Source organism: Ostrea edulis, chromosome 6, assembly GCF_947568905.1.
Source record: "Ostrea edulis chromosome 6, xbOstEdul1.1, whole genome shotgun sequence".
Classification (NCBI taxonomy): Eukaryota; Metazoa; Mollusca; class Bivalvia; order Ostreida; family Ostreidae; genus Ostrea; species Ostrea edulis.
In genome coordinates, this window is record NC_079169.1 from 18,168,132 (window position 1) to 18,240,220 (window position 72,089).

The 72,089-nt window shown below is 36.0% G+C and overlaps 5 protein-coding genes and 1 pseudogene across 10 annotated transcripts in view; 3 read left to right on the top strand and 3 right to left on the bottom strand.

The window, feature by feature from the left end:
• LOC125647028 (uncharacterized) overlaps positions 1–23 on the bottom strand; it is a 2,206-nt pseudogene extending 2,183 nt beyond the window's left edge.
• Positions 24–19,527: 19,504 nt separating this feature from the next.
• On the bottom strand, positions 19,528–29,428 carry LOC125645821 (uncharacterized). Of its 2 annotated transcripts, none has more exons than XM_048871674.2 (6): positions 29,346–29,428; positions 23,539–23,618; positions 21,366–21,387; positions 21,116–21,169; positions 20,496–20,603; positions 19,528–19,655 (listed from the first exon to the last, which is right to left on the bottom strand). In XM_048871674.2, exons 2-6 carry the CDS (start codon positions 23,602–23,604, stop codon positions 19,615–19,617), a joined length of 291 nt encoding a protein of 96 aa, XP_048727631.1. In that variant the 5' UTR covers positions 23,605–23,618; positions 29,346–29,428; the 3' UTR covers positions 19,528–19,614. The 2 variants fall into 2 exon arrangements, with proteins under 2 accessions (XP_048727631.1, XP_048727632.1); XM_048871675.2 differs by lacking the exon at positions 29,346–29,428 and adding an exon at positions 23,942–24,006.
• A 17,962-nt stretch (positions 29,429–47,390) lies between these two features.
• On the top strand, positions 47,391–49,703 carry LOC125647029 (uncharacterized). The gene is made up of 3 exons (XM_048873727.2): positions 47,391–47,599; positions 48,415–48,882; positions 48,967–49,703. The coding sequence occupies exons 1-3, from the start codon at positions 47,479–47,481 to the stop codon at positions 49,701–49,703; spliced, it is 1,326 nt and encodes a 441-aa protein (XP_048729684.2). The 5' UTR covers positions 47,391–47,478.
• A 6,799-nt stretch (positions 49,704–56,502) lies between these two features.
• The window catches only part of LOC125645809 (transmembrane protein 41B-like), a 17,703-nt gene continuing 2,116 nt past the window's right edge, over positions 56,503–72,089 (bottom strand). Inside the window, exons 1-7 of one of the 3 annotated variants that reach the window (XM_048871654.2) lie at positions 63,623–63,696; positions 62,842–62,989; positions 62,340–62,468; positions 61,937–62,030; positions 61,675–61,779; positions 61,104–61,242; positions 56,503–58,770 (exon numbers count right to left, since the gene is read on the bottom strand). In XM_048871654.2, the coding sequence (XP_048727611.1) occupies positions 58,601–58,770; positions 61,104–61,242; positions 61,675–61,779; positions 61,937–62,030; positions 62,340–62,468; positions 62,842–62,989; positions 63,623–63,677 (840 nt within the window). In that variant the 5' untranslated portion in view covers positions 63,678–63,696 and the 3' untranslated portion in view covers positions 56,503–58,600. Of the gene's footprint in view, positions 58,771–59,337; positions 61,243–61,674; positions 61,780–61,936; positions 62,031–62,339; positions 62,469–62,841; positions 62,990–63,622; positions 63,697–72,089 lie in introns of those variants that run through there. The other 2 variants (XM_048871653.2, XM_056141750.1) reach the window with 2 other exon arrangements.
• On the top strand, positions 65,310–68,528 carry LOC125645803 (S-adenosyl-L-methionine-dependent tRNA 4-demethylwyosine synthase TYW1-like). The gene has a single exon (XM_048871641.2). It carries the CDS (start codon positions 65,383–65,385, stop codon positions 67,381–67,383), a length of 2,001 nt encoding a protein of 666 aa, XP_048727598.1. The 5' UTR covers positions 65,310–65,382; the 3' UTR covers positions 67,384–68,528.
• LOC125645808 (polyglutamylase complex subunit TTLL1-like) overlaps positions 70,480–72,089 on the top strand; it is a 19,526-nt gene continuing 17,916 nt past the window's right edge. The window contains exon 1 of one of the 3 annotated variants that reach the window (XM_048871650.2): positions 70,480–70,572. The gene's annotated coding sequence lies outside the window, so the exon portion shown is untranslated. Of the gene's footprint in view, positions 70,573–70,626; positions 70,696–72,089 lie in introns of those variants that run through there. The other 2 variants (XM_056141749.1, XM_048871651.2) reach the window with 2 other exon arrangements.

A 72,089-nucleotide genomic window follows, 5' to 3' on the forward strand; every position in this document is an offset into this window, starting at 1 on the left:
ACCTTTGAGGTGTTCAGATCCATTACAGAATAGGACCCAAATTTTGCTGTGTGTCCTGGTGAGCAGCATCGAGAATCACCGCCTAATTTCACTGGTTGGTTCTGTCTCTTTATTTCATCAACCATTTCTTCTTGTCTCTGCTGCCAAACCTGTTGTTGATTATTTTCAAAATCAGCATTCAATGTTTTTGATAGAATATCTTATTATTGAAAACCCAACTTCACCATTTTTGCGAGTAAAAATACCTGCTGAATTGCTGGAACGAGGTATAACTGTTGGAGAGCATTGTAAGTTCTATAAGAAAAACATCTAATGCCTGTAAAATTAAGGAAGTTGATCGCTTTCACAGGACTTCCCCCACAGAATAACATTCCTGCAGCTACCATCACATTTCCCCAAGGCATCATACCAGAACAAGACTGACCTTCCCACTCCCAAGAGATGTTATTATTATTATTTACAGTATTTATATAGCGCATTATATAATAAAAAAAATTACTCTAAGCGCTTTACATTAAAACAACAATAAACTACAATTAAAAATTGAACATATCTAAAACAGTGTGAAAAAAATCGTGATTAAACTACAGAAAATACATACAAACAGGTTTCATAAAAAAAGAATATTAATACTGTCACTGGAAATGGCTTACATAAAATCGTGATTAGCAAGTCTGAAGAAGTAAGTTTTTAAATTTTTCTTGAAAGGTTCGAAAGAATTTTCGTTGCGGATGTAACTTGGAAGGTTATTCCAGAGTGTGGCGGTTGCTTTGTCAAATCTTCTTTCGCCATACATTTTGGTCTTAACTCTTGGTGTTTGAATAAGCATGGCGTTTTCGGATCGTAAAGACCTTGATGGATTGTATGGACTGACCAGTTCTTCAAGGTAGACAGGTGCAAGACCGTGGAGAGCTTTAAATGTACATTAACAGTTTGTACTGAACCCTGAAATGTACTGGAAGCCAATGGAGTTTCACTAAAACTGGTGTTTTGTGCTCATTTTTCTTAGTTCTGGTAATCAGCCGTGCTGCTGAATTCTGCACACGCTGTAACTTTGACACTATGTCAGAATTAACACCATAGACAAGGGCGTTTCCATAGTCTAAACGCGAAGTCACTAGCGAACTGACCAAAGTCTTGCAGGCGTCTTCAGTAATGAATGGTCTTATGCGTCCAATGTTTCGGATCTGAAAAAAAAAACATGCCTTTGATATAGCAGTTGCCTGTTTTTGCATGCTTAGTGTTCTGTCAAAAAATACACCTAGGTTTTTAACAAACGAAACATCATGCACAACGGATCCATATCAAACGAAGATGACAATCTTTTAGTTCGTTCACTCGATGTCGAGGCGCAAACACGATAAGTTCGGTTTTGTCCTGGTTTAATTTTAACATATCTGAGCTCATCCACACACTTGTATCGGACAAGCAAGCCTCAAGGCGTCTGGATATATTGTTCCAGTTATCGAGCGGTTTGATCACTAGATAAACTTGAGTGTCATCAGCGTACCTGTGGTAGCTAAAATTGTGGCGTCGACATATTTCACTAATTGGTTTCGCAAACATGCAATATAGTTTCAGACCTAATACGGATCCTTGCACTTTTCACAAGAGTACTGTACGTCTACCAGAGTGCCTAAAACACAATTCAATATACAAGCATTTCAAGGGGAAAACGATGCAGAATATGTGCTGGCGCAGTATGTACACATACTCAAAATGTGATATGGATATTGTAGTAACATGAATATACCCAGAACGTTCCAAATGTAATCAGCCATACGGATCAAGACACCACAGTTCTGGAAATGAGTGGGAAGGAGATGTTCAAGGCTGCTCTGGTAGACAATGAACTTGGTGTCCCCGTTCATGGTCTCAGGTACGAGTCCTCCGTCGTCAGTCTCCTGATCTGGAAGTATCCACTCGATATCTGATTCATCAAATTCAATGTCGGAATCGTAGGACATCTCTGCATCCTCAAATCCTGCTGTTGAGTGGTTATGGTTGAGCATGGTCATATCAACCTGGACACCAATTTCTCTGGTTTTGGGGGAAGCTTGAATCATGACATTTTGACGTTCCTGTATTTGAACATATATAGGTTATTCATATTATTTGGAAATAATTTGTTTTATTAAAATAGCTCATCTAGTTTATTAAATGTTATCTGTATTGACGCATACCGAAAAGAAGGGACACGAACCTAAAAATAAAATATGTGAAGGTACCACACACGTATTCATTTCCTAACGTAGTGTGAGGGAACTAAACACCCCCCCCCCCCCCCCCCCCCCCGTATCAAAACACCATAAACAAACTTACACATTGGTTTGGAGAAGTCTGAGTAAATGCATTAAATATGGTGATCGCTGCTTCAGTTATCTGCAAAAAATATCTATGCATATAATTCTTTACTTTTACTATCACTATTTAAATATTTTTCAAACAGTTATGATTGTAACATTTTTTATTTACTTCTATTAATGAAAATGCAATATAATATAGCGGGTTCTCAAAACATATTAGAAACATTTACACATAGGCTGTGACTGTAGAAAAATGCATCAAATGACTTCTACACCTACATAAATTTGAAGCGACAGCCATCTGGGATCCCGCGGTCAATTCCTTTGATGTTGTGTGGTGTAGGGATTTTCCTTACAATTCACAATCGTTGTGAATAAATAGATATTGATGTTTTGAATTGTAAGTATAATGAAAATTCCATTATTCTATAACGAATGACAATATAGCAGGTACATAGAATATAGAACACCCCCCTTCCACTTTTTGTTCCATTATAATTTACATAATTATGCAAATTGCTTTCATATATTTAGTGACCCCCATTTTTTTCTTTTACAGTATATGTATTTAAGAAATTGAAAGTTTCTTATTTTTATCTAATAATATACTTTTTGCTTGTAAAGAACTGTAGGCATTATTTCTGCGGCTGCGCCCCCCCCCCCCCCCCCCCCCCCCTTGTGTGTGTGTTGAAAAAAAATGATGCTATGTGTCTGAGAAAATTACATGTTCTCTAAAATAAGACCTCACAACAGTTATAAATAGGCTTTACCAAATCTGTGCTTGATTCTTGTTGAGTTGCACTAGTGTTGTTATCGGCTTCTATAGGTCATCACCTGCTTAATCATCAGCAGAAGTTTCTCCTAAATCATGCAACATATGAACTTTTTAAAAATTTATACCCTATCTTTTTCATGGTGTTTAATAAGGAAGGAAACTATATTTTTCGTTTATGATGTTTTACTGTTTGGTATTATTTTATCTGACTCAGCCGGATTTTTGCTGGGTTTTCTCTTTTCTTTCTCTTTTCTTCTTCTAATAGGGGTGGGGTGGGGTGGGGTGGGGTGGGGGGTTAATCAATCAACTTTCAACGTATCTATACATGTAATTAGGCCTATTTACTTAAATTAGGCCTATTTAAACATAAAGGTTCTGATAAATTAGAATAAGTAACTGAATGCATTTTATATGACTCACTTACACCAATCTACTGGTCTCTTTTGACGTCATCAAAGAAGGGAGATAAGTCATCATAATATTTTGATACTCTTATATCAAGACGACTTTGGCGATCTGTAGCGTCTGTTACCTTGCGATTTTCTGAATGACCTATCTACATATATCAAGTAATTAAAGAAGAACATATTTTCGTGCAAAACAATTTTTTTAAATCGTCTCCTATGACCTTTAAGGTCATCTCCGAGGACCCGTTACATTCACACCTGATGCCGAGCGCTTGGCGATGGAACTGTCACTACCTATTTTAACGACTTGGGTCTGTTCGCGGCCGGGATTTGAACCCCGGCCTTCCGCATGCGGGGCGAACGCTCTAACCTCTCAGCCACCGCGGCGGTCTGCGACGATAGAGAATCTCACCACTAAGGCTGCTGTTTTTACGGAGTTGGGAATTACAGGCTTGTCATCAATAACCGTCCCCATTTTTGCTATGCTCAATCGAAGTTCCTTTCGCAGGATTTCCGCGATTCTGAGCCCTTCACCAGTACGCTTTGTTTGATCTTTTGAACTAAGTTATGTTACATTGTTGACAAACTCTTACACAGTAGCACTTACAAAATGTATGGTGTGCTTTAAAACATTCAGCTACGACGCTGATCATCGGATGAAAGGTGAAGATATCGAACGGTGATCAGCATTTACTCTAACTGGAACAATCATTCTCAATAAAATTACTGGCTCTCTGCTTCGTGAATTGAATTTCTCTTTTATCATACGGAAAGATTATGGTAATTTTTATAAATTTGATATTTGCTATGTTGTATCTCGTGATTAATAACTAATTGTTATTGCATGTTACTACATCGATTTGTCTAGACCTGGAGAAAAACTCCCAAGTCTACCAAATCAACTTGATCGTCAAATCCACTGCAAATATCGGAAGGATTCTGTGACTAGCTATCAAATTAATATTCTTAATGTTTAGAATTGTCACGAAACTGCTGTAAAATGATGAAGTTTTCATTGATCTCGGGAATGCAATGACACTACAAACAAGATGACAATAAGTAATGAACAAGCCACCCGAACATACGCCATGGAATACAAGGAGACATGCTTTTTAAATATACTTTCAGATAATTTTAATTCCATTTTATTTTTGGACGAACAATCCTATCTGAACACTAAAGGTACAATGCAAATTTATTGAATGCAAGCTGCTTTAAATTGATGCTGACGTAGCATTTACTATCAGTTTTATTCCCCCGTATGGAAGATGTCCCGAAATATTCCTGTCCGAAACTGTAAAATAATTTTTGAATAACGACTGATGGTGCTCTCATATTTCGTATACATTTCTTGTAAAAAGGCCTGTTTTGTTCAAAAGGTTTGTGACCTTGGAGTTTGACCTACTCATACTATTTGACCTAGTTTATAGAACGGTTATCTGTGGTAGAGCTAGGTGACCTATTGCAATTGGTCCGCGTCCGTCATGGGTTAACAATTTAATATTTTAACTACTATTCCACTTCTTTTCAAATTTGGTACGAAAAATCTTTGGGACAAGGGGGAACATTGTAAATTTGAGGATCACTGCACCCCTGGGACATTTGGGACATCAAAAATGAATTGGGCAGGTACGATTTAGCGCGGACAACCGTGAAAACATTGAATTGAAATTCTAGCTTCAATGCACTTTGCAATTACATGTACATGTACCATAACCAATATAATGGGTATCAAGCAGAAACATGTGCTATCTTATGAAATGCATTGATGATCATTAAATACATGTAGTAAAATTTAAGATATATATTTGAATATCATAGCCCTTGTAAAAAATGATTTTAGGTTACTTCACGCAAATAAAAAAGTATCCAGTGTGAATCCGGGTTTTCAAAAAAAGTCCTCAGCATTTCTTGCTTGTCGTAAGAGGCGACGGTCAAAGCAGATGTGGTATGATAAAGTTCCCTCCCTGCTCAAGGCCGGAAGCGCCGAACATAGGTCTAATTTTGCAGCCTTTTACCGGCAATGGTGACGTCTCCATATTTAGTCTAGTCAATCTAGCTCAAAAATGAGCAAAACCTCAAACTAATTGCAACAGAAATGAAATTTTGATTATTCATGCAAGAAAATACATGCAAACAACATATTAAAAATCGGCTTTTGTATTTCCATGGGAAAATTGGAATTTTGGGGTAAAAGGATGTGTTTTTTCATGAAAATCGCTAAAAACTGGAAATTGAAGAAAATGTCCATTTTATGTAACATACAGTGAAAATAAGTTTCATATCTCAAATTTCAACCTGGAAATGTTCGATTAATTTTTTTTACAGCAGAATATATTCTTTCCTTGACTGTAATTTTTGGGTAAAATCTTGCTTTTTTGAATATAATTGTTAAAGATTGAAATTTTAAGAAAAAAACCCACATTTTGTCATACATTTGAGTCTAACAATAAAAAAATGAAGTTAGGATTTATTTTAAAAACTGCTCAACAAGTAAGATATATAGATTATTGGTAATATATATGAAAAATACCATTTTAGGTAGGAAAACCTACCTTTTTCTAAAACAAAAATAGTGAAAAACTGGAAATGATAGGAAATGACTGTTTTATAGAAGAGATGGCATTGATCTTATAAATTTAAGAATAAAACGTCCAAATGCACAACTTATCTTTTCTGCACCAAAATTTATTTTCCCTTGCCGAATTTTGGGCTGAAATCTTCATTTTCCAACAAAAATCGTTAAAAACTGGATTTTGGAAGAAAATACTTTTTCCTGTCCATTAGGCATATATGAGTTACCACATGAAGATTTATACATTAAAATAAACTGTTAACACAAAACAAGTGTGCCTTCAAATATGGTCTATAAAAGATGACCTACATTTTTGCAGATACCCCCCTTACATCGGAAGTTGGAGGCGCGCTTACCATTCCGGTCCTATGTTTCACATAAATACATGTAGTATTTTAAAACAAACAGTGTATAGTAAAGCTTACGTTACCAAATTCTTTATTAAGCTGAGTTTTAACAGTTTGTACTACATCTATGACGAAACAAGGTTCAGTTTCTTCGATTTTATAAAGAAATCTTTAATATGTGCACTTCGTCAAGTTCTAGAGTTTGGGAAAAGGGGGGGGGGGGGGTTATAGCCGTATTTGATGTTTAGTTCTATCCAAATTATTGTGCAATTAATACCGAGAATTTCAGGAGTAATCTGTTTTAAAAACAATGGACACATAGAATTAAAAGCAAATTGAATCAGGCACGCAGCATCGTAAAAAAAAAAAGGGGGGGGGTGTGAAGATAATTTCACAATATTGCCTGAAAATTGACAAGTAAATTTTAATCCAAAGTTATAAAAATACTTGATGGTGTGTGTGGTTTTGGTTTTGGTGTTGGTGGGGGGGGGGGGGGTCTAAGGTTGTTCTCTCAGTTCAATTTTACACTTCCACTGTGTACCGTTCACGACAATGCTATTTAAAAAAAAAAAAAAAAAAGAGGAGGGAGAGCAACCAATCTGTCTAAAAATCGACCTCTGTACGTAAAAATTTATCAACTTTGCATGTAATGATAAAAGGTGTAGAACCATTATTGCTACGTGCCTGATAATTATATAAGTGATCATTTGAGTAATTGCAGTACAGTTCAGTCCATGTTTTTACAAGTACAACGGCTAGTGTCACAATTTGCCTTACATTTACAGCGAAAAACGTTCAAAAGTTTATCTGGCGCGACTTGTAATTTAGTTTTAACGGATACAAGAATTGCTGAAAGCAGTGATAAGCCCCAATTAGAAGGATCCAAATTAATCATTTCTTTAGTCCACTCTATGACTTAAAAAATTCTTGCAGTGCTCCTTTTCTGCAGCTGTAGTTAGTAGTTAGTGGCAATGACTGAACTTATAAAAATGATATTGTTTTAGACAATTCTTCACATAGCAAATCTCCTATAAGTGTCTAAATGGTATTCCATCGTACAAAGTCGATATGACATCGACACCAGAATATATCTTTTTCTCTATGAAATCCTCATATAGGAAGGTGAAGATAACGAACAGTGATCCATCTCGTAACTCCTATAAGCAATACAAAATAGATAGGTGGGCAAACACGGACCCCTGGATATATCAGAAGTGGGATCAGATGCCTATGGGCTATAAGGAGTAAGCACCCCCTGTTTACCGGTTACACCCGCTGTGAGCTCTCTATATCTTAATAAGCCAAACGGAGTTACCCTTATTCAATATCATTGTGCCAAAAACGGCCTAACAATCTATATGAAACAAGTCAGGCAGATTTGACCCAATGATAGGTTGTATTGGCAAAGTAGATTGTTATAACGACCATATAATTCGCGAAATGCTGACTTTAAACGAAACAGTTGAAACCCCTTCACCATCAACTTGTTTGTCAGTAGCCTGCCTCCATTTAAAAACTAATCATATACAGAATTTTTTCGCGATTTCTCTACATTTTGACTATACAGGACCTGTTCCGATGCCGAACATTTTTGACGTTGTGTCGCATCCTGTGACTGCATGTAGAAAGGGAAAGGATTGACTAACTTCGTTTCCTAAAAAGACGTCTGGTTTTAACGATATTCTTCACTTATATTAGGGGCAAGATCAAAAATTCAATGTCTCACAAAAAACTAAGTTCACATAGTTTTCACCAAGAACCCCCCCCCCCCTTTAAAACTTAATATGACAAATGCTGAAACTAATCGAATAACAAGAAAAGAAACGTACGATTATAAATAACACTCTGTATACCTTTTCTACTGTTTATTCACAAATGAAAGTGTACATTAAATCTATTAAATGTTCATTAATATGTTTTAAATATTATGTGGTATTCAACAGTCGCTTGTCTTTTTCCTTTTTCCACTAAAGTGTAATCGATGTCGGATGACAGAAACTTGCGGGAGTTTTTATTCCCCTCCCCCTAACTAATTGAATTTAAATTTTCATCCGACATTGATTTCGTCCCTTAGGGCAGTTATGTTTATTTCAGAGTTCATTGCTATTTCTGTGCTTTATATATAGACATTTCAAACACAATGTGCATTTTGTATGATCCTCTAAAATTTACGATAAATAACTGTATCCCATTTCCATTCTCAATGATCGTGTGCCAGTGTGGCGAGAATTTCATCGTCATCGAAAACAAGTTTTGTCTTGAATAGATGGCCGGGCGGTCTAGCGTGCTGTTCGCATGCTGCTAGGAGATATGGTTCCGCAGGTCGTGAGCCCAAGACTAATTAGAAAGAGTAACTACTCGATTTTACATCAAATCATGATACTATGCGCAAGTGTTTACTTACATTGATTTTTATTATTTATATTATCAATGTTTTATTATCATTATTATTACCCATGAATGACTCCCCAAACCTGAATTTGAAAAAGAAAAGCAAAAATACTTTACTTACTTAGTTTTATAAAAGTTTTTAATACAAAACGCTTGCTCAAATGATGAAGATACAAAATAACTGAAACTTTTAACCCGAATGCCTTTCCATACTTTTTTTTTTTAACAACCGTAATTCCCCCTTGTAAATTGACACTAATTCTGTAAGATTTCATTTATAATTGATTATTCATAACTTTTAAAGTAAATATTGTGTTTTATAATTAAAATTAATTCAGTAGAGGGTCAAACAAAATATTTTGAAGCTTTATTCGCGAAAGTTCCCCGGTAATGGAAGTCGCCAAAGAATATGAGATGCTGAGCAATATTGTATGTATATAGAAGGTCTTAAAATCACCTTTTTAATACAACTGTTAAGCTGTTTAATCGCGTTTTTTATTACATGCACTTTAGATCGTCGTGTATAACTTTATTCTGATGACTGTCACAGTTAAGTTACTCCCCTTTACGTGTACGGCGTGCCGTAAACACCACAAAATATCGATGGTTTACTAAAACATTTAAGTCTAAATTTTAAATATTTCCCATTGTCCGATTTTGTCCGATTTTCTGTATGTTGTTAATCACGCTTTTGTTTATTAAATTCCGTCGAGTTTGTTTCTGTTGCAATTACTTTGAGGTGATTTGCTAGATTGACTAGACTAATTAGCGAAAGATTCTCAAGCGGGACGTTAAACAATATACAACCAACTAGAGGTTTTTGAAGCAGAGGTTTTTGAAGAACTTATTATTAAATAATGTGCGCTCAAATTTCGTAGATAATTAATTTGCAATGAAAAGGAAATTCATTTACCAATCAATTTCAGCATACAATATACATTTTGAAAGGAAATTGGACCGTTATCTATCTTCCTTCACTTGTTTATGCCTAGTAAGTATAGGACACCTCCATTTCTGACTTACTTCATTTAGAAATAAAATTAACCTCAACCTTTTAAACAATCATCTATCTCTATCGATATATACAGTCATTTACATCGTCACATTTTGAAATCTGGGTGGAAAGTTCGAATCTCTGTCCGTGTTTACTGTCTGAACTTAAACGCATTCTGTGGGCAACCATTGTAAATTTTGAAACCTTGCGTTTTCATTTGTATCAAAGATATCAGTAACGTAAATTATGGGTAACAACAGTATGATCTTTCAGAGTATTGATATCCATAACTGATATGATACATGCAAGGTGAAGATAACGAACAGTGATCAATCTCATAACTCCTATAAGCAATACAAATAGATAGTTGGGCAAACACGGATCCCTGGACACACCAGAGGTGGGATCAGGTGCCTAGGAGGAGTAAGCATCCCCTGTTGACCGGTCACACCCGCCGTGAGCCCTATTTCCTGATCACGTAAGCGGAGTTATCCGCAGTTAAAATCAGTGTGCCAAGAACGGCTTAACAATCGGTATGAAACACGTCAGACAGCATTTGACCCAATGATAGGTTGTATTGACGAACATGTAATTGATATCCATAACTGATATGATACATGTAATTGCAAAGTAGTGGATTGAGGATCGCTTCAAACATTACAATTTGCACGGTCGTTAGCGCTGAACCGTACCCGCCCTCTGCATTGTGACGTCAAATGCCTTGACAATCACGGACGCAGTATATTTCCCATCTAGCCTGTTATTAAAGAGGATCGCACCTGAGATTTGTAGTAATGTCATTTTTTTGGAAGTGTATTTTTGATTTCTACATTGAAAGAGAATTATTAAATTAAAAAAATAATAATGGGCATAATGTTTGTTATTGAGCTACAATGTTTACAACATGACCTTTTTGCACTTAAAATTTACTCAAGATTTATTTGTTTAAACTTAATTTATCTGTTGGTGTTATAAACAACGTAAACAACACAAATCAATCATTACATAAAGTTGATACATAATCATGTCTTCTAATTATACAAATATAAAAATGCTCAATATTAGTCATGGAAATAATGACCTTTTTGCACTTGAGATACGAAAAAAATCATGATATTGAATATAAGAGTTTTTGGGTTTTTTTTTAAAGGATATGTTAGAAATATTGTAGATTTCTAAATTTTACAAAATTTTCAGTCTTGTCTTAAGATTTAAATAGAACTAAAAAAAAGGGGGGGAGTTATAGACAGAAACTGGAATTATTGGCCAAAATATTGAATTTTTATACAAAATGAGTAAATTAATTTAGACTTATTTAAGATTCGGTGTTCTGTTTGGAAAAAATATATCAATGAATTACATCATCTGAACTATTTCATACTACTTGTATTATATATCATAAAAGTGAAATCCACGTATTGGGAAATAAAAATAGAAGACATATGGGATGATGCAGAAACTGTAAAACCATGCGGATATAGAACTTTTTACACGCATGTCTTTAGACGGAACGTACTGTATGTATTATGATACAGCGATGTCTGTACGTTCGTCCGTCCGTGCGGGGTTTTCTGATTCTAATTTCATTTCTCTGTCACATACCAAGCTGAAACGTGCTATTTAACATCTTTGTGGATCACTTTAGATCATGATGCAATTTTGATCCATTTCAACCTCTCTGGTAGGAGTTTTGACCCTTTATTTGAAAATTATTGTTATATGGTGGGTACATAATTTGCCGGCAAACTCCTCCCACAATTTCCAAGTGAACACCATCATGTTTTACAGATTGTTTGACGTATGAGTACTGAAGATGTGCATGTAAAAGGATTTTGATTTCCATCAATTTTTGCGAAAATAACAGGTTGTTGAACTTAGACCGTTTTAAGGAAATATTACAAAGAGAGTACATGATTTGTTCAGTAAAATCCTCTCACAGTTTTCAAGTGAGAACCCTATTTTACAGAGTGTTTATATAGGTAATGAAGGTGTGCGTGTGGCAAGGATTTTAATTTTCTTCAATTGTTTAGAAAATTACAGGTTTTTGACGTTAGTCAGTTTTGAGGAATTATTACATAATATAGAGTACATGATTTGTCTTTTATTTTTCCTTCCACAGTTTTGAAGTGAGGACCTTTTTATTTTACAGAATTTTTGTAATCGAGTATGGAAGATGTGTATGTGGCAAGAATTTTGATTTTCTTCAATTTTTGAGAAAATTACAGGTTGTTGAACTTAGTCCGTTTTGAGAAAATATTAGTTATAGGACGTGGTTTGTCCTTTTAACTCCTCTCACAGTTAGAAGCTAGGGTCTTTGTAAATATAACTTGAAAATGTGCATAGTGCAAGCATTTCGATTCTCAACATTTTTTTAATTTTCTTTGGTGTTTTAAATATTTACAGGTTGAACTTTGTCAAATTTCGGGAAATGTTTTACACACAGAATTCTTGGTTTGTCTATCTACCTCCTGTCACAGTTTTAAGCTAAGACCCATTATTCATACGATGCAAAGAAAGTTTGTCATAGCCTGATGATGGCTGATACTACCTGAAGCAAATTTCTACAAATTATGGCATAAGAAAAACATCCTATGTAGGCATTTTCACGGGCTTAGTATGTACCGTTTGCGATACTCTTGTTGAGTAATCAATCCTTCCGTCACAAAATATACTCCATGCCAAACCCTTTCATTTGAATCAACACAATTTTTTTTCAACTGAATAGGGTTCAGCAATGGATGTGTAATACATTTGCACCAATGGGATCAGTATTGAACCAGTAAATACTTAGTTATAACATCCTGCGCAGTTGTACTCAAAAGTTTCCTTAATGTTCCGCGGTCTTCATATTTTAAATATATTTTATATATGCCCAAACCTTACCTTCTTCTTTAAGACTTAGTTATGACACTTTACATAAGAAACTCCAAAATTAAGAAAGGTTTCTATTGTTGTTGTTTTTGTGATAGAAGAAAGGACAAGGTCACTTTTTAAATAAGTGGATAGATGTTATCTCAATATAATAAATATTGCCTGATTGTCAGTATTGAGATATTACATCACGTGTCTCCGTGGCTTAGGATGACCCTTAAGTTTTAGGTCACTGGTTCTTAGGTTAAGACGTTAGTTGTAGATGATGATTATATCTTAAATACAATCTAAGATTCAGAAATGAAATTCCATAGGTTAAGACGTTAATTGCAGATGATGATTATATTTTATATACAATCTAAGATTCAGAAATGATTCCATACGAAGGGTCTTTATAGCCAAAGGCTCGGCTTAATCGCGCACTTTTGAGATTTAAAGAAGTCAAGGTCGCGAACACCATAAAGATAACAAAGTGGGGGATATCTTTAATATTTAAATTAAACCAACACTCTGCACGAAGAGTCCTCTTTAACGCTTTCTCTATACATCTTATTGTCCAATAAGGCTAAAATAGACATTGCAACTCTCAGACGTCGCTATAAAGTTTAATCTTAATAATGATATGATTGAGTTACGGATTACTCTTCTTGTTGATTCGAGTTTACTATCCCTTGCTTGACTAAATGGGGCGAGGTCCCGTGTCACAGCAGATGTTGCACGATAAAGATCTTTACCTGTTCAAAGGCCATAAGCGCCGAGCATACATGTAGGCCTAAATTTTGCAGCCCTTCACCAGCAATGGTGACGTCTTCATATGATTGGAACATTCTCGAGCGTCCCGCTCAAATGTACACGCAATCAGGATTCTTTATTTTACCATCGTCTACTGCTACAAGAATTCTGTTTTTAAGGTCGCATCCTCCAAAACCCGTGATTCATGTTTCTAATGCTGAACCTTTGCTGAGTTATTACCTACATAAAGCTCTTCGGTTTGAAGTTGATCGAAGCACGATCGGGGCTCGAACCCTCGACATACCTGTCATAATGCTAGTAAAAGGAGAAAAATTACATATAGATGGGAAAAGTATATATGTTTACTCCTCTAGGCACCTGATCCCACCTTTGGTGTATCCAGGGGTCCGTGTTTGCCCAACTCTCTATTTTCAATTTTGTATTGCTTGTAGGAGTGATGAGATTGGTCACTGTTCGTTATCTTCACCTTTCATGTGTGTTTAATTTCTCGTTTGTTTATTTGTTTAAACCATTGCGTTTTGCAGTCCCAAAGGAAACGTTTCCATGAAAGTGAAATGCCATATGTTGAACGCGGCTACCCAAAACTTAACTCGGCGTATATATCAGTAGGTGTATGCTGATCGACAAAGGCAGTCTTTGAGCAATCATCATTAATGAATATCAAAAGTTGATATGAAAGGTGAAGATAACGGACATTGATTAGAGGACACATCACATGTTTTTAAACTTTTTAATTTTTTCAACAAAATTAATTCTTTTCATGCTTAAAACTACTTTACATGTGTTTTAAATGAAACAGTTTGCGTAGTTTTCGAGTTTGATAGCGATGAAATTCAAATCTTGCGATATGGATATTTTCTTCGATATTTTACGCGCCATTATCTGTGACGTCTTATGCGACCTCGAGCGAGATTTGAAAACAGTTGTTAGCCATTTCATAAACAGATTATATTTATTTGACAAACAAACATTTCAATTTTCGAAGGAAGCAAATTTCAACTGTGCCTCGTGCTTGCTATCATTAACTACGTAATATCGGACGAATACGGTCGCTCACCACAGTAGATGCGTGCAAGACCTTGGTATGTGCCCTCGTGACATCTCGGCTCGACTACACCAATGCTCTTTCCGGTATTAACACAAGCGACCTGGCAAAACTGCAGCGGATACAGAACATGGCAGCACGAATCATCACTCGTACCAAGAGAAGTGATCACACCCCAGTGCTGATTTCTCTACATTGGCTTCCTCTGCTCATCCAATACAAAATTCTCCCTACTCTTAAGGTGATTCATAAAATGGCACCAAAATACTTGGAAGAAGTGTTCACTGTTTACCAACCAAATCGTTCCCTAAGATCTGAAAATTCACTGACATTAGTTAAACCTAGATGTCGAACCTCCACATATGGAAACAGGCGCTTGGATGTGGCAGCAGCTACACTCTGGAACTCTCTGCCTGATAACCTCCGCCGTTCTCAGAATTTAAAAACTTTTAAAAAACATTTAAAACACATCATTTTAGACTTGCATATTATTAGTATTATATGTGGTTAAATCTTTATGGTCGGTTTTAACATGAATTTTTCAAGTGTATATTTATGCCCCCTTTGAAAAAGAGGGGGTATATTGTTTTGCAACTGTCGGTCGGTCGATCTGTAGACCATGTGTTGTCCACTCAATATCTTGAGAACCATTCACTTGATGATAATGATATTTCATCTGTGGGTTAGTTATGAGTAGAAGAGGACCCCTAGTGTTTTTCAGGTCCAAAGGTCAAGGGTCAATCTACTCTGGACATAGGAATATAATGTCCGCTCAATATCTTGAGACCCCTTTGCTTGAAAAACATAAAACATAGCACACTGGTACATCCTAAAGAGTAGATGACCCCTATTGATTTTGAGATCATATGGTCAAGGGTCAAACTGGGCATAGGACTATACTGACCATTCAATGTCTAGAGAACCCTTTGCTTGACAGACATCAAACTTGGTACACCAGTACATCTTCAGAAGAAAATTACCCCTATTGATTTTGAGGTCACATGGTCAAAGGTCAAGGGTGAAACTGAACATAGGAATATACTGTCTGTTCAATATATTGAGAACCCTTTGCTTGACAGACATCAAACTTGGTGCACTGGTACAACTTCAGGAGAAGATGACTCCTATTGATTTTGAGGTCACATGGTCAAAGGTCAAGAGTCAAACAGGACATATTAGAATATACTGTCCGCTCAATATCTTGAGAACCCTTTGCTTGACAGACATCAAACTTCATACACTGGTACATCTTCAGGAGAAGATGATCCCTATTCATTTTGAGGTCAAGGGTCAACCTGGACATTGGAATATACTGTCCGCTCAATATTTTGAAAACCCTTTGCTTGACAGACATCAAACTTAGTACAGTGGTGTATATTCAGGAGGAGATGACTCCTATTGATTTTGAGGTCACATGGTCAAAGGTCAAACTGAACATAGTAATATACTGTCCACTCAATAACTTGATAACCCTTTTGCTTGACAGACATCAAACTTAGTACACTGGTACATCTTCAGGAGAAGATGACCCATATTGATCTTGAGGTCAAAAGTCAGTTGTTGAACTGGACATAGTAATATGCTGTCTCCTATATTATAAGAATTATTTGCTTGATTGACACCAAATTTGGTACACTGGTACAGCATAAGGAGTAGATGACCCCTATTGATTTTTAGGTCACATGGTCAATTCACTCTTGACATAGGAAGATATTGTCTGCTCAATATTTTGAATTGATGATACTACTATCAATTAAATGATGTGTATGTATAACCCTTTTCAATTTTGCACCATGTTGGGCATATGTGTTTTACAAACATCTCTTTTTGTTTATTTATTTCAAATATTATCATATTTTAAATTTTAGTAATTTTACTCCACATTATTGATGGTTTGCTAGCATTGTTTGGATATTAGCTGTCTTAATGCTATTGTAATTTCCTTTTATTACTTTTGTAACATGCTGTATCACTTGTTAGGGCCCCGCATGAAATGCGGGAAACCCTATAGTAATCACATTGTCCGTCCGTCTGTCCGTCAACACTTTCTTTGTGACACGATAACTCAAACAGTTTTTATCGTAGAGTTTTCAAATTTTGTACAGAAATAATGTACAATAAGTGGAAGAAGCCTATAGATTTTGGGGTCATGTCACTTTGTCTGTCTGTCTGTACGGCATGATCTTTGTCATTATGAACACTTTCTTTGTGACACAATAACTCAAACAGTTTTCATTGCACAGTTTTCAAATTTTGTACAGAAATACTTTACACTAAGAGGAAGACACCTATAGATTTTGGGGTCATGTCACTTTGTCTGTATGTGTGTCATTATCTTTGTTATTATGAACACTTTCTTTGTGACACGATAACTCAAACAGTTTTCATTGTACAGTTTTCAAATTTTGTACAGAAATACTTTACAATAAGAGGAAGACACCTATAGATTTTGGGGTCATGTCACTTTGTCTGTCTGTCTGTATGTATGTCATCATCTTTGTTATTATGAACACTTTCTTTGTGACACGATAACTCAAACATATTTCACTGTACAGTTTTCAAATTTTGTACAGAAATATTTTACAATAAGAGGAAGATACCTATAGATTTTGAAGTCATGTCACTTTGTCTGTCTGTTTGAATGTCATCATCTTTCTTATTATGACCGTATTTATTTACCACTGTCTAAGGGAGATAATTCAATTTGAATTATGATATGCATTGTATTGATATATCGAAAATTTACAAGAAATAACTCTACAACATTGTGTATGTGTATATATTTGGGTTTTTTTTAATGTGATATAAAAAATGCTTGATGTTACATGTATATTGAATTAAAACACGTCATTCCCAGTCAACAACTTTCGATCGGGATCGGAAAGCGAAATGAAATTTCTTATTCATGTATCCGGTTGCAAAGTGAAACTGCTTCATGCTTCAAGTTGTTGAGTTATGTAGTAATTGCACGTTACACATTAGAGAACTGTTCCTTTTAATAAAGAAAGTCACAAAATAGATACAAAATGAGTGTACCTTATTCATTACTGTTACCGAGCTTTCGTCGGCGAAAATCTCGAAATGGCGTGTTTCACTGCGCTTGTTGACGGTAAGGTCCACATTTTCTACGTGAGTATTTTGATATTTGCTCATGAATTTTTTGCACATACATGGTATGTCTCGGCTAGGAATAATGGAAACTTTCTCACTTATGTTTGTAAAGACATATTAATCTCTATTTTTAAAAATGTAGAACACTTTTATCAAATGACAATGTGTTTGAAAACGCTTAGAGCCCCGATGTCAGAATTTCCTTTTCCAAGACATCAATATGTCAAATTCATAATCCTTTTCGAATAGGATATACCATATTTTGTACCAGTTATCCATTTTGAATCCTCTATTAGAATGGGATTTTGTTACACTTTGTTGTGTTTGAGTGTGTGTCAAACAGATGTAATTTAAATTGCATAAGTCTCTCATAAATATGCTTCATCATCATGATGCCTTTTTCACAAATTGGCATTCCAATGTATCTTTATATATTATTAATTCTAACATATATACCAGCTCCAAACATTGCTATATCAATTACAGATGTCACTTTCCTCTAATAACCCTCGGCGGGGCCCTTGCTGACCGTGTCAGTTTTCTAGTATTGTGTGTAGCGCTTTAGGGTGGTTATTTATAGCCTCATAAGGTGCTTTATAAATAAAGATTATTATTATATACTATAATGTGTGTTCATATGCCGGAGTGAAGCATTGCAGTTTCATACCCTCGTGTATTTTCAGTCGTCAATTCCCATTCATTAAAATAGACGTACTGATTTATCAAGATTCATACACGCATTGTTCACAGGTGCATTGCATTCATCAGAAAATCGTTATCATTGCAATTTGTAAAGTTAGCAAAGGCATAAAACATCGGAAATATACACGCAGCAATTATTTTGTATTTTCTTGGTCGGAATGATCATATTCGCACATATTGTGAACACAAGCTCCTTTATTTGGACTTACTACGTGTTTCCGTTCAATGAGCGTCACGTGATATTGTGTCGTCTGCGTGTTATCTGTGTCTTATACAGTGGGGTGTCTGAAGAAATCCCTACAGAGTGATGGGACCAATGTTTAGCATCGTGCATCATCACTATACGCGAGTGGCATGAATGCAAACAAGACAATTGTGATCAACATTGTACCAAAAGTGTTGTTACATTACATAGGAAGCAGCAATACTTAAATTAAGTTATTCATCGGTGAAAACAGATAATTTTGAACATCATTTATTTGTAGTACTTTAGAGGGCATACCTGCACACGCATGAACAATTCCTATTTTGGACCCTTATTTGGCGAGAATTCTCTCAGTATAATAAAGTTTAGAAGGAACATGTGCACTTGTCTGACCTTTCACCCCGAATACCTAATTAACGTCAAGGGATATCATGGTATAAATTCCGATCAAAATGTTATTTCCAATAACTATTCTTAATCATGGTATTTAGATTCCTTGCAAATAAACGTCACGCAGTTTCTAGATAAACATCTTTAATAGTGAAGGATATAAATGAATTGAATTTGCTTACAATCAAGACCGGTCGCTGCCAGGTTCGAACCCACAATATTCACATCACAGAAGGAGCGCTTTACCACTGAGCTACCGTGAATACCGCAGTTACGACTATCAGATTTTGTACTTCCGGATGTATATAACTTTGTAAGGCATGTGGATAGTGTGTACCTGGCATACACTATCGACACGCCTTATAACTTAGTGCAAGGAATAGTAAAGTCCAATATATCTACCTAAATATTTCTTTAAAGGTGTATGGCAACAACCATTTCACATACAATGTATGATTCTACGAAGTCCAGTATACTACATGTACTAGTAGTGCATGTATATCTATCTTCCATGAATAGTATCATAAAATCAGGCGGGGAAACTGTAAACCAAGCTGTACAACCGTTTGACAAAACCTCGATTACCTTCAATGAATAATTTGGGGTTTATAACCGTTCTACCTTGGTATGAAACATTATTCAAATATCCAAATAATTCAAACTTGTATCGTTTTATTTTCTACATTGAGTTTTACTGTACGGTTTAATACATTTACTATCATGTTTTGAAAATTCGTTGTCTTCATTTCCTGAACGATAGGCACCGATCAAGGACTCCAAGATCTGTAAAAGAAAATAAAAATGCAAAAGAAAATAAAAATGTAAAATAAAATATAAAATGATGAAAGTAAATAAGGCTATGACAGATATCCCTCTAGAAGTACTGATTTATTGCTGTTTCTGATAGATATCTCTTTACAAGTACTGATTTATTGTTTCTGATAGATACATGTATCTCTCTACAAGTACTGATTTATTGTTTCTGACAGATATCCCTCTACCAGTACTGATTTATTGTTTCTGACAGATATCCCTCTATAAGTACTGAATTATTGTTGTTTCTGACAGATATCTCTCTACAAGTACTGATTTATTGTTGTTTCCGACAGATATCTCTCTACAAGTACTGATTTATTGTTGTTTCTGACAGATATCTCTCTACAAGTACTGATTTATTGTTGTTTCTGACAGATATCCCTTTCGTGGCGTGGCCTTGGTTGACAATGGTATCCCGAGGGGTGAAAATTTTCAATGTTAGACCAATTCAACTTAATTGATAAATTATCATCCCTGCCAGCCCCTCAAAAATACGCCCTCCCCGACGTTTTTTTAATTTGCGAAACTTGCGATTCCCGGAAAATTTCATTGCCCTCGGGGAATTTGATTTTTCTTGGGTGAATAAATCTTCATATCTCCCTCACTATCATGCAATAAATATATATAATATTAATAAGTATCGTAATAATATGACTAAAGTATATAAATTAAGAGCGTAATAATGTAAAACTTATACGGTACCAATTTTGATGCACCAGATGCGCATTTCGACAAATAATAGATAAGGAACGAAACAAAAACAATCTAAGTAAAGATTATAATAGTTTAACATTAAGGAATGCGAACCTTGAAGTGTCAGAAAATAAATGAAATCTTCCATCAGCCTATCTCCAACTTGGTCCACATTTTCTATTTGTTTGTCGTCTGATGCTGGGAATATTTCCGGAGAACTTCCTGGAAATAAACAGTGAGAGATCAGTTGTCATTGTAGTTCCATTTCAACTGCATTTGATTAATCATGGATATATATTGATTACAATTCATTGTTGATGTATCAGACTTTTAGTTTAGTTACATGTAACAATATGAGAAGTTTCACAAACGTGTTGCTATTGAAATTGCATTGTATTCTGGACGTAAAATATTTATCTGTCATACGCACGACTGATTTCAGTTATCCCCATCACTTATTCTACATGAACGTTAGGCTACTTCAAAATATAATACTGCGGAATCAGAATTCGTGGTGGCTCAATTTTCGTGGAATTCGCGGGTACTCCTCACCTATGAATTTACATCCTCAACAAATAAAAACATTTCGGAGTTATCTTTGTTACACGTATATAAATCCACGAAATTACGTCCCCACGAACCCACAAAAATTCAGCAATCCACGAAAATTGGCCCCCACGAATTTAAATTATTCTACAGTATATTACGAGAAAATTAGAGACACATAAACTTACTGATTTTCCTTAGCAGTGGAGACAGGCTCTGTTTCGGAAAATTGTTTCTGAAACCTGAAAAAGTTGTTGCTGTTATTAATAGTAGTCAAAAGTAAAAAAAAAAGAAAAAAAAGTAAGTAAGTAATTTTTATTTAAAGTCGGAACTATATACAGGTAAACAATAAACATGAGCTAAGAGCTCTTTAACCTCTTAAAGTCAATGGCACTTTTCAGGGGTATATTGAATATTGTGTTTTGAATTCAAACTTACTGTTCATAGTCTTCGCCAGTTTCTAAGAACAGAAAAAAACCAGAATATTTAGTCTATTTGTATGGAATCCAATGAAATATCATAGGCTGATGTTAGACACACGAAACATAGACAATAAAATGAAATATCATAGGCTGATGTTAGACACACGAAACATATACAATAAAATGAAATATCATAGGCTGATGTTAGATACATGAAACATATACAATAAAATGAAATATCATAGGCTGATGTTAGATACATGAAACATATACAATAAAATGAAATATCATAGGCTGATGTTAGATACATGAAACATATACAATAAAATGAAATATCATAGGCTGATGTTAGATACATGAAACATATACAATAAAATGAAATATCATAGGCTGATGTTAGATACATGAAACATATACAATAAAATGAAATATCATAGGCTGATGTTAGATACACGAGACAGAAAATCAATATTTCCCCTAGATTTTAGTATTTTTATAAATGCAATACATTGACAGTACACATTTAAGGTGGTTGTTCAATATTACTAGTTTTAGATAAAACCACATCGTACTACAATTTATATGGTTATTTCAGATTTAGAGCTACGTGAAAAGTAATTAATCAAATGATATAATTAGCTTATTTTGATTAAAAGACGTGAAACTGGGGACTGGGCCATTGATTAAAGATTTCCTTTTTATTTGTCAAGGGAGTGACCTATTTCTGCATCACTCTCCCCTACTAACTAGATTTATGTTTTCTGAGTACTTGGGTTCTGCTCAGGGGGACACCTGATTTAATTGACGCGATCAGATTGACCCGGGTGACTTACGACAGCTTTCAGTTGTTGTTTTATGCCTGTGTTTTTCTATTATATAAATATTTCGGAGCAGATTTCCCTAAGAGAATGACACAAACTCTGTTACGTGGAGAATGTGTATTTCTGTCCAGTGTTTGCTGTGTGATAGATTACGTATACACTATTAATACCCGAAATAAACAGACTCGTGTAGCCTACATACTGATTACAAATGTAAGAAAATAGAGACTGAAACAATGCCTATGTGACCTTGACATGACCTATACTTGAGAATAAAGGTTCACTGCCTATGTGACCTTGACATGACCTATACTTGAGAATAAAGGTTCACTGCCTTTCCATTCACCAAATGTGAAGTATCTAACTTGGAAGAGGAAAACAAATTTTAAAGTACTGGACGGCATGACACACATGTAAAATGCGAGTGAAAGTCCAGGCACTAGAGAAAAAAAAGTACAGCTGGAATTCGTATGGCAAATCGAATTATTACATGTAGGGACAAGTATTGAAATTTGGGGATTTAGAAAACAATATCAAAATAAAATACATTACTTTATTATATACCCATCAATGTATCGTTCTTTGATACTGTGGATTTCACAGCGTGTGATCCGGTTTTCCGGATCACCACACTGTGGTTTTCTGATTCCGTATCAGTATCCTCTGAAACTGATGCCGTCACAATGACGTCACAATGCATCAACGCAACGTTATTTGTGGAAAATATTGACCGCGTCACAAAACAAAACTACGTACACAAAACATAATTTCATGGTAGATCTATGTCTGTTTTTGATAATTTTGATTACATTTATCATCTTATAAATGTGGATTTAAAAGGCAGAAGGGGGTATATAATAAATTTATCATTACTACAGTAACTTGATCCGAAGAGTTGGATCACGTCTCGTTGACAGGAGCGGATCATCAGATCACACGAGACGCGAAGCGTCGAGTTTGATCTGATGATCCGCGCCTGTCAACGAGACGTGATCCGACTCTCCGGATCAAGTTACTGTAGTAATGATAAATTTATTATATACCCCCTTCTGCCTTTTAAATCCACATTTATAAGATACTAAATGCAATCCAAATTATCAAAAACACAGACATACCATGAAATTATGTTTTGTGTACGCAGTTTCGTTTGTGACGCGGTCAACATTTTCCGCAACTAACGTTGCGTTGATGCATTGTGACGTCATTGTGACGGCATCAGTTTCAGAGGATACTGATACGGAATCAGAAAACCACAGTGTGGTGATCCGGAAAACCGGATCTCACGCTGTAAAATCCACAGTATCAACGAACGATACATTGATGGGTATATAATAATATATATATGTATTCTGAGGAAACATTACTTACATTTGGATTTCCTTCTGTCAAGAGGATGACCACCGCAAAAACAGCTAGGGAAAGCACGACTTTCATGTTGGGTTGATTTTCTATACAGGAGAAAAAATAATGAAATACAGTCTTGCGGATTAAAGAGGGATTAAAGGCACGTTCGCTATCATGTCCGCTGCCTTGGGTTTTCCGAATGGTTTATCATTTCGGCGCGAATAAACCCTTTGTCACAGATTTCCAAAGATGTCAATTTTAGATGAATATTTAAAGATCTGAAAATCGTGCAAGCCAATGTAGAATAATAAATCCTGAAGCCCTGTTATCATATTCCTCTTCGTCAGCTGATTACAAAGCTGTAACAATCTTGACGATTAGATTAATTTTATTGCACCCCCATCTTAATCAACTTTCAATTATATACATGGTAATTTTACTGCATTTTTATTTTCAACGGCATAGCCTCCAAACTGAACTGGCGGATAAAATCCCAAGCATGTGACGTCATGCACGCCGAGCTCCGGATAGTTAATTGTTTGTTTTCGTCCCGTGGGGGTTATTTATCGTATCAACCCCTGTAGCGACACGGGACCTCTGTTTTTAAGGTCATATCTGAAAGACCCGTGATTCCCGATGATGGATTTGGCGCAACCATGGCACGAGCGGAGCTTTACTTAGCTCAGGACCTCACGGTTACGAGGTGAACGGATAGCCTTTAATTTGAAACAAATCATTTCAGAGCAGGAATCTTAGAATTGATTGGAAAATACTCCGTGTGCATAAGTCGTTTTTGGACAAACGAGATTACGAACCTATGGAAAGCAATGTGCGCCCTGAAAAAAAAAGATGAAATTTACATATGCTGTGTAATGAAAGCAGCTAATACCCCCATCACACTAGGCCACGTTCGCACTATGACCATGTAAAATTGATGATCGTAGTGCGATCGGGTCGTGGAGCAACTTTGAACATGCTCAAAACAAACGTAGTGCGGTCGTGGTCAAATTTGATCGTAGTGGAGAAAACTACTGCACTGCGATTCCACTACGCTCTCTATACGACCATCCCGTTTTCACTACGTTCTCATTACGATCATCCCGTTTGCACTACGTTTTCTTCACGCTTCCGCTACGATCACTGGTAGTAACGATCCCAAGATGGCGGTAGGAAATTCCGGAAAGACCACGTTTACTTATTATATCTATTTGTATTGTTTATTTGCGAATGATACATGTATGTAGGCAAGAAATATCATACACTAGCAACAATTACGACCAGGTGTTATTTTATCTTTTATACGGCTCATATGAACAGAAAATTCGTCGTTGAAAAAACAGCGAGGATGATAGTAACAGAAATGAATGATGATAGTAACGTAAAACTTTCGTTACTATCATCCTCGCTGTTTTTTCAACGACGAATTTTCTGTTCATATGAGCCGTATAAAAGACAAAATAACACCTAATCGTAATTGTTGCTAGTGTATGATATTTCTTGCCTACATATCATTCGCAAATAAACAATGTTGATGAATATTCAGTATATGGCACTTAACGACCAAGCTGCTATATTGTTACTTAGGCGAAGGAGAAGGAGGAGAATCTTAAGGCAGCGTAGATCTTGTTGGGTACGACCTTGGCGGCATGCTTTTACAATGGAAATATTGGTACAAATGAATGACAAGAAGGTTCTGAGCTGTATTTATACTGAATCTGGATCTGATTCAGCTGCTGCAAAGCGTGGCGACAGCGGCGCGGAAACGTGGTAGAACTCAACCGTAGTAAGATCGTGGTAGAATCGTAGTAAGATTGTGGTACAATCGTGGCAGAAGCGTAGGAAACTCGTGTTACAGTCGTGGGAGTCGTGGTGAGAGCGTAGTTAGAACGTGATGGACGTAGTGGGAGCGTAGTAAGAACTTGATGAACGTATTGAGAACGTGGTGAAATTGTAACAAGGCCGTAGTTTAATCGTAGTGGAGTCGTGATTAGAGCGTAGTGAGGACGCCGTAACATCGTGAAGACAGACAAAATTATAAATTCATGCCGTTCGCACTACGATCTCACCACGATCTAAAAAAAAAATGATCGAACGTAGTGAGGTCGTGATGTAGTGTGACAGGGCCATTAGCAGTTTCTGGGTAGGGCAATCCATTTTAACGAGCAAAAATAAAAATCTTACGTAGCTTTTAATAGTGTACAGATTGATTGATTGATTATTGTTTAATGTCCCTCTCAATATAATATTTCACTCTTATGGAGACGTCACCATTGCCGGTGAAGTGCTGCAAAATTTAGGTCTATGCTTGGCGCTTATGGTCTTTGAGCAGGGAGGGATCTTTATCGTGCCACACCTGCTGTGACACGAGACCCCGGTTTTTGCTGTACAATAATTTTGGAGAGAGCTGAGGTCTTGATCCATGATGTTAGTTTAACTTTTTTGCAGAGTGTTATATTGCGAATAGTCGACAGAGGCTGACTGTGCGAAAGCGGAATTCTAAGACGTGTATAACCCAAACGCTGCTCACGCATATATTTAGAAATGACGTCATATGCTAGATCTCCTTCGTGTTGAAAATAAACGAATTAGGGCCCCTGGATGTGAAGTAATTTTATTTACACACAAAAAAAAAGGAAAAATATCCAGGCTTAGATCGAATCACGTTTGAATTTCAAAGTAGTCGCAACATCTATGCGCAAATTATGTTTCGAATCATGAAAAAAAAGTGAAGATAACGAAAGGTACTCATAAATCCCATAAAGTATACAAAATTTAGAGTTGGGTAAACATGGACCTCAAGACATACCAGAAGTGGGATCAAGTGCCTATTGGGAGTAGCCATCCCCTGTTGACCGGTCAGATTCGCTGTGATCCCTTTATATTGATAAGTTAAAATCAAAAACATTTGGGCTTACCAACAGGTATGAAACATCACTGAGCAGTGAGGGTTCTTTAGCGTGTCAATCATCCGTTTTTAAGGATGTCACCGAGGACCCGTGACTTTCACACCTGATGACGAGCGTTTGGCGATGGAACTGTCATGACTTAGGTCTGTCGCGGCTGGGATTCGAACCCCGACCTTCCGCATGAGGGGCGAACGCTCTAACCCCTCATCAGCCACCGTGGCGGTTAAATGAATGAAAATGACATTGTTAATAGATAAAACATCGTCAATATACTATATAAGCAGAATTTTAGCAAGGATTTAATTTTGGCATTATTAGCGAGGGAGATGAGGTCCCTAAAATTTAATATCGCTAACAATTTGTTCCATATCGGAGGTAGTAGTTATCCTTCCTGGAATTATAAAGTCGCTAAAATTAGTTCTCGCTAAATATATATACCCATTTTAACGGGAAATCGCTAAATTTGCGACTCCCTATAATTCCACTTATACGGGTATCTCAATGCTAGATCGTATTGTTCTCTGCTATCAAATTACTGATTCCTAAAGATTTAAGGAGGAATAGCTCACAATATTTGGAAATTGAAAATTTTCAAATTTACCTTATTCGGGTTAAAGACTACAGTTTTAGATGAAAGTAATCTGAACAAATTAAAACGCCTACTAGACTCGAACCCACAATCTACGGATCAGCAATCGACACGTTAACCTACTGAGATACCCAGCTAGGCAGGAATATACATACAAGTGATGCTGATATTAATAATGATAAGTCTACGGAGTACCCGCGGAATACAGGCGAGGAATGATGAAGAACGCCATCAGTACCGTGCATATGTCAACGTTTGTAACCCCTCACCTACAGGGTGGGAACTATTTTCTTTGATAGAATTTGGAGTTTCGGTTCGCTAAATTCCAAAGTAGATGAAATTCATGTTTTATTTATCTGTATTGTAGTATATGTTAAATCTATAGAAAATGCCTTTACCTGCATAACATATTATCCTTCAACGTTTTTGTCACAATTGTTGTGTTTAGTAGCTGTTTCCACTACTTTCCCCCCAACAAATTGCCAAATATTTATATATACATGTATAACTAATAGGTTTAGTAATAGGTCTGATTGGCCGGGTGTTTCGATTCTGTTGTCATCATTATTATGTAAAGATTGTGATCTAGCATAACACTATGACAATATATTACTTTACATTCTTCTTATCTCGTCATTTGTGCAGACGGTCGCAAACATTGTGTAATATTACAACAATGTGGTCTACAATACCCCGACACACAGATATTACAACAATGTAGTCTGCTACAATCCCCTGACAAATATTACAACAATGTCGTCTGCTACAATCCCCTGACAAATATTACAACAATGTCGTCTGCTACAATCCCCTGACAAATATTACAACAATGTGGTCTGCTACAATCACCTGTCAGATATTACAACAATGTGGTCTGCTACGATCCCCCTGACAGATATTACAACAATGTCGTCTGCTACAATCCCCCGACAGATATTACAACAATGTCGTCTGCTACAATCCCTTACATTATCATTATTTGGTCCATTTTCGAAGAAACACATTTTGTAACCTTTGGTAATGAGGTTATAATTTTCAATAACCTACATATGTTTTTACTTGAATGACATGTGTAACATAATACACAATTATGTTACCTTGTAGCGGGTTGAATTTTCTGACAGTAATAACCATTAACATTAAATTTTAATGATGCCTCGCCTTTTAAATCGTTGAAGCGAAACTTCCTAACCTCGTTGTCAGAGGACATACATTTATTGGGTTCAGTTTCAAAGTATATTCACAGGAACAGTTAACCATTAGCATTTAATGACACTTCCCGTAACATTGTATTAAGCCGAACCGTAGATTTGGTACTTGGAACTGTTTCTAGAGACCAAAATATAAGTACTGGCCTGATTCTTCAGAGACAACTTTTAAAATCAACTAAGATTCACGAGTCGTTACTCTGTGTAATTTATGATGAATTCCAGTCTTCTGTTTAAAATTACGATGAATTTCAGTCTTCTGTGTAAAATTACGATAAATTTCAGTCTTCTGTGTAAAATTACGATAAATTTCAGTCTTCTGTGTAAAATTACGATGAATTTCAGTCTTTGTTGTTGACCATTTTACCACCCTGTCAAGTGTCTAAATGTACAGTGTACATATAAATGTGTACATGTTCCCTAGTTTATCACCATCTCCTGCATAATAAACTTCTAACCTGTTATGAAATGGTTTAGCTTGTTGGTAGTGTGACATGGAATCTGTTTCACTATTTTTTAAATGACTTTCAGGTACACTGTACACATTTCATCTTTTCATTATATCGTTTTGTCTATATATATTTCTGCTAGAATGTTAATCTGCTTAATGGCTACTTTAAGGAGGTCATAATGCAGAATTTTATTACCAGATAAAGCATTTCAGAAAGACAATAAGATAGGGAAACGTGCAAGGCGAGTGTAATTTATTGCATAGCACAATGTATCTAATGAATTCTGCGGTATAACTGCAAGTTTTATTTGTTAAGAGTGAAAATATTTAATATAGTCTTTAAAGAACGAAGAAAATGCAGATAGAGACTTTTTTGTTTAAATCATAAAACATGCATGTTGAAAATAAGTTAAGCATTTTTAGGATTTTGTTATTTTGTTTTTACAATGTATTTATAGAGTTGGGTTATTTTTTCTGAATTTTTAAAATTTATTTCTAGACGCTTTCACTATGCTGTTAAAATAGAACAATTTCTGTGACTACTTGGTGTAAGTAGTCCTCTAATCATGACTTTTCTATCTGCCAGAATCATAAATATCAAATCCATTAAAAGTTTTACATTGTAGAACGAATTTATACTTTCTTTAAACTTAAAATTTCAATGTTATCCTTCTTACCTGGTGGACCCGTAGATATCAATATTCAAACTCTATCGCAATCTTGTGGTGTTCTGCATCCAATAAACACCCTGCACGTAAAGTGCTCAGGTTTTATATGTCGGAATGTTCGATAATTTGTAAAGGGGAAAATATCTTCTGGCCATGCTATATATAAATCGAATATCCTAATTATCATAAGGTGATTTGACAAAGACGTAGAATCGAAGTGATTCCTCTGCCAGCACGGAAAATAATGTACCTGTATTTTGTATATCGGAAAAGACATAATAATCACGCAATGTTACTAGTATTTCCAGTTTCCCATGTACATGTACGAGTAAATTCTTTTTGTCTTTTTTCTTTTTGGTTTTTGTCATAGATATGGCAGATGGTTGCATCTTCATTCGAAATCTAATTTTCAAATAAAAAATCGCATGCGTGTATCAATTATTTGATAGTCATTTAAAGCATAAATTTCATTTTTGAAAATGAATGTCAGGTATGACACCATAAAGACCCCTCCCTGCTCAAAGGCCGTAATCGCCGAGCATAGGCCTAAATTTTGTAGCTCTTCACCGGCAATGGTGACATCTCCATATGAGTGAAAGATTCTAGTTTAAATTATTCCATTTAAAAGTGTGTGTACAATATAGCTAAACGCTATTACTATAGTAGCTACAAAAATGCAGGGCTAAATGAACGATACATGTCACAAAATATCCATTGATGATTTAATACAGGTATGTGAATTACTTGTCGACAGGGGATGCTTATGCCCCCTAGGCATCTGATCCCACTTCTGGTATGTTCAGGGGTCCGTGTTTGATTTCTTAAGGTTGATCGATCCTCATGTGATGTCGTAGGTTTTTGTCAAAATTAAACTTTTCGCATTATAGAAATATATCTTTCAGAGGAATTTCATTCACTGAATAAAATTTTAAAAAATTGGTAAACTATTGATACCGAAAAAGTTTATATTTTCCATAGAAAATTATTTATTATTTATAATTTAAGAAAATGTTGTCAAGGGCAATAACTGCTATGCTGGTATTTCTTCTACTGCATGTCTATTAAACATGGTTTCCCCATTATCCACAATTAATTTATACATATTTATGAATTAGCAGGTTTTTAAACTGTTGGTATTTAAAAATTTTGTCATTTCAACAAGTTTTTATCTATTATGATTATTATGTACAGCGAAAATGTGTGATTTTCTGATGTTAGCATATACTTCTTTTTTTTTTTTTTTTTTGTATGTCTGACATCTTTAAAAATGTGTCACCTGTGTCCAGGGGTCCGTGTTTGCCCAACTATTTATTTGTATTGCTTATAGGAGTTATGAGATTGGTCACTGTTCGTTATCTTCACCTTGCATGAGGATTGATCCGTCTTAATGTATTTGTGTTATGAATTATGAGATTGATTACTGTTCGTTATCTTCACTTTTTGTTAATCAAACACATGAATTTGTAATTTAATCTATAGATACTTTAACAGGTATGTTAATAAACAGGTAGATCTATGTTAATAAAAGTACAATATGTGGAAGTAGGTTACACAGTTTCTTTTATAAAGGTTAGAGAGAGATATGTTTAGTTTTTTTTTGGGGGGGGGGGGGGGGGGTTTACGTGAAGATAAATGAGGTTATAGTAGAATTTCATTTTAAAAAATGAACTTTAAAAAAAAAATTGCATGACATTTATACACATTTTTAATATTTTATGATTTTGACCTTTCCCCGGCTCTTCTCCAGGGTTGGGATTTTTACCTATTAGTGACACATTACATGTATTTATTGCATTTCAAATCACCAGTTCTAGATCATCTGAGCAGCACAACAATTCTTATCTGTTTTTAGTCCCCCATGGGTTTGTAACACCGAAAAGGAATGTAGGTTTCTTCTCTGTGTGTCCGTCCGTCAGTCTGTCTGTCAGTCTGTCCCATTAACTTTCCAGAATTTTCCCCGTTATGATTGCAAGGGCTTGCAGATTAGTTTCAAAGTGGCAAATTACAAATCAAGTTCGAATTTCGTAACATTTGAAGGACTGGTGTTAAAAAAATTAATGTTTTTATATTCATCGGGAGCGTGTTCAGATGGAAGGGCTGTAAAAGTAGGGCATCTGATTAGAGTCTGTTGACGAAACTCAGTCGCTGATTGTGTAAAAACTCACTTCATTAATTTTACATTTCAAGCTCATTAATCGCGAAAGGAACAGATCAATGAAAATGTATATCAAATCCATTAATCATGCGAGTATTTTTCCTTAATCAATGAGCGAGGTCTGATCAGTCGACAGTGCTCAATTTACCGCATTCCTGCAATCCGACTGAAATCACGAGTATTCGAAATCAGTCCTCGAACAGTTGATACTATCAGAAGTCCTTTATAAGTATTTAACATACAGATATGACTGTTATATTAGGTGTGTTGTTTTGTGGTCCATTTGCACGATTATTTAAATATTTCTCCCACGTCTTTTGTGCAAAGACGGTAGACCAGATTTGATGCTTTTTTGCATCGAGACTAGGCGCAAGGTACGTCGCACGACGGAGTACAGAATTTTCTTGGTTGTTTTTGTCATTTTAATTATCACACCCAAATTTTCTGCCTTATATTTAGAATATATACTAAATGTTTATGAATTAAACTTAAAAATTATAGAGTTCTTCCTAAGACTATTTCATCCCTGATAAAAACTGCATGCGTCAACTGTGTGAACAACGAAACCTCAAACTAAGTCGATACTGGTAAACATGGTGGCTTGGTACCAATGTTTTGGCTCAAAGTTCAAGGTCAAACAACATCAAATGTACATTATCTCGAATATTACATCCGTAAATTTATGGAGTGCCGGTAGGGGACATGTATCGCTTATGCAATACTTTTAGAATGCTTGTCTAAAAGACTTTCTGGTATACGGTTGGGAACCTCTCTGCAGTTGATGAATTGTACACACATCACATGAACAAATTAAAACCCATTCTTTGAGAAAGACTTTAGCAAATCAGTTCAATTCACAGTAATTTTTGTCAATGAACGGAAAGATTATTCTAAAATGCAACTGATAAAGGAAAATAGGATTGGATAGGAATTTAATGGTAATCTATACACACTGTGTACTCACTTCGCGACGAATGTTAATAGATAAAAAGACAATATTGACAGTAAAAATAAAGCCTTAGCCTGATGGTGGCAATTAAAGATTTTGTATTTAGTGAAGGTGGGAGGGATAAGATTTCCTCTCACATTTCTAACTGAGTTATGGCAATTAAGGCTTACGAAAGACAAGAAATTTAAAACAGTGAAACACATAAAATATTTCGTAATACCTTGTAGGAATTTCTAAATTGGTACCCGGACCAATGCAAGATCGAAATAATGCTTCTGCTAAATTTTAGATTTTTTCGTGTGGAAATTAGTGTCATTTTCCCCCTAAGTCCATTTTCATTAAATAAATGGATCATCATTTTGTGATTAATTTTGCATTGTCATTTATACGTCACGCAGGTCGACACTGGCAGCGTTAGAGTACGACAGGGACCCTGCTCTACTTTTCACCCCGTTTCACACATTGCCTATGTAAAATGTCGGTCCCAGATTAAGAAAAAGAAAGATATTTTCTGTAAATTGTTGATATTTTCTTATTTTGAATGCAAGTTTCTCTTCATTAATTGCGACCACGCACACAATCCACAACAACATAATAATAAGAAACAAGGAATGATGTGTATAAATCAGTAGTGTGTTAGAATGGAAATCTTGTACACAGTTTTCGGGTTTCTCACACCGATTGATTGATTATATCTTCTTTAACGTCCCTCTCGAGAATTTTTCACTCATATGGAGACGTCACCAAGATCGGTGAAGGGTTTTTAATTTAAGCCTATGTTCGGCACTTACAGCCATTGAGCAGTGAGGGTTCTTGAGCGTGCCATACTTTCTGTGACACGGGCTATCCATTTTTAAGGTCATCGCCGAGGACCCGTGACAATCACACCTGATGCCGATCGTTTGTTGATGGAACTGTTACTACCTGTTTTTACAACTTAGATCTGTCGCGGCCGGGATTCGAACCCCGACTTTCAGCATTGGGGGGGGGGGGACGCTCTACCTCTAGACCTCCACGGCGGTTTTCTAACACCGATTGATTGATTGAATATTGTTTAACGTCCCTCTCGAGAATATTTCACTCATACGTCACCACTGCCGGTGAAGGGCTGCAAAATTTAGGTCTATGCTCGGCGCTTATGACTATTGAGCAGGGAGGGATCTTTATCGTGCACACCTGCTGTGACACGGGACCTCGGTTTTTACGGTCTCATCCGAAGGACCGCCCCATTTAGTCGCCTCTTACGACAAGCAAGGGGTACTGAGGAACTATTCTAACCCGGATCCCCACGGGACTTCTCACACCGAAAGTTCGCTGCAAATTGAAAGTAATAACCTACAAAACTGTATTGAAGCGAAGAATGTACAAGCTGTTACATTATAACTTTGAATTTAGATATATGTTCATTCGCGATTTAGATTATTCAGTTTAGAATAACTTTCATGGGCTGATCCATGAAAGTGGAAATTTTCAGACGGAGGTTGGATTGAGACTCATACTCCTGTACTCCTAGCTGCAATAATGTAGCCCTATCCAATTTTTTTTTAATTCTGGTGTTTTCGGGATAGGGCTACAATTCCATAGGATCTCCGTAATGGTGCAAAATAATTTTATGAATAACCGATAATAAAACTCTGTGTATTAGTCCCAAATGTTGTTTACACCAAAAGGAGTACCAACTTTGTGCTCGGGCATGTCTAATAAAGGTGTTTTTCATTAAATATAATGTACAGCATGCAAAATTCTTCGTCTGCTCCGCCATGCTTGTTATCGCGAGATCTCGTAGGTGGATCTAATGAAAAACCTAAACATTGACAATCAGCGCGAAAATGTAGTTACTCGAGCCACTTCGACAAAGAAAGGAAAATCATATTGTTGCAGAAAGAATTTACACTCTGCTGTTCGGTTTTTAACTTGATATTAAATTCAAACCTTTTCAATACTGACGAAATGGCTTTCGCCTCCATACTTGTCCATTGATGTAAATACTACCTTATATGGCATATGCAAATGACTTGACAATCGGAAGTTGAAACTTCAGTACATCAAACATGGCGCACAAATATGAATCGAGAAATTGGAATTTATCGAAATTGTTGAAAACAATAGAATAGAGCCTCACAAATCTTAAGTTGCAGGTTGTAAATTTATATATTGACTAAGAAACATAGAATATCATTTTATTTACGTAAAGAAAGTCAGGAAATGTTTAGAATGAGCGCAAATGTTGTGGGAGTGATTCACTCCCGCATTTGCACCATTACGGAGATCCTAAGGAGTTGTAGCCCTCTCCCTAAAAAAAAAAAAAAAAAACCAACAACAACAAAAATCAGAGATTATTGCAGCTACTGTACTCCCAAAATGAGGAAGGATTTTGGGGCCTAAAATGGTACAAAGACTATTTCTATAAACATTTTCCACCAAATGGGCGTTACAAACCCCATAAACTCCTCTTAAACCGTCACTACTCTCCCATTTTAAAGAAAAGGTGTGAAGAAATATATATATATTGAAACGATATACATATAATACTGACGATAGCGTCCTATGTTTTACAGTGTATACGATGATATTATACTGACGATAGCGTCCTATGTTTTACAGTGTAAACGATGATATAATACTGACGATAGCGTCCTATGTTTTACAGTGTAATCGATGATATAATACTGACGATAGCGTCCTATGTTTTACAGTGTATACGATGATATAATACTGACGATAGCGTCCTATGTTTTACAGTGTAAACGATGATATAATACTGACGATAGCGTCTTATGTTTTACAGTGTAAACGATGATATAATACTGATGATAGCGTCCTATGTTTTACAGTGTAAACGATGATATAATACTGACGATAGCGTCCTATGTTTTACAGTGTAAACGATGATATAATACTGATGATAGCGTCCTATGTTTTACAGTGTATACGATGATATAATACTGACGATAGCGTCCTATGTTTTACAGCGTATACGATGATATAATACTGACGATAGCGTCCTATGTTTTACAGTGTATACGATGACATATTACTGACGATATCATCACATGTTTTACAGTGTAAACGATGACATGATACTGACGATGGCGTCACATGGTACATTTCTTGCAGTGTATATGATGATATGATACTGACGATAGCGTCATATGTTACATGTTTTGCAGTGTATACACGACAGCAAAGGAATATGTGTATTAGATGACATAAACTATCATAATCACACTAAATACCAGGCATAAGCCACCCAGGGAGTGGCGGCTGTTTCATTCGGGAATAAATACACACTGCAGCGGTATTCGGAAACGTAGTAATGAATACTAATCATAATCACAGTGGCGTCGTGCGGATAAAGTTGGACTTAATTAATAGAGATTAGGTAGGTTCAATGTTTCACTGGTTTTGTGAGGAGTATTTACAATCCCCGGGAGGGTATTATTCCTCGCCTCTGTAATTAAACTATCTCTATAATATAACGATTTGTACCGTCAATGTGATAATTCTAATTAGACTACAAATAATCAAGCGTATGAAAAGTCTTATTTTTCATTTAGATTACAAGGGATTACTCGGAAGGTCTATACAGATACTTTGAAGTCAGTTGCGATATGTTTGGGGTTTTTTTTTCTTTCACCTAAGCTTTTCTGACAGTACATCTAACGACAGCTTTATTGCTGATTCTCGTTTAACTTCTCATCAAGATCGTCTGCGCCTATGTAACATCAACGAGACTTTTAAAGAAGTTCCCCGAAGGTCTAGGACAACACCGATAAACATAGCTCAGTGTTAAACATTGCAAGTTTATCTGATAAAAAAAAGTTTCCGGAAGAGTAATCTATGTCTAAACTATAAAATTAGGAAGTTTGTAATGGCCGGTATTTCTTATAAGTGTAAATTTAAGTCTACACCCTTTTAATTCATCAAGAAAATTACAATGAAATTACAAAGTTTCAGTCCCTGCAACATAATTATTTTTTCAGAAATGAAATAATTTCTGTTTTGCATGACCTTGTTTTTATGACGTTCGCGTGGTACATGTATAGATGTATGCAAGTGACCGTAGATGCAATTCTCCTCGACGAAGTACTGCGCATGACAAGCAGTTGCTGATGATGATGTCTGGGAAACACGTGATCCGAAGTCTAAACTGACTATTAAATCAGTATATAATTTATACTGGAGATTAGTACCATATCTGGATTGCCTTTCGAGGTAAATTAAAAGTCCTGTGGCTAGGACTCTGCTTGACATGGAGAAAACTATTTCTGTTCATGTTTTCCTAGCCTTCATGAACTTTTCCATGTATGAAGCATTCTACAGTTGCAGAATCACTGTGCCCCTAGACTACAAATCAGTTTGCAGGTATATGATTTGAAATTATTTTCTACATGCATAGAACATTTATCCCCAATTCTTTCTTTGATACAAATTTGTCGACAGCATTTCGCAAATGCTTCATTGACAATTGGTGATCTTCGTGACATCTGATAATCAGTGTGTATATATATATATATATATATATATATATATCACACACTGAATATAATTTATAGAATAAGAGTGAGTCTAAAAGGGGAGGTAAATCCAGATAATTGTTAAAGTACCCCACAGTTCCACAACACAACACAGTGTATATAGTATAATTTTATATATATATTACATATTGTAAAACTTATACGGTACCAATTTTGATGCACCAGATGCGCATTTCGACAAATAATGTCTCTTCAGTGATGCTCAACCAAAATGTTTGAAATCCGAAATAACTATGAAGTTTTAGAGCTAAATATAGCCAAAAAAGTGGAGCCAAATTCGTCCAAGGATAAGAGCTATGCACGAGGGAGATAATCCTAACACAGTGTGTGTAACTGTAAAACCATCATTTTCGGAATGAGGAGCACTGTAAAAGGCCGCGGGATGTCTCAAAACCATCAATGGGTCCCGGGTGAAGTGATGGCAGGGGATAGGGGGCGATGTCCGAAGCTATCACTCGCTGACAAAGTAAGAACTATAAATTCTAATGTTTTTAGATATATATTTCTATAAGAAATCGATTATGTGTATGAAGTGGAATGCGACGAGCGCAGGACCCGCTACCAAATACAACGTTTACCAATACCAAAGAGTGATGGAAGTCATACGAAAGAAGATAGATAAGTCGGGTTTTGTGAAAATAAAAACATATATTCATTATAGTTAATCAACAAAAACTGGGGGGGGGGGGGGGGGGGGGGGGGGCACAATTGTAAATATCACAACATTATGAACGTGTTCTTATAACGGGCAAGTTGACCCCCCCCCCCCTTTCCCCGACATGTGTACAGTCACGTGAAGGTTGCGTCATCAAATTCCGGTGCATGCTCAAGCTGATTTTTCCATATAGCATCCGTTTTAGCCTCGCATGTACAACTGCCAAAAGTTTATAGACAAATGGCGGACGTCAATGTCTAAACGTCAACGTAATACGGATTTTCAGTGGATATGAAATTATATATTTCATATCCACTTTTAACGGAGTGGTACGGTTAAATTTTACAAGCCGCAATAGTTGGCGCTCGTCTCTAACGTCCATTTTTCTGGGGCGTCCCGATTTTTTTAGCATTTCCCGCACTTCCTCGAATTTCACACCGTTTTACAACAGCATACACGGTTTTCCGGTCCATTTTCAATACCTTAGCAGTTTCAGAATAATTTCCCGTTTTTCTGTAACTGTTTACGACAATTTGTTTCACAACTGGCGATAAATTCTTAGACTTTCCCATAGCTACATTCAGAAGCTTGTATCAGACGATCATCAAATAAATACCAACATATGACGTCACATATGACGACACAAGATCCTGTACTTATATGTGGTATTCATACGGAATCCCCGTTATCTATATATAGAATTTACAAAAGAAAAAACAAGCCACTTCCGTGAAGTTGGAATTTAGATCCGCCATTTTGTCTATAAACTTTTGGCAGGTGGCTATATATTCTGCGTGGACCTCGGGGACCACACAATAAGCTTTATTCAACTTTTGAGTATTATCAGCAATAATCGTTAATGTTTTTTTATAAACCCAACATGTAAATAATGCACACTTCACTTCAACGTCGAAATATACTACTCAAAATTTGATAAGGATCATAGATATTTTTCTGCTTAAAAAATTAATAACTACATAACTAGCAATATTATGTCCAAGTGAAATTAAAAACGTCTTCAACAAACTTGCACGTGCATTTCATGCCATGGGAAATGCGTTTCTCATCACAGTTTATGCTTTTGCTACCATTGCACGATTTTCACTCAGGCATCGGTGTCTGATTCTTTCTAAAATTTCAAACTCACTTGAGTGTTTACACTACGTTTATCAACACAATGCCCCTTCAACGTGTAAGGCGTCGCCTGACGACAGAACAACTGGGCAGATGTATTGGAATGCTTGACGCTGGCTATTCACAACGTGACGTTGCAAATGCACTAAACGTCAGCCAGAGCGTTGTAAACAGGGCCTGAAACCGACAGCAAACGTTTGGTACAGCAGCACATCGACATGGGGGTGGTCGTCAGAGGTCGACAACCCAACTCCAATACCGTTTTGTGGCTCTTCAGGCACAACGCCATCCCTTCTGGACAGCAACCAGCCTACGTAACGACCTCCTGAACGCCTCGGGGGTGAATGTGTCCACTCAGACGATACGGAATCGGCTTCACAATGCAGGTCTCAACTCGAGAAGGGCATGTGTTCGAGTCCCTCTGACTGTTCGACACCGGCGGGAGCGATTGGACTGGGCTGAAGATCATGTCACTTGGACACAGAACGATTGGGTTAAAGTTCTGGTCACCGATGAGTCCAGGTATTGTTTGGACTTTACAGACAGGAGGCACCGAGTGTGACGACGACAACGTGAACGTTTCCATGATGCCAACATTAGTGAACATGACCGTTATGGTGGTGGTTCCAACAATGACGGGGGTGCGGTACCGGGATGAGATCCTCGATGTTTACGTCAGACCCAACGCTGGTGCTGTTGGCCCTGAGTTCATCCTGATGGATGATAACGCCCGTCCTCATCGCGCCAGGGTGGTGGAGCAGTACCTTCAACAGGAGACAATTGTCCGTATGGACTGGCCAGCGCGTTCGTCGGACTTGAACCCGATTGAGCATGTATGGAACATGCTGCAGGTTGCCCTTTCACACAGTAGAGCACAACCCACGACTTTGGCAGAGCTCGGAAACGCCCTCGTGGAAGAGTGGAACAACCTTCCCATTGGAAACATCCGGGTGCTTATTGACAGCATGGCTCGACGTTGTCAAGCCGTCATTGATGCAAGGGGAGGCCATACCCGGTATTGGCACTTCATCGACTAAGTGTAATGATGGACTATCCCCAAAAACTGTATAATTCTTTCTCTGGTTTGCTGTTAACTTTTTGTAATGAAATGCCTTTTGGTGTTGTTATCAGATTTCAAGCATTCCGTATTGATAAAAGTTCATGCCGTTCATGAATTTTTATTCATAACCTGAGTAAACACATTTCCGAGTCAAAACTACATATAAATACACCTAGCACTACAATTACACTAATCTACAAACGTATTTACAACGCAGACTACATGTTTTTTGGTCTTTAGGCTTGCCAATCAATGTTAAAAGTGGAGCGAATTAGGGCATGCCTTATTCGTCCAAAGAGCTGATCCAAAATGTCCGAAATGAAAAACAATAAACTTAATTAATCTCAAGTGGTCCCACATGTAGTCTGCGTTGTAAATACGTTTGTAGATTAGTGTAGTTGTAGTGCTAGATGTAGTTTTATGTAGTTTTTGTTATTATGCTCTGTTGATATTGGCCACATTATGTAATTCTTTTCGTTTGTCTCGAAAATTTGACAATCTGGTTGTTCGTGTCGTTGGTCATTTTAGTGCTTTGTATAATTTTTTGTATTTGACCTTGTATCCATGTTGTGGATCCCACACTTTGAGGTATCGGGTGTTGTTGGAACTTTAGTGCTTATATATATATATATATATATATATATATATATATATATATATATATATATCGTTGTGGCCGAGTGGACTTACGCACTGGTTTGACAGTCTTGCTAGGCGGTGGGTGCCGTACGTCGCTGGTTCGACCCCGGGCTGGGGCGAAAATTTTCAGCACCTAATTGTGATTATTTGGTGCTTTATATATATATATATATATATATATATGACACGTGGTATATAAAAGGTGTTACATTAGGTATAATAAAATTCCTGCATCAACGTAATTTCAATCAGCAGTGACTTTCGAACTTTAATTTGACCCATTATGGACGTCAACGTCCAGATTTCAGATGTTCAACACTTCAAGTATATGTTGGAAAAATTTTCTCGAGTACCAAGAGATTCGGTGCCGAGCAAAGCGAAATGATGGCCAACATTTAATACCTGAATTTAATGGCTTAAACCGGAATGAAAAAAGAGAACGACATTCTTTGTGTAAGGATGGGAAAGCATTCATTTCAATGTATAGTGTCCTTGAAAAGAGAGGACGGCTCAGGTGTTCTATAATTTCATTAATATACATATACTGAATAACTGTGTAGCCTAACAAAGAGTCAGAACCTTTTTACATATACCTTTTTGTATTTGGTTCTGATTGTGTAGGTTGATTATTGTTGGCGCACATTTGATTAATCAATTTCGTTTTGAGAAGAAGAAAATCGAACACTTTCATAAGATTTTTGACAGCCAATAAAACGTATTGTCGATAGGCTTGGCTCATATCAAGAAAACCTTTTATTCAAGTGGTCTCACCCACTCCTTGCGTGATGCGGGAACAACACACTTTGCGACTTATCGCGCACCTGCTCTTCACAAGGAATGTCATTCAGCATTGTATGGCCACGACGAACTACATCTTATTATCTGTTACATTGTGCACCGGACATCCGTTTAAACTGGAAGACATTCTGATTGGCTTGATGCATTTTGTATAACGAAAAGTGAAGGTAACAATCAATGATCAATGTTATAATTCCTATAAAGAATAGAAAACAAATGCAAACAGTAAGGCAAACCCGGACCTCTGGACACACCAGAGGTGGGATCAGGTGACTAGGAGTAAACATCCCCTGTAGACAGATCACACCCGCCGTGAGCCCTACATCTTGATCAAGTAAACGCAGCAATCCGTAGTCAAAATCTGTATATAAAGAACCTAACAATTGGTATCAAACACATGTTATGATTGAATACATGTATTATAGTGGGTTAAGTTTAAGCAGTAGTAGACACAATTTTGGTATTCACATTAAAACTCGTCATTCCGGGAAACCAGAAAAATGCGTCACTATTGTCATTGCATTCATACCAAAGACCAATGCTATCAGTGACGATCAAAGAAGAAAATTGTTTAATGTACACATAATAACAAAAAGCCATTAAACTCATTCTAACCTGTTTGGACCTGTGGACTTGCAGTGAAAAGTATTCAAGATACTAGAACGCTTATTGAAAATAAAATCAATCACAGAAGTGTTTCTCTCTAATGTTACGCTGAATGTGGTCTTTAATGTTGTTTAATGAAAGAACAAATCGATGCTGGAATTAATCTCTATATTTTGATTGTAATGTATACTTCTGTTGAACTTTTGACATTGTTGACAACAATAATGCGGGAAGTGGCGAAATTACCATAACGACTACTGATATTAGTTTTAAACTGTCGATTTTAATTTAATTGGGTTCAATTATATCTAAGTAAGATATATATCAAGCTTAAAACGTTTGAAAGCAATAAGAGAATTTAAAATCTGTATGTATTTAATATAAGTGTATATTAAGGGAGAGGGTTTAGATAGGCTATGCCTGCTGCCAGATCCCATTCACTTTGTGAATAAATTATAGTTTAAATTAGATATAAGAGTATCACACAAACAAGCCATCATTAAGCACCCCTTTTCGTAGACAACGAGAAGATCACTGGATCAGGACCCTAGGCACTGCATTTCCATAAGGATGCAATGATAATGTATATGATGTGGGAAATTTGACTAGTCCACAAGAATATAACGTGAATATGATGGGACTCTTTCCCAATATTCAAAGACGGAAACGCAGTCATGGACATGTTCATATAAAAGACCAAGTATAAATGATGTCACGTTTGATTCATTTTTACCTTACGTCAACAGTCTAGGTCCACATCATATTCGTAAAAACTTTACTTTGCGAGTTTTACATACGTTATTTGAAGAAGCCACAGCTAGTCTATACCTGGATTTTTCAACACCTGAATATAGACTGCAATCTATGATTATGGAGTTTGCCAATCACAGGTTCTTTAAGCCAACACGGGTCATGGATGATATTCCTTCCGAATCATGCCGCCAGTTCCTAAGCTCAAATTTACAAACAAAGGGGTAGATGTTGTCAACATAAGCAACATTCATAAAAAAGTCCAATCGTACATTCCAACTTCTTTCAAGTTTAAGTTTACATCCTGTATTTCCTACAAATATACTTCTGCCATTGCATCGAAACTTTTTAATTATAAACAGACGTTGTAGTGCTTAGATATAGACCATTTTATACTTAATCCACCTACGTGTTCTTGTTCTCTTTCAACTATAGTCCAGCTGAACATGTCATTACTGGTGATGTTGATATACATATATATGTAGTTGAAAATGAGGACCTCAAATCACTTATTCTAAAAGGTCCAAATTACAGAGAACCTCGGTCTTTCAATGGGAGACAGAACTTCATCTCTATTATGAATTCTGTCGAAGATTATGTCAGACGATGGGCTAAATATGAAAAAGAACTTGATGAAGGGTGAATATAATGAACAGTGATCAATCTCATAACTCCCAAAAGCAATACAAAATAGAGAGTTGGGCAAACACAGATCCCTGGACCCACCAGAGGTGGGATCAGGTGCCCAGAAGGAGTAAGCATCCCTGTCGACCGGTCACACCCACCGTGAGCCCTATGTCTTGATTAGGTAAACGGAGTTATCCGTAGTCAAAATCAGTGTGCCTCGAACGGTATGAAACACGTCAGACAGCATTTGACCCAATGTTAGGTTGTACTGGCGAACTAGATCGTTATAACGACCATAGAATTACAAAATTATGACTTTAACCGAGACTGTTAAAACCCATGCACCATCAACTTGTTTGTCAGTAGCTTGCCTCAATTTAAAAACTTACCATACGCAGAACAAGCTCTTGCGTTTGGAATCAGTTGAGAGATAGAAACACCACAAAGTTTCTGTGCCAAAGCTGACAATCTGACGATTGTGCATATGACAAATCTTTAATATCTCGAAGGATAATCCGAGGGACATTAATCAAACGGTTAGAGCCTGTGCTCCTTACGCACTCCACAGAGTGACACCTTTTTACATGTATACTGGACGTGTCAGCAAGTATTGTCTCGTTATTAATCATATTCACGAAAGAACATATATCGAGCAATGCAATATCCAAATATGGAGAAAATATGGAAATGGTGATGTTTTTTTTATATATTTCGAGTTCACTGAGATATATTGAATCGACATATTTAAGAAAAAGAATATATTGGTAATAAAACACCGTCAATGTGTCTAAATGTTGAGGTGAAGATCACAGCAACAGATTCTTGTAAAAGCCTTTGAATGAAATTCTGCTCATAAGAATATACATCCAGGAGGTAATTTTACACGCATCCAAGCTGGGTCATTTCTGTGAGGTCGTGTTCACAATGGTTTAATATCGATGATAAGAGTTTGGGAATGAGAATAATTGATTGCTCCACAGCTACATGTAGTTTGTGTTGGCCTCTTGTTTACAATTACACATATAACTCGCACAATTATATAATTGTGTAGCAATTTTGCAGCGGAATCTAATTAGGTTTTTTTTTATTCTTATCTAGCCCATTTTGATTAATGGAAAAAAACATCACTGATTTTGGGAGAGGCCATTCACTATTCATTAATGAATTAATCTAATCAAAAGCAGCTTTTAGCAAACGATAACGGGCAGGGACGTTCTCCGTGCAAGACATGTCGTCCAGAGGAATTATTTGAGGATATTGAGAGATGTCAAATACAGGAAGATGTAAGTACAAATGAAATTCTTCCATCAAAAGTTTTAAGTTTGCAATTGGTTCAAACCCTTTTCCCCCGCTTTATGATTATGGAAGATGGGGAAAATCAAACATATGTTATTGAAAATAATCATGACATTGTGCTTACACTCTTAATCAAAATAGACTTTAATTTAAAAAATTTAATTGTAATTTTGGCAGCCATTTTGCAAATTACGCTTATCCATTAATAGTTCAAAGTTGTTAAATTGTCTCTCCTCTTTCAGAGGGAGACATATTGTTATTGTACTTTCCGTCCGTCCGTCTGTCTGTCACAAACCTTGAGAATGCCTCTTCTCCTATATGAGTTATCGGATTATTATTATTATTATTATGTTTATTCAGATAAAGGCACGTTAGACAAAGAATAACAACTGACATGACATAATATCACTCCTCACGAAAATGTTAACAGCTGTGAAGGAGAAACTTCAAACTTACTGTGCGACTACATATGCCAGAAGTGGTGTTAATCAAATGTGGATTCTAAAAAATTCTAAAGAACTTTTAGTAAACTTGAAATCACAGAATTTTTCCCAAATCAATAGCATTAAAACCTATGACTTTTCAACACTATACACGACCATTCCTCACGATAAATTAAAGACTAGACTTTTTGACATCATAGACAGTTACTTCTTCAACAAAAACGGAAAACGTAAATATTCATATCTAGTGATCAGTCATTCAAAAACTTACTTTGTTAAACACCACTCTGATTCCACGCACAAGTACTCTGAAGTTGAAATAAAAAATATGCTAGAGTACCTCATTGACAATATCTTCGTGGTCTTTGGTGATCAGGTCTTTCAACAGTCTGTTGGAATTCCCATGGGCACGAATTGTGTTCCTTTGTTAGCTGACCTGTTTTTATATTCATATGAAGCAGAATTTATTCAAAAACTTCTACGTGAGAAGAAAAAATCTCTCTCTGTGACCTTCAATTCGACTTTTAGATATATCGATGACGTTTTGTCTATTAACAATGATAGTTTTCATTCATATGTTGATTTGATATATCCCTGTGAGCTCGAAATAAAGGACACCACAGAGTCGTCCACTTCTGCTTCATACTTAGATATTTTATTGAAAGTAGACATTAACGGCAAACTGACAATTCATCTGTATGACAAACGGGATGATTTCAGCTTCTCCATCGTCAACTTCCCATATTTGTGTAGCAATATTACATTATCACCTGCATATGGTGTTTATATATCTCAACTGATTCGATATACAAGAGCTTGTTCTGGATATAGTCAGTTTTTAAATCGAGGTAAGCTACTGACAAACAAGTTGATGGTACAGGGATTTCAACAGTCTCGATTGAAGTCAGCATTTCGCAAATTCTATGGTCGTTATAACGATCTAGTTCGTCAATACAACCTCGCATTGGGTCAAATGCTGTCTGACGTGTTTCATACCGATTGTTAAGCCGTTCTTGGCACACTGATTTTGACTGCGGATAACTCCGTTTACCTGATCAGGATATAGGGCTCACGGCGGGTGTGACCGGTCAACAGGGGATGCTTACCCCTCCTAGGCACCTGATCCCACCTCTGGTGTGTCCAGGCGTCCGTTTTTGCCCAACTATCTATTTTGTATTGCTTGTAGGAGTTATGAGATTGATCACTGTTCGTTATCTTCACCTTGCATAAAATAACACTTTCTAAAAATAATATCCCATTTTGCATTTACAATCACAGATTGGACATAAAATTGTTCCAGTACTAGGCTCATAAAAAATAAAAAAATAAAAATAAATTAAATACTGCCCTTTATCTTGGATAACCCAAAAATTCCAACGGGCTTATTTCCATTGGGGTCCATTATAGGATATCGAGAAAAAAAGTAAAAAATATACATGGTTAAATATCTCAATGCATCAATGACTAATTGACTAATGTAATGAATAGCATTTAAGTACATGTAATAGTAAAATTATACTAGGTAACATTGAAAATAGCTCATTATTATGCATGTTAGATATAAAATACAAAAAGTGAAGTTCAGTAGTAAAAGAATTCATCATCCTCGAGTTTTTTCATTTCTTCCAGAAGGCGTAATTTGACCATTCTTTTAAAGGTGAACTTATTGTTGGCAAGTTTGATGTCAATAGGAAGGGCATTCCAGTCTTTAACTCCTATATAATAGAACAAAGAGGATAGACTTGCAACTTTGTACAATGCTCCATGTGCATATTGTAGGGATAGGAGAATGCTTCATTGTCATTTGTAGATGTGCATATTGTCGGGACAATTTGGGGAGCTGGGGAGACATTTGTTTTTCATAAAAACAATATCTATTAAACATAATTGCTATTATTTTGACAGATATGGACCAGTCCCTATTCTTGATATCAGTAATAGCGGTGACTTCGATACTAGGTGAGTTCTGGCACTGTATTTGATTTTATGAACAAACTGAATGCCATGTTGATTTAAGAAATGTCAAAATTAAGATTAAACCATGATATTGAGATTATCTTTTAAAATGTAACAAGTGCATTGTTCATATACTTTGATTTGAATGTGCTGTTTCAAAAACGGTGTTTACTTAATTTCTTGAAGTTCTATATAATTGATATCAAAATCACACACAACAAATAAACGTAGCTACATGATATGTGGAAAGTATGTGTTCAGACCATTTTTTCTTTCCACATAGATACACGATATAATATTGCGTCAACGTTTCTTTCAACATAGATACACGATATAATATTGAGTCAACGTTTCTTTCAACATAGATACACGATATAATGTTAGTCAACGTTTCTTTCAACATAGATAAATGATATAAGGTTTAGTCCACTTTTCCTTCAGGGACAAGAGAAAGCAGTTTTTACTTCACTGTTCCATTCTGTGGGGAGGATTCCATTTCATTATTACTTGTGCCTCTTGAACCAAGGGAGAAAGGAATGGTTGTTCTGGTCACGATTGGTTCCACAATCCAAGAGTTTCTCGTAAATGGCCGGAGAGGATCGCATGTGTTGGTACACGACAAGAAATGTACCTGGAATACAACTAGTGGGTCATCAGGTATTGGTCACGTGGTCACTTGTTTATATCAGTGGTTAGGGGGTCTATTCGGGACTTAGAGCCCGCGGGTTCGAGCCCCACTCATATCCTGGCCGCATCAGTGAGATAGTGGGAGTCGCGGGGTTTTCGTTGAATGAGACTTTAAAAATCTGAGGTCACGTGTCGCAGTCAGCGTTGGAATGTTACAGTAGATTTAACGAAGTTTTGGATTGTTTGATGATATACATGTAATTACCTGTAATTAAAGGTAAATTTCGAATATGAGTCTAATTTGTGCAATCTCAACTATTTTTGCAAAAGTGAGATATTACATGTACGACAACACCGGCACCTCATAGTGCTCGTGACCCACACTCCACACACGTGACCCACATTCCACACACGTGACCCGCACTCTAAGTACTTTCTCAAAAGCAAGAACGGTTTGAAAAATTGTGATTTTGAACCAGTTGACGGAAACAGTGAAAACTACACGTGTTTGGAAAGTAAATGTATGATACATTTCTAGAATTGTAATTAGTTTTGCATATTTCACCAATTTAACATTAATTAATTACAAATTAGGGTATATATATTTAGAGAATCTTACTCCTGTGATATTGTTGTCGAAATGTAGCTATGATTACACGTGAGCTTGCATTATGCTTACTCCTCCTAGGCATCTGATCCCACCTCTGGTGTGTCCAGGGGTCCGTGTTTGCCCAACTATCTATTTTGTATTGCTTATAGGAGTTATGAGATTGATCACTGTTCGTTATCTTCGCCTTTCATTATCTGAGCTTGACCAATAATAATTCTCTGACTTTACAATGTAGGTATAACTGTGAAGACGCCGGCGCCCGTGGTTCTCTACGTTGAAACTCGAGCGAGCACATTCCTTGTGCCTGCTCGTCAGAATTTGGGAACAAGCTACACTGTGTTGACGTTCTGGAACGAGAATTCTCCTTCTCAGGATGAATTCGAGTCGTGGTTTGTCGTATCGGCGCCCTCGGACTATACGGCAGTGTTAATAAATTCTGAGGATGTAAAACAGTTTTCTTACTCTTTCCACGTGACCTGGTTTCATAGAGACAGTCTCTATCAATTTCTTCTGAATGAGGGAGATTCTCTGTTTGTTCGCTGTAAATTTGACGTGTCTGGGATAAGGATCAACGGAAGTAAACCTATTTTTGTTGCTATGGGTACAATATACAAAGAAGAAGTTCGTGTTACTGTTGCCCCACCAAGAGCAAAGTGGGGGCAAAAGTATTTCACTCACGACTCAAGTTCCTTTAGAATTGTTGGTAAGGTGTGCCACTCTCATTATCTTCATAATTATGTAAACGAACCGTCACATTTGAATTTTGTGTTTTGAAACTTTCTTTCAGGTGACCATAATACATCTCTGAGAATAAGAACCTCAACAAACACGACAAAAGCCCACCACTACACGTATTTCCCAGCGTTTCTCTCTCTGTTTGAAAATGAAAGCTCGCCGATTCTTTTGGAATTTTCAAAACCTGTGCTGTTACTTCAAAGACTTCTACTAAAACACCATAAGGATGCTATATACCAGAGGGTGTACGTAACACCTGTTTCCATGTACATCCAAACAAATCTATTTTCAAACGACACGGAATTTTGTTTTCGCAAACTTTCTGTATGCCCGTCAGATGACTTTCTATCTAATGCAACGGAAATTGCACGCGATAGTTTCACCACCGAGAAAGAACAGTTCTCAAGTCTTACCGCGTACTCCGACAAATCAGAAACCCACACACTTGTAAAAGAGTTTAGGCGAACCTACAACAGCGGGATAACATTTTCAGGCTACATTCACTGCAGACCAAACAGAAGATTCTACACAGTACCGGCTGCTTGGCATATATATCCATGTCTAATCACCAAAGAAACTACATGTAACAGAAGTGTTTCGTCATACAACGACGGGACTTTTGTCCAGCTGATTCATGGTCCTTACATACCGGCCTCCTTGCAGTTGGTGACGTTTTCTCTGATCACGGGTATCGGGGCTGCAGCAGTGTTTATTGCCCTGATGTACATAGTGGACCTAGTTAGAACTAGAATCAGAGGGTCAGTCCGTGTACGTCCTCTCGTAGAATAGTTCTAATCAATATACATAGGTGCATATATACCCTGAAATAAACTGTAGTGGTCGTATTTACCGAGTGTTTCTACATGTAGTACAAGTAGTGGTGATATTGACCGAGTCTTACTTTAACATCATCATACAAGTACCTCAAGGAGTGACGCCATACCTTACAGAGTGACGCCATACCTTACAGAGTGACGTCATACCTTACAGAGTGACGCCATACCTTACAGAGTGACATCATACCCTACAGTGACAATATACCTTACAGAGTGACGTCATACCTTACAGAGTGACATCATACCCTACAGAGTGACGTCATGCCTTACATAGTGACATCATACCTTACAGAGTGACATCATACCCTACAGAGTGACAACATACCTTACAGAGTGACATCATATGTTATGGAGTGACAATATACCTTACAGAGTGACATTATACCTAGTACTAACTACTACATGGTTTACATATTAGACTAAGTGGTAATATGATTATATTGACATATCAGAAATAGTTATTGGGTAGTAGTGTTCAGGTATGCATTGGTAATATTGTATTTAGTAATATTTTAGTGGTAATACTGACCTAGTTTTTTGTATGCAGTGACAATATTGACTGAGTGTCTGTACATGTACATACATTGTAGTAATAATATTGACCAAGCATTCGTATGAATTTGCATTCGATGTGGAAATATACATGGGTCATGACAATTTCGTCCTTTTTTTTATTACAAGAAAATTTTATCTAACATTTAAGAAATAAATTTCAGTTTTGAAAATACACGAGGGAGCTAGGTATGAACTCCAACGCTGGCCGCCATACTTCAGGGAAAGTGTTACTAATATAGGCATATACATTCTACTTCCCTTCCTGTTGGAATTCGCGGTCGTCAAAATAAACGTACTATATTTATCAACTGTAGTTCTGTATTCATACGTGCATTGTTTACAACTGCAGCGTGTTCATTAGGTAATGACCATCATTACAATTTGTAAACATGAAAGTTATCAACATTGGAAATGTGAACACATCCTTACAGAGTATAAATTCACTTCACCAGTGCTGTAGTAATATACAAAGAAATTCTTCAAAGATCTCCTTCTCTAAGATCTCCTTCTCTAAGAACCGTAACAACACCATATTTTGAAATGAATATATACACGCATTCTAAATTTTGAATGTGTTATACAAGCAGTTTTGTTCATGAATACATGAATTACGGCCCTTAGTTAGGTGGGGACACAAAGCACGGGGAAATGCAGCAGCCCAAGTCCATAAACTAACAATACACTCTGATCAAACTTTAATATTGATGTATTGGAGTTTCATAAAATTTTGATGTTATAAGTCCATAAAATTTATGTTAAATGCTAAATGTGATTTCATTAAGGTAGCTCCATCCTCATATGCTGTCATTGTTTTGTTTTTTATTATTATCAAAATTTGTGCAAGATGAAAACATACCTTTTGGAGGAATTTTGTTCACTGGATAAAATAAAAAATCTGGTGAACTATTAACACTGAAAAAGTTGATATTTCCCATTCTGAAGTGTTGTCAAGGACTAGAACTCTCCTATGTTGGTATTTTTCTACTGCATGTCTATTATAATGATTTCCCTTATGTCCACAATTAATTTACACATATTTATAAATCAACATTTTTTAAATGGTTGATATAAAAAAGTCTTTGTCTATTTTTATTATTCTGTTGAACAAAAATATGCTATTTTCTGATGTTGATATATATTTTTGTTTATGTATGTCTGACATCTTTACAAAGGTGGTAACCTGCACGTTTGCTTCAGTGATTAATTAAAATAAATTATGCGGAGTGGATATCAAAAGTTTTATCATTGTGAACCCTTAATATTGATATGACACATGAGGGTGGGACTACCTTAAAATCACAATAAAATATTGTGAATTTTAACAAGTTTAGTGTATAGCAATCCGATTATAATCAGCTCCTTGACCCACTCCTCCTTTTTAGCTCACCTGAACCGAAGGTTCAAGTGAGCTTTTCTGATCGCTTTTTGTCCGTCGTCTGTCTATCTGTTAAACTTTTCACATTTTCGACTTCTTCTCCAGAACCACTGGGCCAATTTCAACCAAACATGGCCAAAAGCATCCTTGGGTGAAGGGCTTACAAGTTTGTTCAAATGAAGGGTCATGTCCCTTTCAAAGGGGAGATAATCACAAAAATGCAAAAATAGGGTGGGGTCATTTAAAAATCTTCTTCTCAAGAACCACTGGGCCAGAAGAGCTGAAATTTACCTGAAAGCTTCCTGACATATTGCAGATTCAAGTTTGTTCAAATAATGGCCCCCGGTGGTAGGATGGGGCCCCAAGGGGGGGATCAAAGTTTTACATACAAATATATAGGGAAAAACTTTAAAAATCTTCTTCTCAAGAACCACTGAGCCAGAAAAGCTGATTTTTACATGAAAACTTTCTGACATAGTGCAGATTCAAGTTTGTTGAAATCATGGCCCCCGGGGATAAGATGGGGCCCCAAGGGGGGATCAAAGTTTTACATACAAATATATAGGGAACAAGAGGCCCATGGGCCACATTGCTCACCTGAGTCACTTTAACACATGGAGAATGAATTTCCCATTGTTATTCCATTAACTTTTCAGGAGCCATAACAGATTTTAAGAAACTTGATTCTGCACTATGTTGGGGAGGTTCAGGTACATTGAAATACTTCTGGCTCAGAGGTTCTTAAGAAAAAAGGTTTTCATAATACAGTTAAAACCAAAGTAAAAATAGTTTCTTTGATAATGTCTGCATCTGAGATTCAGGTGTCATGACTGTTACACAGGTGATTTTGCATTATGTCAGGTATCTTCTATGCAAGTTCAAATTTTGTGGCCCAGTGGTTCTTGATACAAAAATTTAATTTTAAAGATTATTTTCTTTTCAAAGACATGTAAATATGGTTTGCCCTATTGTGACCACAATTTTATGGCCACCATTTTCACAAACTTTATTGTGCTCTATATCAGAAAGCTTCCATGTAAATTAAATGTTTTGTTGGGGTTTTTTTCCGCTCTGTATCCCCATTTCATGATTTAACTAACTTTATTTTGTATTTTCTTTTTTTTCCCAGGGGCCATGATATGAACAAACTTGAATCTGCATTATGTCAGGAAGCTTCCATGTAAAGTTAAACTCTTCTGGCTCAATGTTTCTTGAGAAGAAGATTTTTCCTATATAAATACATATAAAATATGGTTTCCCCTATTGTCGCCTCACCCAACCCATGGGGGCCATAATATGAACAACTTGAATCTGCATTATGTCAGGAAGCTTCCATGTAAATTTGAACTCATCTGGCTCAATGGTTCTTGAGAAGAAGATTTTTCCTATATAAATACATATAAAATATGGTTTCCCCTATTGTGGCCCCACTTGACCCCTGGGGGCTATGATATGAACAAACTTGAATCTGCATTATGTCAGAAAGCTTCCATGTAAATTTGAACTCTTCTGGCTCAATGGTTCTTGAGAAGATTTTTCCTACATGTATATAAATACATATAAAATATGGTTTTCCCTATTGTGGCCCCACCCGACCCCTGGGGGCTATGATATGAACAAACTTGAATCTGCATTATGTCAGAAAGCTTCCATGTAAATTTGAACTCTTCTGGCTCAATGGTTCTTGAGAAGAAGATTTTTCCTATATAAACACATATAAAATATGGTTTCACTTAGTGTGGCCCCACCCAATCCCTGGGGGCTATGATATGAACAAATCTGAATCTGCACTATGTCATAAAGCTTTCATATAAATTTGAACTCTTCTGGCTCAATGGTTCTCAGTGGCGTAGCTTCCATTGAGGCAACCGAGACAGCTGCCTCGGTAAAAAACCCCACCTTTTACGTTGTTAAAATGTCGATAGCTTCTGGGGGGGGGGGGGGGGGGCACAGCCCCCCAGACCCCCTGCCTCGGTAATATTCGAACCCAAGCTATGCCTATGGTTCTTGAGCAGAAGATTTTTCCTATATACACACATATAAAATATGGTTTCCCCTATTGTGGCGCCATCCGACCCCTGGGGGCCATGCTATGAACAAACTTGAATCTCCATTATGTCAGCAAACTTCCACGTAAATTTCAACTATACTGGTATAGTGGTTCATGAGCAGAACATTTTTAAATGACCCCACCCTATTTTTACACTTTTGTGATTATCTCTCCTTTGAAGAGAACCTGGCCCTTAATTTGTACAATTTTGAATTCCCTTCAACTAAGGATGATTTGCATTAAGTTTGAATGAAATTGGCTTACTGGTTCTGGAGAAGAAGATTTTTAGAAATTTTCAGTGTATTTTTACTGATTTGCTATTATCTCCCCTTGGATAAGGGGGTTGGCCCTCATTTGAACAATTTTGAATCCCCTTCACCCAAGGATGATTTGTGCCAACATTGGTTAAAATTGGCCCAGTGGTTTTGGAGAAGAAGTTGAAAATGTAAATGTTTAACAGACAGACAGACGACGGACAAAGCTCACTTGAGCTTTCAGCTCAGGTGAGCTAACAAGAGGCCCATGGGCCACATCGCTCACCTGAGTCACCTTGGTCCATATCAGAGTATTTTCCATATCTATTTGCATGTAAAACCGTAGTCCTTATTATGGCCCCAAACCTTCCCCTGGAGGCCATGGTTTTTGCAAACTTGAATCTACACTATGTCAGAAAGCTTTCATGTAAATGTGAACTTCTTTGGCCCAATGGTTCTTGAGAAGAAGATTTTTAAAGATTGTCCCTATATATTTGTATGTAAAACTTTGATCCCCTATTGTGGCCCCATCCTACCCCGGGGGGGGGGGGGGGGGGGGGGGCATGATTTTAACAAACCTGAATCTGCACTATATCAGAAAGCTTTCATATAAATCTCAGCTTTTCTGGTTTAGTGGTTCTGGGAAGAAGATTTTTAAAGATTTTTCCTATATATTTGTATGTAAAACTTTGACCCCCTATTGTGGCCCCATCCGACCCCCGGGGGCCATGATCTTAACAATTTAGAATCTGCACTATATCAGGAAGCTTTCATATAAACCTCAGCTTTTCTGGCTCAGTGGTTCTTGAGAAGAAGATTTTAAAAGATTTTTCCTATAAATTTGTATGTAAAACTTTGATGCCCCCCTTGAGGCCCCATCCAATCCCCGGGGTCCATGATTTTAACAAACTTGAATCTGCACTATATAAAAAAAAACAAAAAAAACAATTTTTTTTGTGGACCTTTTGACCCCCTATTGTGGCCCCATCCGATCCCCGGGGGCCATGATTTTAACAATTTAGAATCTGTACTATATCAGGAAGCTTTCATATAAATCTCAGCTTTTCTGGCTTAGTGGTTCTTGGGAAAAAGATTTTTCCTATATATTTGTATGTAAAACTTTGACCCCCTATTGTGGCCCCATCCGACCCCCGGGGGCCATGATCTTAACAATTTAGAATCTGCACTATATCAGGAAGCTTTCATATAAACCTCAGCTTTTCTGGCTCAGTGGTTCTTGAGAAGAAGATTTTAAAAGATTTTTCCTATAAATTTGTATGTAAAACTTTGGTGCCCCCCTTGAGGCCCCATCCAATCCCCGGGGTCCATGATTTTAACAAACTTGAATCTGCACTATATCAAAAAAAAAAAACCGAAAAAAAAAAAGAATTTTTTTTTTACCTCTTGACCCCCTATTGTGGCCCCATCCGACCCCCGGGGGCCATGATTTTAACAATTTAGAATCTGCATTATATAAGGAAGCTTTCATATAAATCTCAGCTATTCTGGCTCAGTGGTTCTTGAGAAGAAGATTTTTAAAGATTTTCCCTATATGTATGTAAAACTTTGACCCCATATTGTGGCCCCATCCGACCCCCGGGGGCCATGATTTTAACAATTTAGAATCTGCATTATATAAGGAAGCTTTCATATAAATCTCAGCTTTTCTGGCTCAGTGGTTCTTGAGAAGAAGATTTTTAAAGATTTTCCCTATATATTTGTATGTAAAACTTTGACCCCCTATTGTGGCCCCATCCGACCCCCGGGGGCCATGATTTTAACAATTTAGAATCTGCACTACCTAATAAAGCTTATCTATAAATTTCATCTTTTCTGGCCCAGTGGTTCTTGAGAAGAAGATTTTTTAATGACCCTACCCTATTTTTACCTTTTCTTGATTATCTCCCCTTGGAAGGTGGTCTGGCCCTTTATTTTAACAATTTAGAATTCCCTTTACCTAAGGATGTTTTGTGCCAACTTTGGTTGAAATTGGCCCAGTGGTTGTTGAGAAGAAGTTGAAAATGTGAAAAGTTTACAGACGGACGGACAGACGGACGCTGGAGTACGGGTGATCAGAAAAGCTCACTTGAGCTTTCAGCTCAGGTGAGCTAAAAAGAGGAGCGGATTGAGGAGGTGATTTTAATCAGATTGAGGGTATACATTCATCTTATTTTGATTGTAGTGTGTTACTGATATGACCTACGGGTCTCTTACTTAATTCCATGCAAACTCTCAGCACACAGGCATCATGGTATCAAATTCCCACGTTGAAAAAATCAGTAAAAACAATGAAAAAGGAGTGGGAAAAGGATCCATGATTTCGATGAGCACTCATTCGTTGGTGACAAAACTATATACATGCAATATATATATAATATAAATTTGCATTACTGGCCCAACAAACCAGCATAACTCCTTTGTCTGAAAACAAAATGTTTTGACATGCCAGTATTTTCTCTAGATTCCAGAGACTTACAGCTGTACATAATATTTATATCAAACCACTACAACTCCTAAATAATCATAAACTTCAAAGAGATTTATTTTCAAATTCAACAATAATTACACTTTTAAAAATGAAATGTTTACTTACAAAATTAAATATTACCCAATAGAACTCATTTGTTCATGTATTTTAAAAAAAATCATCAATCAGTTAAAAATCATATGGAATCATTAAATTTCGTAGGGGCTCATATTTATGGGTTTCATGGGTACCCGTATCCCATGTATAGGAAATCACAACAAAATACACAATTTATACAATGTTTCAATGAACAGAAACCACATCCGCGAGATTACACCCCGACAAAACAGTAATATCCCACAATCCGCGATATTACACCCCGACGAAACGGTAATATCCCACAATCCGCGAGATTACACCCCGACGAAACGGTAATATCCCACAATCCATGAAAATTGCCCCCTACAAATTTAAATCATTCCATGGTACAATGTAGTAGTAAGAACAAGACAATACGACACACAGCAACAACACAATACAATATGGACTTTTGTAGTTCTTGAATATACATTTTTATAATCATAATAAGAAATACAATCTATGATAATTTTACACGATTTAAAAAAAAAAATTTTTTTTTGTTTTTTTGTACCAGCATTCTGTTTATGCTTCCAATATAACAAATTCTGAAGATTCATACATGACAATATCAAACAAAAGCAAAACCAAATGAAGCACTAACAACATGCGATCAGATGACATTTGCATACTGGAAATGATACGTATATTGAATTCAAAGTGTTCTTTTCATCTTTTGATATACAAATGCAAAATTGATTTACTTCTGGGGCTCTGCACTGGTCCCTTGAAAGTATAATAATCTACATTTATGCCACAGTGCTTTATTTCTAGAGAGCCATAAGACTAAACCATAGCCTACATAAAAGACGCAATGAACCAATTCATTTTCAAGTTTCATCGCTAAACAATAATTCAAAAGATTTGTGTGGTTTTCAGTTGATTTTAAAATAACCATGCTCATCACAACTAGTAAGATTAAAACATAAAACTGCCATAGTTTCTAACATTCTCATTACTTGATTGAATGACTGGTAAAGCCCATAGTGGCTTGCCTGTACACTTTTTCTTGGTTTTAGTCCCTTTTATAATGATTTTCCAGCAGTAAGCAGAGGGTTTGGTTGCCCCCCCCCCCCCTCCACCCTGGTTATCAAATTTGAAAGTACGAAACTCCCATTTTCCTTCAATCCAATTATACTGAAGAATACATTAAAATTGATATTCAATGAAGAACAATTGATCCCCTGTTTAACAAATCACGTACAGTACTATACAAATTTGGACTCCGACATGAAGCGACAAGCTATACAGTTTATTCCAAAGGATAATTTATAAACCTTCATAATCTGAATTTAATTTAAATCTTACATAAAGAAAATGTATCATAGACTGCACATAGCACTATACATGAATTTCTATAAACAAATATTCACAGACATTACTGATTTTGCAGTGGTCGTGATTTTTCTGTAAACATTGTATGTATTAAGTGGCTTAAGTCACCAGAAAAATGTTTCCTTCCTGGACTACTAAATTTATTTTCTATGGGTGCATTAGCAGTGTAAGACTAAAACAAATCTATATATACATGTACTATACACAGCACTTAGCTTTATCAATATTTCCTGGAATATTGCACAGATTAGATACATGTAATAAGTATTTATAATAATGAATCCTTCAAAAATCCATTAATCCCTCTACGGAGCAATGTTTAATGGGCAATCACCACTACATCTCAAAATCAAAAACAAAACTGAAATCAGTAAAACAATTATCTACTGAGGTAGAAATATCACACCTTTACCTGATATTCCTTATTAACATCGTATGTCACAAATGATTGACCTAGATTTAATAGTTGTTTGTATCAGTATAATCATATCTACATGTATTGTCAAAACATACGAGTCCACCGTAAAATACTCAAATGAACACATTCATTAAACCAAAAATTCATCAAGAAAATGTGCATAAAAGAATCGCCATCCCTCATAAATAAGAAATAAATATGGAACTTAGATTTATAATAATCTGAGATAAACACATGAGATCTAAGTTTCTACTACCATCAATCAAATTTTTGCTGCAGTTTTTTCTTCATAATAACTGGCACCAACGAGAGAAGGGCAAGCAATCCTAATACACCAATGGAAGTCCAGGAAACGGCATCGCCAGACGATGTCAGCTGATGTAGAGTTGTACCAGCGTGAATGGCAACAAAAGAAGGTGCTGCAACACCTGTCAAGATTTTAAAATTTAGATTTTAATTATTCCTGAGTATATTTCAGAAAGAGCCGAAAATGTGTTTAGTGGGAAAGAAATGATACTTCATTCTCTTTTTTTCAGAGCAACATAATTTCATTACATGCAGATTCAAATACACAAATAATTTAAAAAAAGAAATGTAAGGGATTAAATGTTATACATTTCCTCATAGAATTTGTGTCAACTGCTAAGACTGTCCACCTAGGGTTGTCACTAAAGCAAGAATCTGCATTCTAGAGGAGGAAAATTCATTTGGGACGCAAGGGTGTCTAATATGACCAGTCCCACAGACGTGTCCCAGACTCAAGTAAAAATCCGACCAAAATCCATTTTTCTTAGAAGCCCTGTTATTGTGTATTTCAAAACCCTCCAAAAAATCCAGTAACATGTTATGCTCTAGTGAGCCAAGATAATACCATCGAGTTCACTGTGCACCAGTTTGTTTAGTGTAAGTCAATTAGGTGTCAATAAGGGTATATTGTACATCCACTGCACAGTAAGATGAATTCCAAATATGAGGCTTTCGTGCTCATTTATCTATTTATTTATTTTTTTTAAAGTGAAGATCTACGTTCCAGTTGCAATTTTTATCAGAAACAAAAATAGTGTTGTTTGTTAAGATTTACAGATCATCAACAATTGACAGCAAACAAATCTATTCCATCACAATTATTTTCTATCATTAAAACACGTCCAATCTACGTTAATTAATATGTTGTCATGTTGACATGGGGTTGTAGTGATGATATGAGAGTTGGGGAAAGTAAGCGAATCGGACATTTGGCTAGCGAAGATGGGGAAAATAATGCTGATCATGAGGCAGGGTTGGGCGGTTAAAACCAGTGGTTTTAACCGTCCCGGTCAATACTCCCCAAGTGGTCAATACTGGTCAATTGTGATTTAAACTGTTCGTTTTTCTATTTTTGTACATTCTTTGCAAAGATAAAGATAAATTAAGTCTTTTCATTACATGGATTAATTGTTGATTAATATTTTTCATTAGATAATCAAATGTAATTTCATAAGTTTAATATATTTGGTTTGCTGAAACTGACCGAAATATCTTCAGTACCTACCAGAGGGTCACAGTTCTATAGCATAGCTTGACGACTGGAGACAGACCTCTTAATACGTGTACCTGGACAGGTAGCTGGACATTACCTGAGCACAGGAAGCAGAGTGGACAGGTGTTAATAAGCATAGGCTGGGACCAGAGATGACCAGTGTGCCTGTTATTGTTATGAAAACATCACCAACCCACCCTCTCAAATGTTTATTCAACAGTTAAAATGAAGATTGATGAAACAATACTTATAGGTGGTTCTTGTTAAACTAAGGAATTTGAACAGATACTTCCACATCTTCCCCAATTCAACAGAGTCATTTGTACATTATTTATGTAATACTATGACTTATAAGTGTATTATAAACTGATAGTGCATGTTATGAATTACAGTATTTACCATAATGGTCACTTAAACATTTAAAATAAATAACACAGATTATAATGACCAAATAATCTTCAATCGACCAGTATTAGCCAGTATTGACCAATATTGACCCATTTTAACCAGTATTGACTGCCAGCCAGGTCAATACTCATATTGACCACTTTTTTGCCAACCCTGTCGTGAGGACAATGAAATGAATTATTACATTAATTATATCACAATTATGCATTGGGTAGGTAATTAGAGTTATTAACACTTCAATGTTTGCAATTTGTTTGAGAATAAAGTGAACAGAGGAAAGTATCAGTTTGTGTTCGTTTTGAATAGGGGTGCAGAAAAATTACTTCTCATATTATGTTTATTGAAGATCAAATCATAAAATTTTCTTGGGACTCAAGCTGCTCATAAACCATGAGTTTAGGACTTGCCTTGACAAATTCCTAGTTAAAACCCTGTCACCATCAATTTTCAATCTCATAGTGAAGAAAAAAATCCATGATGTTTCTTGAAGATGTGATTTAATATAGGAAGTTCTAATCATTTGCTGTTTTCCACCACACTCAACAAGTTTTCAGTTATCTGGTGGCGCCCAGTTTTTATTGGTGGAAGAGAGAACCCAGATACAATGTACCTGGGAAGACACCACCGACAGTCCGCAAGTAAACTGGGAAACTTTCTCACTTACCGGCATGAGCGGGATTCGAACCCGCGCCGACCAGAGGTGAGAGGCCGTGTGATTTTGAGCGCGATGCTCTAACCACTCGGCCATGGAGGCCCCTTGATACAGAAGAGAGTGACCCCGGAATCTGCCATGCCAGTGACACATGATGTATGTCTGTGAGTTTTGTGACTTACCTATAAAAGTCCCCAGAAAGAATGGCAGAATAGGAACATTGATGACTGGGGAGGCTATGTTAATAAACCAGTTGGGGAGGAATGGGGTGATCCTGAGGAATATAATGTAATTAAGCAGGTGCTCTCGATGTTTGTTTACCTGAAAGAAAAATGATGGCAAGAATCAGTGTTCCATTACGTAAAACATGTTCAGCTATAAAGATGTGATTTTGATAAAAAATTGTCATGTTTCCAACAGCTGTTCCAGGGTTCTACTTTCATTTCGTCATTTAAAAAAAAATCTAAATGTATTTCATGATCCAGTTCCATGAAGTTTAGTTAACTTTAACTGACAGTAAACTTGCCATTAACTGTTTCATTTATATACCATTAACTAGATGTTAACTGTCATTTGAACTTTACTAACTTTTGTGCAACTGGGCCCATCTAAACATTATTTTGCTATTCATTCAAATGTATGAATTTTGATTAACTTTGCATGGCATCATTTTACACTTGATTTTATACGGAATTATAATTTTGCACATGTGAGAAACTTTATAAATATTTATATAAATGTTGATAATCTTACATGTGACTGCCACTCTGCAATTCTCTCTGGGATGTATTTGGCAACCAGTCTTCGTCCAACAAGGTAAGATAGCAAATAACAGAATGACGCACCAATTCCTGAGCACTGAAAATAGCAGATTCAATATCAAATAAATAATGTTCTCCCATTGTAATCATTGTAAATGCACTACATGTGTAAAATAATCATGCCTCAAACTATTTATATAATACAGAAAAAGAACAGTTGTTTAACTTTGACTTTAGGAATGATAAGTACTCACCAAACAAACAAGAAACAAGGCTATATGGAATGGAAATAAAAATCCGGACAAAATACTGAGGAATATTGATCCAGGTATTGCAAACGACTGTAAGCTATTTCAAAATTAATCAAGGTCTATATCTTTTATATGAATGACAATTCCAAATTTTTTCTACATTTTTGTATTAAGAAATGTCCATAAATTTTCAAATTCACATGAAATTAAATTCAATGCTTTACTTTCACAACTCCTCATCCTCTGAAAAGTATTCTGAATATAAAGAAGATTGATATTTGTATTTTTAGTAGTAAAAAATAAACAAAGTCACCATGAAACTTGTCTACAATGTACATCTGTGTTAAAAGTCTTTGTTTTGTTTTGTGAAGTAGTTTTCGCACTGGAACCATTCATGCAAGGATACAATATATAGGTTATGAAATATCCTCCCAACACTTGGTTGTAATACGAGTCTTTATATCGAGACAACACTTTTCCTAAACTCTTTGCATCTTCTATGTTTCTGGGAAGTTTAATATGTTGCTTTTCATCTCTGCAAATCAAAATGAGTAAGGTTACAAAGGATTATTGGTATATTAACAGTGCCCAATAAATACAACAGAACTACATGTACTAATATTCATTACTCACAACTATGACTTTATAATTACAGCATCAGCTCTAAATGCCAGGGCACTCTGAACACAATATATCTTACGACTACGATAAAAATTTACCAACACTGTAATTTTCTTATTTTTCATTTTTTGTAGATTTTCTTAATTTTAAAATATGCAAAGTACATCCACGGTTTATAAAACTTGAATACATACTTATGACCTTGTGATTGGTATTTGATTATCAGACAGAATTATTTTTTTTCAGCTAAGTCGTAAGATGTTTTGTGAATAAGTAAGAGTACATACTGATCCAGATTCGGAAAGCTGAGATAAATGAGTCCAAGACATAGAATTGAGGTCACAAAAATGAGTCCCAGTATGATAAAGGACTTTGTACTGCTGCTCTGATTCATGGACTTTGGCCTTAATTCTGTATACCTGGTTCCCTCATCATCTGGAAAACAGAAACGAAAGAAGTTAAATGTGGCAAAACTTTGACTGTACATACCAATAATCTAAAAATATTGCGATATATCTGAAATTTGCTCATTTCAATCTCTTTTTAAAATATATTTTTCTCATATAGATCTATATCTAAGTGACATGTTTTTTGAAGATTTTATCCATAGATTAAAAAAGTATATTAACAGAAAATGTTTTCATAATTTTTTTCTAAAACATTACAACGTATTTCAGAGTCTTTTAGGAATGTTTTATTAGATATTCATATCATGCACCAAATCACAGTGAAATTTGGACTCCAGAATCTCCTAGTTGCAAACATATATTTTATCATTCGGAAAAAATCACAAAAAATTCAAATCAAATCATTGAGAACTTGTATCATTCTTTTGATAGTGAAATCATACTTCATACGAGATGTTTTAAGGAGCCATTAAATCAAATTTTGGTGTAATGAGCCACCTTAAATCATACGTCAGACAAACCACGAAGTCGTCTGTCACAGTATTTCCTTAAATTTCTCCTGCTAACATTTCCCTTAATTATAAGAAGATTATATTTTAAGTGATAAATGTAAACAGTATCTATATAATGGATTTCGTTTCCAAAAGTGGACTAAATGTACCTTCTTTCCCCATATTTCTGTTTTTTACAGGAGAGGCTTTTGTTTTGTCGGCCATATTTCTGGTAAGCGGTAAATGTAGTACGGCCGAAACCCGAATGACGAAAGCCGAAAGTCCCAGATAGCGATTTTTTCAAGTTTTCTCTCTTAATAATTGATAGAATGACATCAAACTTATTATGATAACTGTTTGTGACCTATTAAACAAGAACCATATAACTTTTTCTGGGAATCCTGTAAAGAAGATAATGAACCAGAGTTTTCGGATACCAAAAAGCGGTAAATCTAGTACGTTTTATAAATGCCGAAACCCGAACACGGTCGCCGGTCTTTTGATCTACCGAAAGTCTGCGTTTTAGCATTATAGACAATATTGAATTAGACTGAGTTCTAGATATCTACGGTAACTTAAATAAACTGCAATTGCATATATGGTGCATTTATATGCGCATTTTATTGTATCACCCTACATATTATTTAGAATTATACATGTGTAGTTCAGGCACTTTTTTGCAATATTTCAATCCACTTTGATATATATACACTATAAATAGTGTGCTTCTTTTTAAACTTCGGTTGTTGAAGCATATTCGTTATTGAATTAATTGAATAATTTTATAATTCAATTATTATTTTGATGCAGTGTAGGCTACTAATGCATACGAAGTGTGATTTAAAGTAATCATATGTACATGTAATTTATATGTAATTTATCGAAGAAGAACGACAAATTTTAATATTATCATTCCATCTTCAAGACGATTAACGACTGTACTATCATATTTCCCTTTTCTTTCTTAATCAAAATGACAAAATGTTGTAAAAGCACACTTTTTGGGTTACATTATTTACTTTAGGGGGTATAATATCTTTACTTTCGGAATTTAGATTTTTATTCAAAATAACATGAATGGGTGAATGTGGAACCTTCGCGTGGTTAGAGCTGGGCAACGGAATCAATGGTTAATGTTGTAATCATGACTAATTACCGATAGAATCCTCAACTATCGTTTTACATGTAAGCGTACGCTGTTTAGGTACGACTTTACCAAACTAAGGAGAACTACTTGTTCCGATTAAAACAAGAATACGATTACAAAATACAGCAGTTTTTATTATTCTGTGTTGTGAAATAATGATAGAAACATAAAATGTAGTCTTAATCAATATAATTTGCATGAATATGATTACTTAAAACCCAGTATTTACAAAGGGCTGTGGGAATCGGTCAGTGTCTTCGACCGTGTTTGAGTTCCGACATTTATAAAACGTACTAGATTTACCGCTTTTTGGCAGGTGAAAACTCTAGTTTGGTACTTTTGTAGAAGAATTCTCAGAAAAAATTGATGTTTTTTATGTACCTAGGTTACAAACAGTAACCTCTGCAAATTATATGTTATTACATGCAGCATTAAGAGAGAAAACTCGAAAAAAATCGCTATCCGGGACTTTCGGCTTTCGGCATTCGGGTTTCGGTCGTACTACATTTACCGCTTACCCATATTTGACAAGCAAATCGTTCTTAAAACCATTCATACAGAGTTATTACAAAAAGTTAGCTCAAACGAAAGTATCGTTGAATTTCAATGGAATTTTAAGAAATAGAATATTACTAATGTTAATGAGCATTTCAAATACGAACCAAACATCTAAAGAATCGACTACTTTCTTTTATGTTTTAAAAATCCGTCGTACGATTTAACATTATATAAACATGCCAACGTGCAAATCAAGTTCCATGCTTGTTTTCGAAAAAATTGAAGATGTTTGAAGAATTGTTACCCTCCCAGATTATTACATGCACTGTAGTAATTGGTTTAGCTTGCTTGGTCTATATATTCTATGGAAATAGAAGGGCGAAGCAGACTGACAAACAACCCAAGCCTCGTACCGAGAAACGAGAGAGAAAAATAGACGAACACAGGAAGAGAAAGATAAAAATATTGTACGGAACTCAAACAGGAAAGTCAAAGCATTTTGCGGATAGTTTTAAGAAAGATGCTGTTTACAAGGGATACCTATGTGAAGTGGTGAATGTGGAGAACTATGACCCAGATGAACAATTGGCATATGAACGTGAAAACATAACTTGCCTTGTGATATTTGTATCCACGTACACAGAAGGAACGCCACCTAAAGGAGCAGAGTGGTTTGTGAAGTGGTTAGAGGAAAGTGCCTCAGATTTTAGAGTTCAGAAAAGTCTGTTGAATAATTTACAATATGCTGTTTTTGGCCTTGGAAATTCTCTCTATGGCAGTAACTTCAATACTGTAGGAAAGCGAATTGATGACTGTTTGCACAAGCTTTCTGGGAGGAGAGTTTTGACAGTTGGTCTAGGAGATGAAAATGTATCTCAAAGCTGTCACGGAAGTCTGGAAAATGATTATAGTGCATGGAAAAGAGATTTTTGGAAGAAATGGAAGGGAGACAATTCTTCTTGTCAAGAAGACGATAAGAATTCCAAATGTGGTACTGATTGCAACTGCCATGAAAAGGATGATATTGGATCAGATGATGATGAGAGCGATGGTGAATTGAAAGAAGGGGCTACTGAAAGTGATATTGTTGATGTTGAGGATCTTGGCAGAGTCATGGCGAAAGCTTCTGGAAAGACTGTATCAAAAAGTGAACCGACAGAGATGATAACACCACTTATAAAGACATCTTTGGAAAAGCAAGGTTACAAACTGATTGGATCGCACTCAGGAGTCAAATTATGCAGGTGGACAAAGTCCATGCTACGTGGTAGAGGGGGATGCTACAAGCACACATTTTATGGCATCGAAAGTCATAGATGCATGGAAACAACACCTAGCTTAGCTTGTGCCAACAAGTGTGTGTTCTGTTGGAGACACCATACCAATCCTGTCGGCACAGAATGGAGGTGGAAAATGGAAGATGCTGAATTTGTACTGAAGGGAGCATTGCAAAATCATGTTTCCCTTATCAAACAATTCAAAGGGGTACCTGGTGTTCAGCCTGATCGGTTTGCGGAGGCCATGACACCTCAGCATTGTGCGTTGTCACTGGTTGGAGAACCCATTATGTATCCAGAAATAAACAAATTCATCAACCTTTTACATGGCAAAGGAATTTCATCATTTTTGGTTACCAATGCTCAGTTCCCGGAAGCTATAAGAGACTTATCTCCGGTCACACAGCTGTATGTTAGTGTAGATGCCAGTACAAAAGATAGTTTGAAAAAAATTGATCGCCCGCTGTTTCGAGATTTCTGGGATCGGTTCTTGGACAGTCTAGATGCTTTGTCAGCAAAATGTCAGAGAACTGTGTACAGATTAACTTTAGTCAAGGCCTGGAATACTGATGAGTTGGATAACTATGCACAATTGGTGTACAGGGGTAAACCTGATTTTATTGAGGTAAAAGGTGTTACATATTGTGGCGAGTCAAAGGCATCAAATCTTACGATGAAAAATGTGCCGTGGCACACTGAGGTGGTCAACTTTGTTCAAGAGCTGTTGAATAGACTGGATGGTGATTACGAGATAGCCTCAGAACACGAACATTCAAACTGTGTTCTGGTTGCCAATACAAAATTTCTTGTTGATGGAAAATGGTGGACGTGGATTGACTATCCGAAGTTTCACTCGCTAATCAAGCTGTACCAAGAGAGTGATGGAAAAGAGAAGTTTTCGGCCACAGATTACATGGCACCAACTCCAGCATGGGCTGTGTTTGGGGCCGAGGAGAGGGGCTTTGATCCCAAAGAAGTCAGACATTTTAGGAAAAAACAGAAAGAATAAGATGTTAAATGTTTAGGTCACCTAAGCAGAATTTTCTGATCTCCAGTCGTCTGTCGTTACTTTTCAATACTTACTGTGAAATCATAGTACTTTTGTGTATGTAGTATTGCATTATGTTGCTATGACAGACCCGATCAAAGAAGATCTGTAACATGATCAAAATATTTTAAGAAAGTGTCTTGAGTCTTTTTTTTTTTAGATACTTCAAAAAAGAGACCTTGATATATATATGTATATATAAGCAAGCACAGGAAAGGCCACACCACTGTTGGTTATTTAAACCTTTAAACCTCAAATTTTCTAAGCAACCCACATCTTTATCAGGCTTAATGTATCTTTTTAGATCCGACACTTTAACAACTTAAAGAAGGTGGGTTGTTGTTAGATTTTGGCTAGATTTTTCATTATACATGAATTATAAATATAGGGGCTGGGCTTCCCTATAAGCAGATACCTTGTGTTAGATCATGACTGGTTGCCTCTGGTGGAGTAAAACTAAGGATCTAAAAAAAAATTCACATGACTAAGAAGGTAAAGAATCTTTTTTAATGGCTGGACCAGACTGATTAATCGGGTGAGCAATGTGACCCACTGGGTCACGTTTCAAATATTCTCTGGAGTGTTGCAATTTAAATGTAGATGTATCATTCTATTGTCTATGCTTATTTCAAAATTTTAAGGAATTGTTTTTGTCTTTACATGCAATCAATTAACAGTGAAAAAAAATCATTTTGTTCAGAGGATGTTTGTACTTGCACACTTTTATTTGATCTTATAGAGGCTACTATATTCACACTCTTCAGTTTTTCAGAACTTGGATGTATCATTCCTTTAAATAAGGTCGCTGCAATGTTATAGTATCCTACTTGTCAGCTTTTGACACCAGGACATTCTTCTGTAACTGCTGTACAGAACTGTCAACTGTTGTGTGTATTACCTGAGCAGTGATGATAGAATTTCAATTGTCTTGTTTTACTGTAACAGTTTTCTAATTTGAGCTTGTAAAGACGATAGCTTGTTGTTTTGACAACTTTGATTTTTCTTTAACACATTTGCTTGTATTGTTATGATCTTAAAATTTTAACATTTATAGAACAGGTATAATTTTGAACTTTCGGACAGAAATAAAATTTCGAACATCGTAATTTATTTTTCCAGTGTTTTTGACGTCTTTAATAACTGTAATGACAGCCATTTCCTTATGAATGTGTTGCAGTTTGTGAACAGTGTGTTTATGAAGCATATCTATTTTAATGGCTGGGAATTCTAACAGAAGTGAATACAAGAAAGTACATTAGGTTATGAACAGAACTGCAATGCTTCATGCCAGTATAATTTTCATGGAACGCTAAAAGTGCTGACGTGAGGCAAAATTTTCTGATGAAAGGGGGAAGGTCCATCCCCCCGCCCCCACCACTGGATCCGCCACTGAGTTTGAGACTACCAATATATGCATCTTGTGCTACGTACATGAAGATACATCGTCGGAAACCCAGGGTTGATTACGCTTCATTCCTCTCTCCATCACCCGTGGGTCCATTCATTCCTAATCACTCATTCTCGTGAATAAATATTTTTAAAATATCGTCCAATCAAAGTAATCGTTATAGTAATGGAACTCTTCTGTTTTTAAAGGTAGTGCTAACTTAACTTTGCTATCACAGCAATTGTATACTGAAAATGGTCTGAAAGCGTCTTTTTGATTGGTCAAATTCGCTTAGGTTTTTCCATGAGCGCCCAATCAAATTGCTTCATTAATTATTCATGAGAACGAGCGAGTAGGAACAAATGGACCCATGGGTTATGGAGAGAGGAATGAAATGTAATCAACCGTGGGTTTCCCACGATGCATGAAGATAATTATGCATAGTGAAATTTAAAAGAATTTGGTAGTCTTTCTTTGGGAAATTCATCAGATTTGGAGGGGGGTGGGATTTGCAAGTTGATTAGGCAGAGGTTTGAGGGCCATCTTCAGGCTCTCAGTGAATCGGGGTAAGTTCCAGGAAGCTCCTGAATTCTAGAGCTTTTGTAGGGAAGGAAGTAAATCCTCTAAATGGACCTTTCTAGACTTTTGGTGATGAACATGTGAACTGTTCAAAACTTATGTTGAATGTTTTTTGCTGATTAACAGACAGATGGACAGACCAAAGTCTACATGCCCACTGGTCTCCGATTACAGGGCATAAAAACTTAAATGCATAAAGTCATGTAGGGCAGAGAAGTCTACCCAAATTGTGGATTTCATGATAACCGCTGTAGAGGTTATGACTTCGGGGTGGGACAAAATGTGGCACATTATTTATGTGTAAAACATTGATTCATTTGTTGCCATTGATACCGTATGACACCTATAAGTAAGATTTTTGTTAGTTAAGTTTTGGTCCAAAACTATATGTCCAACTTATTGGAGTGTCCTAAGAAGATTAGTATTTTTCTGGACGGTGTAATGTATAGCCTAGTATTTTTCTGGGTGGCATTATGTATAGCCTAGTAGTATTTTCAAACAACAAAATCATGGACTAAATAAACAAAATAGTAACTATTTAATTTGCTGAGAATAAAAAGTGATGTCAATGTCATATGGATCCCAAAACATTGGAACATGGATAAATACATAAAAGTATTGATATGAAATTGATTTGCTGGGGGATAAATATCGGCGCATTTCTGAAAATATTATTTGCAACACGTGTAAAAACATATTGGTGCATTGATTTGAAATTGTAAACCGAATTAATTCTTCAAAAAAGTTGGACCGACTTAAAAATTTGGTGTCCAACAGCATTTTTTCTGTGGGTGCTACTGATTTAGAATTAACATTTAATATCAAAGGTCAAAAAACAAAACTTCTAGAATACAAAATTACAACTATATTTTACCTTTCCTCTAATGCTCCTGATATTCCAAGGTTACTTTCATAATTGTGTACGTGATATTTAGTATGCGAATTTCTTTAGAACAAGATCACTTGAGGGAATTTAAGAGGGGCTTTCTGAAATGTCTATATGCAAACCAAGCTCATATTTAGCTCGAATGACTGAATTATGAAAAAAGGAAGAAAGAAAAAATATCCGGAAATATAAAGTCCGTTTTGAAATAACTTAAAGTCTACAAATTCACTTCCTGTTTTCGCATTTTCTCTGCTGGGTGAGTGTGGTTGGGAAGGACGCTTAGTTTCTCCAGCACCATGTAATTTAAAATCTATTTATCATATATATATTTGGTGTTTTATATTTTTTTTAGCAAACACAAAATTTCACGGGTTGCAGGTCCGGCAGATCAGAGTTACTGAGTACTGTTCCAGTCATTTATGTACAGTGTATACGTGTACCACCGAGTGTTAACGGTGGTTTATCTGTTTATTGCAGTGTTTATTTATTTTATTTTTTGTTGTTGTATCCAGATCGAAATAGCAAAAGTTATTTACAATCCAGTTTATCTTGTGAAGCCTCATTACATACTACAATGAAGATTGTAAATTTTATAATGGTTTTTCATAAGTTGGAAAAAAATATTGTCAACATCATGTGCTACGATCTTTATAAAACCTAGTGAGTATGATGGGATATAAATCAATTCATTTTGTTTTTGATGCATCCAACTATTTTTGTTGGTTCACTTTTCCACGACACAAAATGATGTTGACCCATGAGCCAGTAAAGTAGAAGAATATACACATTATGATACATGTATAGCATACTTTTTAATTATTTGAAAAAAGAAGTATTCTGGCTAGAATTATGTCAGTTGAACTTGGCAGGACCAGAAACTTTAATTGATACAATGTAACATTATAATTTTCAATTAAACAAACCAAGAATAGCAACACTACAGTCATTTATTTTGCTGAGAGGTAGCTACGAGTGTTTACTGTGGATGTTGTGAGTCAAACTTACTCACAAATTTTTATCACAAACATTAATATTGTCGCAAATCATGGGGTATTGACAATAACCGTGATTTGCGACATTGGAATTTTAATACGTGTACAATTTAAAGTTTTTATTTTAAAGCCAGAAAATCCTATTCTTTTAAGTTACATGTATATATAGAAAATGTTATTTGTCCCATTATAAATATGTTTATGAGTCACTTATTTAAGAAAATAACCAATAAGTTGACCCCCCCCCCCCCTTGCCGTGACCACAAATTGTGCAATGTACACAGCTGTTTATATAGAGCTATGATTGTGTCACCTATTGTAATCCTGTGTTTGCAGTAAAATATTTTATGATGTAGTCAACTTACTCAGCACTTATTATTATACAATGTAAAAAATGTCATTAATCATCTGATTAATTTACTTTTAATTAGTAAAGTACATTATTTAATATCACTTACATTTATAAAATTGGTTGGGTTGTAGTGACTTGATTGAAGAAAAAGGCAAAGTACTTGTAATGTAATTAATTTTTGGCAATAGCCCGGGTCTATCAATTGTAGGTCATCAGTGGTCTGTTGTCCTAAACCCTAGATAAGTTAAAGATTTATGTTATTGCCAATTCTTATGCAGTTTTTTAGTTGTTAAATAAGTGACTGTGCTAATATTAGTTTGACCCCTAAATTAATAAATGGAAATGATAACCTGTGGTTTGTATGAACTCTCTCTCTCTCTCTCTCTCTCTCTATATATATATATATATATACACATATAATTCAAATGTTATTTAATTATTACAATTGTTTTGATTGGACAAAGATAAATC

Excerpts from the sequence above, each read along its gene's own strand:
- LOC125647029 (XM_048873727.2), top strand. The coding sequence starts at position 47,479 with ATGGTTGTTCTGGTCACGATTGGTTCCACAATCCAAGAGTTTCTCGTA. Across the intron at positions 47,600-48,414 it reads TACAACTAGTGGGTCATCAG|GTATAACTGTGAAGACGCCG; the intron begins GTATTGGTCACG and ends TTTACAATGTAG. Across the intron at positions 48,883-48,966 it reads AAGTTCCTTTAGAATTGTTG|GTGACCATAATACATCTCTG; the intron begins GTAAGGTGTGCC and ends ACTTTCTTTCAG.
- LOC125645803 (XM_048871641.2), top strand. The coding sequence starts at position 65,383 with ATGTTTGAAGAATTGTTACCCTCCCAGATTATTACATGCACTGTAGTA.
- LOC125645821 (XM_048871674.2), bottom strand. The coding sequence starts at position 23,604 with ATGAAAGTCGTGCTTTCCCTAGCTGTTTTTGCGGTGGTCATCCTCTTG. Across the intron at positions 21,170-21,365 it reads ACTGGCGAAGACTATGAACA|GTTTCAGAAACAATTTTCCG; the intron begins GTAAGTTTGAAT and ends CAACTTTTTCAG. Across the intron at positions 19,656-20,495 it reads TTATTTTCTGACACTTCAAG|ATCTTGGAGTCCTTGATCGG; the intron begins GTTCGCATTCCT and ends TTTCTTTTACAG.